The sequence below is a fragment of the Vanessa cardui genome, chromosome 8, assembly GCF_905220365.1.
Source record: "Vanessa cardui chromosome 8, ilVanCard2.1, whole genome shotgun sequence".
NCBI lineage: Eukaryota > Metazoa > Arthropoda > Insecta > Lepidoptera > Nymphalidae > Vanessa > Vanessa cardui.
This window is the reverse complement of record NC_061130.1, coordinates 6,124,596-6,196,684: the sequence shown is the minus strand read 5'-3', so window position 1 is coordinate 6,196,684 and position 72,089 is coordinate 6,124,596. Positions and strand designations below refer to the sequence as shown.

The window sequence follows — 72,089 nt, the reverse complement described above, 5'->3', positions numbered from 1 at the left end:
TATATATTATTTTGTAAATGCTCTGGAAATCTTGACGTAAAATATTTTAAAACTAGCTTAAGTATGATTTCATGTTCTATGGTACAAATATTTATATATTAGTAAGCACAAGTCAAAGCCCTATTCATGACTTTATTACTATTGCCTTTTTGGTCTCGTGGGTCGCTTTTAACGAATAATTTCGTTGCTTTTAGCACGACTTTCATACTCCAAGGTATGATGTAAATATATATGGACAAATATTTATTATTATTAAGCATAAACTATTTATATATGTATTTTTATTTGTGTTTTCAAGAATTTATCACTTTATCTGTGTTTAATGGAGAAGTGAAAGTTTGATAATTTATAATAAACTCTGTTTTACATGTGGATGGCGTTTGGATATAACTTATAGAAAAAAAATGCTTATTTAAATGACATTTTGCAAGTAGTGAGCACGGTATTACAAAACATTAGTGATTTTCCAGAATTAATAGATAATGTATGTATTACTTCTTAATAGTTTTAACACTTTATGACAATTATATTAGGTTGAAGTAGAAATGTGGACTGTAAATTATTTGTGAATTATTATATGCCGTCATTACCTTTTAGGGGACCTATGTATAAATCTCCCACACAAAGCCTTTGAGCTAAATCTCCAAAAATATATTAAATCAGTGGTCTTTTCCGCATTAACATAAAATAAGCAATACATATTAATTAACACTAATAGATTTTTTTGCATAAGTTCCGATGAGCGCGTACTTCGTATGCGTACTTATTTAAGGTATATACGTATTATTAAAAAAGTGTAAGTTCATTTTCATAACTTTCTTCTTCATTTTCATAAATCCTTATTCAGAGAACTATTTTAGTTACCTTGGGTATTTAATAAAATAAATACTTTATAAGATATCACCGTTTAAAAAAAAATGTATGTATGTCTGTACAAAGAAAAAGTTCGCAGTGAAACGGACGGTCGAATTCAACAATTTTACTAACTCATAACATTAATGCTAGGCTACCGAGTCTATTCCGACTGTTACTCATAAAAGTAAAACTTAGCTTAATCGCAACTGAGGATCAATTCTATATGTATAAATTAATATAACTTTGACTGAACCTCAAACTCAAATTCCTTTATTCAATATAGAAGCTATATTATTATTACACTTATTGATTGTCAAATAAATACTACCACCGGTTCGGAAAAAGGAACACCCTGACCTGACCTAAACTCAGCGGGTCTTTTATTTTTGTTATTTTTTTTTTGTCAAATTAATAAGATACATAGTACCTCACTGTTGATGCCTCACTGTTGATGCCAAGTTGCAATGGGGCCCCCATATTAACGGATTGGCGAGTAGACTGAGTTCTGCGGTATTCGCGGTTAAAAAAATTAGATTATGTACCGATGTTGATACGGCTCGCTTAGTATATTTCAGTTACTTTCATGGTATAATGTCATACGGTATTGTGCTGTAGGGCAACGCAGCCGCTATCCATACCATATTTGTGCTACAAAAGAGGGCTATTCGCGCAATTTATAACCTAGGAGCTAAAGAATCGTTAAGGAATAAATTTAAAGAAATCAAGACATTGACTGTTGCTTCTCAATATATATTATGTAATGTTATGTATGTACGAAAAAATATTAATGATTTCATGAGAAATTGTGATACTCATAACATTGGTACAAGGTACAAACACAAACTTGTTACTCCTGTTACTCGACTACATAGAGTCAGTAACTCCTTTTTGGGGCAATGTATACGGTTTTACAACAGGATCCCAGAAAGCGTTCAAAATGCCTCTGTTGCCAAATTTAAAAAGGAACGCTTGTGTGCAAAAGGTACAATTAATGAGTTTATGATCGATAGCACACCTTGGGAATGAAACGATCGCTTCCTGGCTATTTCATCTCATATTAAATTGTTTATTGATATAATATATGAGACAAACAAAAAAAAAAAAGAAAACCCGCTGAGTTTCTTTCGCCGGTTCTTCTCAGGTCAGGGTATTTTCTTTTCCGAAACGGTGGTAGTGTTTCAATTGACCATCAATAAGAAAGTGTAATGCTTCTATATTGAATAAACTTATTTGAGTTTGAGTTGAGTTTGAGATTGTATCTATTGAAATATGCTAATAATTGATTTAAAATATTTTTTTCAAATATTTTGCTGAGTGTAGGTAATGTGATAGAGATAGGCCTATAGTTATTAGGATCTGAAGAGCTACCAGATTTAAATATTGGAATGACTTTACTTTGTTTCATCAGGTCAGGAAATATACCACGTTGAACACAATCATTGAATATTATTGCAAGATAAGGTGCAATCACATCAATAATTGAGTTTATCACCTTTACAGAAATACCCCATAGATCAGCAGTTTTCTTAATGTCTATTGATTTAAATGCACAAATTATGATATTGGTGTTTACAGGGGTAAAATTAAATTTTGATTTGCATTCTCGTACATTTTCTTTCATCAATGATTCGGCAACAGCTGGAGAAGAAATAAGTAACCTAGTTGTAGAAACTGGTATGTCAGCACAAAATTGTTCAAAAACTGAAGCAACATCCCGTTCACTATTTATGACTTTATTATTATAATTTAAGTTTAATTCGGTGCTCCGATTACCACTTCTACCAGTTTCACAATTAATAATTTTCCAAGTCATTTTTATTTTGTTATGTGCATTCTTAATTCTATTTTTTATAGTTAAAGACTTAGCCAAAAAACAAAATTTTCTAAATAATTTTGAATAGTTACTTACATAGTTGGCAAAAGTGGCACTATGATTGTACGTCCTTTCATTATAAAGCTCGTACATTCGTTGCCTACTTTTATGAATTCCAATAGTAGCCCAATCATTGAATTTCAAAAAGTTTGTGCATATTGCATTAAACTTGTTTCTAATTAATTTAAATAGGTTATTATACAAAAAGTTGGGATTATATATATATATATATATATATATATATATATATATATATATATATATTGCTTATTTTTTTAATATGAAAATTCAATAAAGCCTGTTGTCCAACCGCAATTGAATCCATTTGTAGAATGAAAACGATTGTTGGACGATGGTTTCGATTCGATCACGATAAAGTAGAGAATAAAAAAACCATATATAGTATATATTAGGTATTATTAGTAATAATATTTACTATATTCACCTTTTTTTATCTTTGATGATAAATTGCATAAATACGAAATCGGGGCGGGACGCTAGTATAATTGTATAGTGAAAACTAATTGTAGAGAAAAAAGTAAAATGAAATAATTATTTTTAATTTTTGTCTGATATTACATATTTGTAAGCAGCCGCCGGTAATGAAAATTAAATTTCCGGTATCATATCGTTTGACATTCCGTTATCATAGAACAAATATTATGATGAAAATGATTATGCTTCAATATAAATAGAGTTCTATTCCGAATTTTTATTTATAACAATTCTGAATAAAGCCTCCCTGATTAATACCTATTCTTTAATGAAATAGTGATATGACCTATGAACCTAGCCTTAAGCAATGAATAATATTTAAACATTATAATTATGCTTAAAGGTAGCACATACATTGTTTAATTTATAAAACTCTCCACTTTATTAAATTCTAGAATAACCTAATAGTATATAAATTATATATATAATAACATTACCATTCTAATTTAAATTTAGTTAAAAATAATAGCGGTTTAAAAAAACCTATCTATAATAAATTTATGTGTTATATTAACTGCCTCGTCTAGTGATTTATAAGTCCCCGACTGAAATCCCTAGTCGGGTTAGTAAAAAACGTTGGGCTTTGGCAAGAAATTTCAATAGCCGCTAAGCATTTACTTGGTGGTAGGGCTTTGTGCAAGCCCGCCTGGGTAGGTACCACCCACTCATCAGATATTCTACCCCTAAACAACAGTACGCCGTATTGTTGTGTTCCGGTTTGAAGGGTGACTGAGTCAGTGTAACTACAGGCACAAGGGACATAACATCTTAGTTCCCAAGCTTGGTGGCGCACAGACGATGTAAGGAATAGTTATTATTTCTTAAAGCGTCAATGTCTATGGGTGATGGTGACCAATTACTATCAGGTGGCCGAAATGTTCGTCCGCAAACCTATTGCATAAAAAAATATATATTGGAAGGAGATTATTTGCCTTGGAAAAGTCGTTAAGACGAACGAACTTAAGTAGTTATCAGAGTGTCAATTTTGTACAGAACGAATATGCAACATTTTAAGCGATGACACATATAATTTATATAGGTATTTAAAGTATTTATATGTATATTATTATAAGGTTTGCAGTGAATGTGCCTAAACTATGTAACTTTGGTTGAGGGATTCATTACAGTTTTATTTATTACCTTTATCCTTACCTTATCGAATGTTGTGTACGAAATTGTTGATTACAGTTACAAAAATACGCAATCATTATAGTTATATCAATTTAGCTACAAACAATTGGTATTCATGTATCTTTAAATACAAATTTCATCGAATTTTGATAAGAGCAAAAGTAGTTCTTAAATTTAGCAAAAATATATACAAGACCATGTATAAATGTTTTCTCTTAAGACTCAGACGTAAAGATTAGATTTTTAACAGGAAAATATCTAATTTGACCTAGGTAAATTTCTACTCTAGTTGATTTTATATTTAATAACTAAATTATAAAATATAATTTATTTTATTTCAAAACAGCAAATTGAATTCATTATAGAGCTTGAATTACTTCGTTTGTTGTCGTTTGTTTTAAAATGAAATATAACTTATTCGCAAAATTCATTTAAAGTGTATGTATAATATGTCAAGTATACGTTGTAAGTCAGTATCGCAATAAAAAGGAATCGTTCATTTAGAATCTATCTAGGTTTATACAAGAGAATTGTGAATGGATATTTGTGAACGCATTCAAATCTAATTTATACTAGGCTATAATCTTTTCGGTCATAACGTAAAACATAATAGCTATGGAGAATTGAATGGAAAAATTCAGTTCGGTTCGTGAAAGACTTGCGTGTTTTTAATTTAACACAAATTGGTACGTTATAACTAACGTTATCAAAAAGAGTATGCGCCGTTTATAATTTTTCGACAGCTTATAATCTAGCTAGATCACGATGTCTTTACGAACTGTCATTTCAATTAGCCGATAACATACCAGAGTAACTGTATCACTCGTAATAAGCATATAAATTATGCTTAGATGCATGCTTATACCCACCAGTTTCGCATGGATTGCAGCCGCTGTGTAAAAAATGGAAAGCACAAAATTTACGCTTAATAATTGCATTTTTATGCTTTTTACATTTATTCTGCGTTTCCGTTTCGTTTTGCATCGTATGAGTGAATGTAATTGTAAGCAATTAAAACTAACTTCCTCGCTCCATTTCGAATACTCGACAAACAGATACTACCTATTATATTTCCTTATTATGTTATTTATTAATTTCATGTTACGTAGGTACTGACTAGGAAATATGAAGTCTGTTTCCGAAGTTTTCATGTTGCAGAATAATTGAAATACAACTTTATATCTCCACTATATTTATTATATTAATTCACTATTATTATAATTGGCAATAAATTATCTTTTTCAAGCAAGACTTTCACTAACAGAGGAATTTAACAGAACACTCGACTTCATCATTAAACTAACACGTACATAACCCGCAATGTGTTGTTTAATTTAAATTACACTTACAATATATCATATTTTTTCGTGTGAACCTACACGTAACTGTTTGCTTGACGGCCTTCTCAAATGTAATTTATATGTTTTTTTCTTATATTTAAATTAAATACTTAAATGGAATGAAACATAACTTAAAAGATTGGTAGAGTTCTTATTGTTATTGCGTAAGTATATTTTCAAAATCTTTGGCCATCTGCAATTTGTTGAAGGAACGACTTCATTAATATCTGTAAATCTTACGAGTTGAAATATGATCCGTATTCATCCATTCCGTGTCCATGGTAACCGTAATGTATTTTTGCTATATCTTCGTCCTGCCTTCCTTTGAAAGAGTTACTGTTCTTAAAGGCATTTATTATAATAAGAACCAAAGCCAACTTTCCGATCATCAAAGATTTGAACAGCATGAACTTGAGCACTCCCAAGAATAATGGTACGATGGTTGACTGAAGTACAAACGGCATGATGAAGAGAGGCAGAAGCCTTTGCATCAACTTCTTTTGTTTTCCGCGACCTGAAAGTGAAAGAAACGCTATTTAATTGAATGAATTTTTTCATGTACTGATCTCGTCATTCAGCTTGCTTGAGCTTGCTAGCGAAGTACAACAATACAACAAATGAAAAAAAATATTAGATTTGTGAATTTATAAAACTATCGATAACTATTTTGCAATCCTTTTTGTCCTTTGTGTAGGAACATTACTAGACCCCATCTTGATAAGAATGAGCCATTGATTATCTTTTTGTGTTCTTAGTAACGCGTTTTTCAATGTTTATTTCATTGTATATTTATGTTTTTAGCCTAGCAGAGATACACTTTCTTACAAATAATTACCAACATGATGATTCCGTGCGGTTTTTTATTCGGTAAAACTAGAAACGTGCTGAATTACTGAGCTACGAATTACGATTGCACAAAAACTTTTGTATTTTAAGTCCAACGAAATAGTTTTAGACTGTTATTATTTCTATTAGTTTGTGTCTAAAATTTGATATGAAACGCGCGGGTTCGCAGATGTTTCAACTACTTTTATAATAGAATAGTTCAATGTCTGTTCATTCAATTATACTTTATAAAGATAGCCGTTGCACAATGTAAATGATACCTTTTTAATGTTAATGTTTCGATATTAAGTTATTGAAAATTCCATTTGCCGAAATTATTTGAACATTGTAAGCGTTATATATATTAAGTTTATAAATTATATTATTAAGCTTTAAAAAACAATAAAGAGGTTGGTTTTTTCATGATTAGTAGAACTTAAAAAATGCATATCCGATTAGTGTAAAAATTGTTGACTATAATAGATTTTAGTTTCAAAATATATCATAATATGAGATTATTAGGAAATGTTTGTTGTTTTGAAAACATTAATGATCATTTTAATGACCAAAGTTTATTTAGTATGGTACAAAACATCATGTCTTTAGTTGTTTAGTTGTTTAGTTGTCTGTTTGTTTGAACTAAAATACTTGGCACAGTGTTAAATATATATATACTATTTTATTATGTTGTGGTTGGTATTTGCGTAAACTAATTGCAATGGGTTCAAAACGTTTATATGCACGATACAAAAAAAAGCCTTCTCGAGCTCATAAGGATTGTGGCTGTTTGGATAAACCGAAATGATTTCGTATCCGTAAACGTGTCCGAAACCGGTAAAATATTACTATATATCCGTGTGTAACATCCCCAATTTATAGTTTAAATTATCAATTATTTATTCAACACTCCAGTTATTACTTTAAATATTATAGATTAAACTTTTACGTTAAAAATAAAACGATGAATAAGCTGTGTAGTTGCAATTCCTACAACTTTATCTCGATGGAAATTGTATATTGCTTTTTAATATGCGCTTTTCTATTAACATTGCAGGTATTATACGTTAAATACTCATTCAACAAAAGCGGTGTGAACAAAAGAGTTTTGAAAGGCAGCCATATTTTAATCGTATTTTAAAGTAAAATTTAAGTGTAGCAATTATCTTCTGGAGTATTTATTATAATCCGTTAAACACAATGCTACAAATTTTCTAATCATCACTTATTTGGATGAAACCTTTGTTTTGTATTACAAATTTAAAGGGTATCTGATCAAAGAGTGCTCCGTTACAACATGTTTTTTCATATAAGTATTTGTAAACGCACATACATGGTATATCTATGAATAGAAAAATATTTTTTTAAAGTTTTTTGTTGTTGAATCGCGGTGTTCTAATGTTATTTAAAAAACATTCTCAACTATAACTAGATTTTAGATAAAAAAGCCTTACAATCATTAATATAAGATATTTATTATAATGTTTCTGTTGTGTGTTTACAATTCTTAAATAATTTATCTCTTTCTGTACCGTCTCGGCGCTCGTCCCGCGGTAGCGCGTAAACGATTGGTATTTCATGAAACTCGTTAGCAATTAAATTTTCTAAATTTTATTTTCTGAGAGAATAACTCTTTGAACAATTCTAAATTGTACATCTTTGACTCTTTGTTCAATTACAAACATTAAATTAATTACAGCAAGTTCTTTAAGAGATATAAATTAACTTATTTAAATAACAGAATGAATAGAATGTTATCCTGTACACACGTTTACACTGAGTTTGTAATTTGTTCAAATAAATATTCATAAAAACATCACCCCGTGAATAGATAAAGCTAGTTCAGAAGATAAGTGTTATCAAATGGAAATCTCTAAAGACTGGGTAGATTAAGCCGGAACTAAATTGTGACGGTTATCTCGAAACTGTTTGCATATTATCTTGACATAAAAATAATCGAATGCTTTAACTTATCGTAAAGCAAAAGATTCGTCTTAAAAACACTATTACTGTTACGCAAAATGTTATTAAAGACATACATTAAAAAAAAGAAAATTTAACGACGAATTTATTTCTAACGCTACATAGATTGTCAGCAACGGGAGTAAAATAAAGAAAAACAAAACTCGAAATGTATTAAGTAAATTATTAAAAGACTCACAGAAAGAAGAAAGTAAAATGAAAGGATCATTACATGTTAATACGTATTATTATTTTGTGTATACGAGTTAGTTTTCAGTCATACGAAAAAAAAAAATCGAAGTTGATTAAAACAATTGTGCCTGTGTGAGTGGGCCTTGATCGTTTCTATTGGTGATCACACAGCATCTATCTCTATGTATATAATTTAGGTCTTAAAATAACTGATGTTTATTAAATCTGGAACAGTTTCACTACTTTCTTTATAATTCATATAGCGTGAAATGTAACAACTTTAACATGCAATGAATGTAAAAACGTTAGTTGCATGCACTACCCACTGATATACGGCATTCTAAATCCTTGTCCATCTTTAAGCATCGGTTGAAAAATATATTATCTATTCATATCTAAATAACGTATGCAAATATAAAATAATATATGGTTTATAATTATGTATATCTATTTTTATAATGATTATATAATATATACTATATTATTATATGTTTTATTAGCATTCAGTTATGAGTAGTTTATTATTATACTTTGGCATCAATATTTTTAAATTATAGTAATTATCTACCTGTTTTCGTTCCAAGACTCAAACATCAATAAATTTATTATCTGTGAGAGATCGCTATAAGCGATAAGGTCGCCTTTGCACACCATTTGTCAAATATTATTCGTTTCTCTTATGTATTCATGTGTTTATCAATAAAGTATTTAATGAAATTAATAAATTAATTGACCTATGGTAGGCGCGCTCACTCTATTGTCGGCTTAATTTATTGTTAATACCTAAATCATGTATCATGCGTATTATACCTCGACAGGAGTATGTGAACAATAAAAAAAAAATCATGTTTAATCGTAAAAACATAAAATATTCTTTTTAATAAGATAATAACACAAACATACAGACTATTTAGATGAATTATACATAATAGCATTACATAAGAACTGCGCATACCTAAGCTAAAGTATTCCTATGATTAACTGTCGAAAACGATTGTACTATATAATTTATGATAATTATTCATGTTTTTAGAAACTGTTGAGTTGTATTTTAAGAACATAAGCCGGCGAACACATAGAGTTATGTCACAAAGTGAATTAATACATTTAGAGAAAGTAATTATAACATTTAGAGAGAACAAGCGCATTAAATCATCACCGTAAAACGGTATTAACATATCACGAGTGATGTAAGAAGAGAGAACAGAATAGCACTGTGTAGCGGGTAGAATATAGTCTCAGTATATAATAATGTGTATATTTAAAAGAAATATAAAACGTTAATGACATAAAAAGGGTTCTTGCCACCATCAATATTCCTGATCTTACTGAGCCCCATGAAATTTTTCCTGATGATGGTAAAAGATCTGATGGACTGACATTGGTTCCCTGGGAACGAGGAAGGTAATGTGGCATGCTTAGCGCTAAATGCGTTACATGCTGGTCTTATATCAGAGAAACAATATTAAAAGCGGGACCTGCTGCGTTAAAATTTGAAGCGACCATCAAACGATCCAAAAAATTATGTTTTTGTCCGGTTTGCTGTTGAAATACTTGGGACCCTAAAGTAGTAGTGCAAAAAGCTTAATTAAAAGTGTCACTTGCCCTATTGTTTCTTCTGGTGACAGAAGGAATGGTTTGTTTTGTGCACAGAGTTACGAATTGCGATTCAACGGAGAAATGCATCTTTTCACGGACAAGCATTCTAGTCACGCGGTCGCACATACAGTAACTATTTTTAAGTCATATTAAGAACTTTAATGATTCTTACGTAAATAAAAAGTTTAAACAAATGTTTTTTTTGTTAAATACTGTATCTTTTTTTTTAAACCTCAGTAAACACACAAATGATGGTCACGGTAACTTTTCTCTTCGATGAAACAGATAAGAAGAGGCTAATTCTACTAAGTTATATCGAGTACGATACATTTCCGATTCTAATCTGATTCGCCTTCGGCTATTCTGCACAAAAATGATTCTCAGCTGAATGGTATAGCGATTAAATTAGATTATAACGGTTGTGATACATTCATGCTCCGTTTTAATAGTTATATCATTTTTCAAACTCCTTTCGCTTCAAAACCGTAGACGCGTTCTAGACAACTCATTTATGTTCAAATTAGTCAATGGTTCAATTGAATCGAAAATGGTTGTCGACAATAATGTTTCGTGCTCCTTCTAGATCCTTCAAAGCATCTACTTACACATCTTTTGTCGAAATTTTGCTCATTCACATTATGGTCGTCTATCCCCAGACTAAACAGATTAATTATTAACTACAACAGCATGTACAAAACAGCAACTTCCTTACATAATAATAAAAAGAACGAAAATAATCCAACGGTTTATCCAGACACATTTTTGATGATAATTTACTTTGTTTTAAGAAAAAAACAATAGTGTATATAAATTATAATTCATAGACTATAATAATTCAGTAACTCCAAATGGTTATACTGGTTTTAAGACGATACATACAAACTGAAAATTAATATTTCTATGTATAATTCAAACTTTCTATTTTGATTATGACATTTTATAATCTCTAAAAATTTTGCTTAATTTAATTTATTTTTAACATTTTGACATAAAACCGTATTAAGACTGTTTTCCGATTGTCTCTTTATTTTTATTAATTTTATTTTATCAATTAACTTTTTACAATGTTGATTTATATCTTAATTTCCAAGTAATCTTAGAACACCTTTAAAAAAGTAGGCACCCATTTACTTATTATGACTTTTTTACTGTGTATTTTTGTTGTACCTACTACTTGTTGGTGTTTTCAAATAAATAGTGTAATATGAAATATTCTATACACCAACTAAAAAAATCTATCAAATACTTATAATAATTTGCAAAATCTGACCGGTAAAAACAAATCAACTTTTGTTATATTAATAATAAAGTATTAACTTGTTTTTGTTTATACATATATAGAGTAGCTAGTTAGATTGTGCAAAGAGATCGTACTAATACATAAAATAGGGCTTACCTGTTTCTTCATTTTTGTTTTCATTGATTTCAAGGGACATAATTTTATTATTAGCGTCATTTTTTTCCGGTATTTTCACGTACACACCATCATATATTTCAAATTGTTTCACATCAGAGGAGTTTTTTACATTTGATTCTTCTGTGCTCGAAAGGGTTGCGAATGTGAGGAAGTAAATAAAACAAAGTACGCTCGGTGCGTTCATTCTGACGGTCACTTAGTCAATGCACTGCGCACGCGCCCCTCCTTGATACTGAATAATACATCATCCTGATCGAGATCAACGACTTACTTGTAATGTTTTCTCTCTAACTTCCATTTCGTCTACTTTTACAATAAAACAGTTAAAAGGAAAAGTAATTTCGTTCAGTTTATTTCAATATGTTTTCTTTATTTAAAAATATATGCTTACGTAAAGCGCTAGATTTTACAAATCTCGTATTTTTTTTCAAAGGCTGCTTTTGTATCGTAGTTTTTTTTTTTTTTTAATTATTAAATGAAAAAAAGCGATGCGTGTAAATAATATTTTTACCTTAATGGCTCAAAGGTATGCGCTTCATGTGAAAGCCGCAGATTTGATCCTGACCTCTCGAGCTAATGTGGTATCAACTCCATCAACTCAAGCTTCACGCTTAACTGGAGAGGAAAATCGATATAACAGTAATTCTTCGAAATCTGGCCTTTCCAATATTCTGCTATTATTATATTTTTTAAATTAAGTCACTACTGTAACTTTATTTGAAAAAAAAATTCTGATAAAGGATCAAATATAATTAAAAAAAGGAAAGCTATAAAACTTTATTTAACACTAATATGTCTAATGGTTTTCTAGCTACACGCTCGGTTATGCTTTAAAAAAAGTACCGATTTAAGGGATAGGTTATCATTATAGTTCTTGTATAGAACTGGTTAGAAACCAGCCGCTTGACTGGTTTATATCACGTGACCTCTATCAACGGTCTACGACTGGGATTTCATAGTACCAACATATTTAGTTACGCTTGCCTCTGTTATACGTGATCGGAACATATATAATCAACTGATCAGAATAATGTTTGTGAAAGCAACTGTGGTTATGAATTAAAAAGTTAACGGTCATACAATGTTGTGCTACAGGAAGTCATAACACTAATAACCTATATACCAATAATGTTATAGATAACCTTTTAAAGTACCTAGTAAATTAAGGAGTTGTGTGTTTGTGTGCATCGTATAAAAACTCAAGATATTTTAAATAGTTACGTTACTCTTTACATTATGATATCGATAATATATATAGTAGGTGAAACATAATAATAAACATATTTAATAAATATAATTCGAGATTCATTTGAATAATATAGATATATATTGTTATTATATTTAAAAAAATCGTTAGAGTTTGATCAGCGCTTAAGATACCGTACGCTCAACGGATCGTAAAGTGCATTGGAGGTATAAATAGCAACGATATGCTATAAATGAATACTATAAATCCTTTCTTAAATAAATATAACATACGATATTACACGACTGAATAACGTATTGGCTACTTTTTATTATAAATCTGGGTATTCATTTGTTTTAAACCATTTAAAGTTACACATTCGAGTATATCTCGAGGCTACTGTATCTATGTTTAATAGTTTTTTCATGCCGCTTATAGTTTTGGCTGTAAAACGTCTATTGAAAAACGTATATTTTGAAATTATAAACTTTATCCAAATTTATATGTATATATGAAAAGCATATTAGTTATATTGTTTGGTTAGTTGACCTGAACATGTTAACTAAACTAATACAAAATTTCTTTAGAATTTTGTATCACTTATTATTTATTATTAATATACGTATTAGAAAATGTTAATATGTTATTTTGACCTTTAGGATCTACTTAATTTTAGATCAAACTATAATTGTCTAAGATAGCGCTGCACATGACGCAATAAAATTAAAAACAAAATTTCTTTGAAAATATTTAATGTTTCTTTTACTTAAATAAATAAATAAATAATACTACAATTAAGTCGTCGTCTGTCTTTCACAAATATTGTGGTTCGCGAGAGACAGACGAAGGTTGCACTTAAATATTTATACACTTATACACTGTATCGTGCTGTAAAAACTGTAAAGACATGCTTTAAAGTCTAATAAATGCAAGAAATATACAAACAAAAATTGTATAAATTCTTTATAATTTCGATAGTTTTTCGATCTATTTTCGTGTATCTCTAATCAGATATAGGCGCGTCGTCAGATCTGCCCCAAGGGGAGAGGAGTGGTCCAGATGCAGGCCAAGGGGCTGGTAATGCAGGCGCGGGAAGAATTTCAGCTCGTGGGTGGAACACGAGAGGCGCGGGAGCTACTCCAGCTGAGAATAATCTTGATACCGCCTATAATAAAAATCATTAAGTGATTACTGCTAGGTATATAATTAAGCTCATCTAAATAAAAAAAATTGCTGATTTTATGCAGAATTTAATTTAATTTTGTTAACTCCGTGATACGTTTATTATGTTAGTGCATGCATATGAAAGTAAAAGTTATTATAATGGAACTAATCGTTTTAAGAAAAGTAATTTATACTTTCTAATTTCTATTTTTGTTTAATAAAAAACATTTGGAATATATGAGCTCTGCAAATTAGTTCTAGTAAAAGCATTAATATTTTTTACGTATATAACATGGAGTTATTACCTGGCTAACAGACACAATGAGAAGGATGACTCCAATTGCTAGATTCTTCACGGATATGATAGCCAAAGCCATGAGTAGTGTAGAGATAACTCCCAGTGTGAACATCACTGGCAAGAAGATGAAGGAGAGTCTCTTTAAAGCGTTGTGCCCAAATGTACGGCCGACATTAACATCTGAAACAAAGTTTATATAATACATAAGTATAATGAGAAACCACGTTTAATTATGCAAGAACGCTTTTCTCAGTATTGTTGTTCAGATGTGATTACATTGTGATGGTGGTCACATCATCTATACAATATTAAGCTCATATAAAAATGCAGGCTTCTTTGTCCGTTAACGATTACGTAAAGCTTTGTTCGAATTTATCTTGGGGTTAATTTATTCGATAGCTAAAATATTTATATTTTGTCTGTCTTAAGCTTTTTCTGAAATCAACTGAAGTTAATATTGTAGTTAAAGTAACAATTTATAATCTATAACAAATTTATCAATTATAAAAGAATAAAATAAAATAAATATAAAATCATTTTATATAATTAAATAAAAAAAAAGTCGAGACAAATATATAATTATACACGTAATATAGTGATGTGAGTGATGGATCTTCATCATCAAAGCTAGACGTACAATTAAAAAAAAAAGACAAATAATTTAAAATTCCTTCATGTCATTAATTGTAAACAAATCCCATTTTACACTTGACTTAACAATGTTTCTAATAATCACGAAACGAATTCCGTCGTTAATTAATAACTGCTTTGAATAAGTAACATGATATATGACAAGTAAATGCGTTTAAAATACCGATGTTTTTAACGATATTATTAAGAGAAAATGTAATTTAATAATTGATTCGTACAATATACTATTTAAACATATAATTATTATATGAGCTTTAATTACACTCATGTTAATTAAAATAACACCCATTTTTTTTAATATTTTTAATGTTTTGGCGAATTCAGCTTTTAAAATTATTAATAGAACGTAATTTTGTTATAGAAGCCACTGTTTCATTTAATTTGCCATTTTTGGTTGATATTAATGGTGACTGTTGTTCAGGGTAAAGTTACAAAAACATATGATTCTAACTAACTATTGCGATAATTTAAGACCTATAGAGTAGATAGAGTAACTTATTCAAAATAGCACCTATTCAACTTTATAATATACATAAAATTGGTATTATAAAAACCATTACGTCATTTTGTATTGGATTTGTATTAGTTTTAATTAAGAATAAAATTTTAGTATATTAAGGTCTTTGTTTTAACCTGACAAGGGGCTGGCTAATTCAGGACGCTATCACGAAGAATGCAATTGTTAAAATGATAAAAAAAGATATGATCAAAATGAATTTAACAAAAACGTAAGATACAATACGAAAGTTTGAGGTCCATAAAAATGTTGCAACTAAACTAGACAGGAAGCAATTAACTAGTTGGACCATGATTTCTAATCCAATAATTTTTACAGTCGTATATCATTTTATATGTTTAAATTAGAACTCTTTTAAATGAACGAGAGTTTATGAACGTCAGAATGTAAGATGTCTTTTTTTTGGCACTTTAGAAACTAAGATTAATTAAAACGTTTTTGAACTCCGGATGGTCCGAAAGTTAATAGTTGCGCAGATATAATTTTTTAAAAAAAGGGAGAAAGCGATCTGTATATTAGACTAAAAATGCGCGTACAGTTATTGTGCGGTTTACAATAACATTTTCTTTTTTCATGTAATAGGTAGGTAAACGGTCAAACATGGGTGATTGTAAAAATAATGACTATTCCATCGCCAATGCGTCCTCAATCTTGGGAACTAAGATGCTATGTTTTTGTGAATGTAGTCACACTGGCCCTCTCACCCTTAATACCGTAACAGAACTTTACTAAGAATTGCTGTTAAGCGATAAAATATGTGATTAGGAGGCATTGATGACTTAGAGGGACTTGCACAACGCCCTACCACCAAGTGTAAGTAGTTGTTGAAATTTATTATTTTCGCGACTATCTCGAGTACCTTAACTTCAGGTATTTTATCTTATACTGCTCGTAATGTTTATTACTAACAGAGAATTATTAATATCAAAATCAGAATATACTTTACTCATCTATGGTTAACAAGACCTTTTGAATTGCTATTACACAAAATATAATTGATTTTTAAATATACATTGTTACATTATATATAAATAAGGATTTAATCCAGTGTAAAATAATACCTTCGCTTTGATAATCCAAGTTAATATTCGATACATCTTCTTCACAATGCACCAAGGTCAACATAAATATAGCGATATAGGCTAAAGACATCACTGCGAAGTTTTTGCACATTTTGGAGAAGAATATTGAAAGATCACCGAAAAAAAGATGGTAGCTGAACGCCTGCTCGTGTTAGACTGATGTCGATATGATCGATTGCCAGGATATAAAGTATCCTACGGAAGACAATAGTCGGCAAGACCAAACAACGAAAAGAAAGTGCAGGACAACGTGAGCGTGTATTGGAAATATCGACCCAGATATTGACCGCCGCTTAAGGACTAATGCCGCATCATTAACGGACGCGCTCCCCTCGGACATGAGAACTTCCTTAGATCCCTATCGGTAGAGCGTGTGTGAAAGTCACTGTTAAAAACGTACGTCAATAGCTTAATGTATTCGAATAGGAAGAAAGGTGACCTTAGAAGGTCATCATATTTTACGGTATCGTAGACGTTAGGTATATGAAACTGGTGGTGTAACGCGACACTATTCGGATCATTTAGTACTGGCAAAACTAAAAAATACGTTCGTGCATACGTTAAAAATAATTTAACATCGTAGGTACATACGTTCAAAATAATTAAAATACGCTTTGTGCTAATTTCGTTTCATTCTTTAGGTAGTAAATTTTGACTATTTTATAAATATACATTAAATAAAACTTAAAAGCACGTAAATTATTAAAATAACAATAAGTATACCTAGACACAACATACTTTTTTATGCTATTACCACAACTATATGAATAATGACTAAGCTCACGACCTCGTGGGCGTTTGAATTTAATAAAAATGAAATTGAATTGTTAATTTATTTTTTATTTTTTAAATAGCTTATTAATTATGAAGTAGGCAACTTATGTATCATTAAGTCGCTGGTAGCTCGCATACGCAGTCTTGACATGGTACTGGACAATATTTGAACATTTAAGCGTGACCTTATTATTATTTGATACATAATTCTAAAATAAAAGTAGCCGTAGTTACTCCTTATTACATTAACTATCTGCCATCGAAAGTCGTGTCGAAAGCCGATTCACATACAGACAGACAGATAGACAAATAAAAATTGAAAAAAATGCTAGTTTGGTATGTGTAGGTACACATTTAGTAAAAAGCGATTATTTTAATATTACAACAAACACTCCAATTATATTATATGTAAAGTATACATAAATTTAAGCATAGAACTATTGATCTAAGCAAGTATCTATACATATAAAAAAATTGGAGTGTTTGTTTGTAATATTAAAATAGCCCTTTTTACTCATTACTTATGTATTTATACATAGTGAATATACCAAAATAACATTTCTTACAATTTTTGTCCGTCTGTCTGTCTGTTTGTTCCGGCTAATTTCTGGAACGGTTGGACCGATTTTGACGGGACTTTCATGCCAGTGACCCCAGTTACTCCCTATTATATCTGTTATCTGCCGATAACAGATATAATAGGGAGTAACTTAGGCTACAATTGTTTTTTATTTTTGTTAAATTCAATCGCGTACGAGGTCGGGGCACATCTAGTTTGTTAATATAATATATATTATATAATAAATAATGTTTTTAAACGTGGAGTTTCGGACTAAAATTACGAACTCCAGTATAAAATAAAATATATAATATTTTAATTGTTTCAATGTCCATGTTTGTTTAATAGTTAGTGAATCTGTAATACAACACTACATACACACGCATTTATTTCTACGGAAAAGGCTACAACTTGAAACTGAATTTCTAAATTTCTCTTGACAATATTGAATTTAATTATACTTATAATCTGTGGGGCGTACAATCATCGCATAACACATATTCATGTCCCATGTAACAGACAAAGAGTTTCTTGATAGCGTATAATCCGACAGTTTATGAGAACCGCAATACGTGTGAATGCCGCTTATTTACGACTATATTTCATAATTACCGTTTATACTTTTCATTTCATTTATTTTTTACACTTTGAATTAATCGCCTTAGAAATGATGTCTTGCGTGTGTTGTCGTATAATTAAACAATCGTATCAAGTACTCTACGCACGTAATTATGTCGTGGTGAAACTATGGGGCGATGACACGAGGCGTTCGTCGTCAGTTTGTGACCGAGCATATGCAAATGGCATGCATTTGGTAATAATATAGGCCATTTCCTGCCAACACGGAATGCAGAAAAAAAAACTTTCGCCCAATATTTGGAATCTTTCTATCGATGACTGCAAACAACTTTGTACATGCAACTTTATTTAAGTTTGGTTTACTTTTGATTGATGTGCTTGGAATGGCTTATGTTGTTTTTCGAACTATTTTCTTTTTACCCCTTTATCAAAGGCGGACTGGCAGATATAGCTGTCTTCATTATGAAATTGCGTTTTATATATAGCATTAATTTTATTGTTATTTATATTTGTGTTTTTACAATATAGCTTTTTCTCTTCTACTTAAAGGTAAAATTTGTTCTAATAAATTAATTAATTATATAAGATTTTTAGATATCGTTTTATCCAGAGCTAATAAAGCACTGCATATAGAACACATGAATCTTAATTTAAGACTACGGGATTAAGCTCTGACAAGCAGTATTGAGTTTTCAAGTTCCTAAATGTATTTTTAATTAATCTCAGAATTCCTCGGAAAGGAGGAACACGTCCAAAACTTGTATATATGTATATATATATATATAAATCATATGAAATTCAGTTCGACGTATCCACCAATCTTCATTAAAACCAGCCTTCTGCAAACCTTAAACAAAGCAGAAAGCTTTTTCCAAACGGATATTTACAATATATTACTTCTTAGGTAGTACTTTTAACCATCTAATTAGGATGGTCATTCTAGTAAAATTAATTTGGCAAAATAATTTGTAACGATTTAATTCTAAATTCAAATAGGAACCATTGAGATTTGAATTATTGGTTGACGCAAATTAAGTGCAATAAAAATGTTAATTAATATTATATTAGTCTTGTAGGAAATGAAAATATATGAAATGTATTGTATTGTAGTATTAGGTACATAACAATAACAATAAATATGTCTTATTTTGTTATGTTCGGTGCGAATGCTAGTGTGTACTCTTGTTTCAACAAACTATCTATTTTGCGTTAGTTAGTGTAGCATAACGAAATTGTTTATGACAGCCGTCCTTTCTAACGTTATAGCGCAAGCGCGGCGAACGCTGGCCACTCAGTCAGCTTGCAGCGATGCGCGCATGCGCCGCCATCCTCATATTCTCGGCGTGGCCATGTTTTATTCAAACGTTAAATACGCGTACAAATCGCGAAACCAGTTCAAATTTCGCGGATACAAGTGATAATGTAATTCACCAAGTTTCTACGTGTGTCAATAAATTGGGACTCACGAAATGCATCGGGGCTTACGGTAACTGGCGGGCAGAAGGGGCTCTCGAAAATGAAGTCCGACCGCTCAAAGATTATAGGAAAACTTTTCCATGGCATCTATATAGAAATATTTCCAACGAAGAACTTCAAGCAAAACTATGTGACAGTACGATAAAGCTCCTTGAACGGAGAAGCCTTAAACTTAACTTGACTCAAAGCTATGCTTTAGAACTTGGAGGCAAAGGCAATGGATCCCTAAGCATCGATATCCTCAAATGTAAATATTTTTTTACAAATATCTTTGATACGTTATTGTTATCTAGACACAAAATTTCGATCATATTTTTAAAGTGATTACTTCACTGTAACTTTCTCGGTTTCCATTTAAAATTGGTTTGTGTATTTAAATTTATTTTATTTTTTGAGGCTATCCAGTGTACATATTATGTACATGAATATCATTGTCAGCATTTAATTAACACCATAAAATTTTGCTTAAGACATTTTCATATATTTACATTATTTAATGCAATTTTTTGGAACGATTTCATAAACACAAATATTATATTTTCACTTTTATATGGTCTTTTTTAATGTATAGAATATTTTAAATTATTTTCAATTACGATTTCAGCAGACTGAATTTTATTTTAATAGTATTTTATTAACGGTATATTTATATAAGTAAAAAAAGACGTTTTTTAAGGTTTATGCACAGTATCAATTAATTTTCTCAATTATTGACTTCAGATGTGTGTGCTAAAATATATATTTGTGAATTATTTTCAGGTGACGATGAATTCGTTGGACGGGGCAGTATGAAGAAACTTCGAAAACATTTTTACAATATTATGCCATTTTTATTAATACCTGGTCTCATAATGTCCGCAGTCTTGCCATTCTTCTTGCCTTCTTTAAAAATGATGACTTTAGTAGCGGGTATGCTAAACAATATGGCTCTCACGGGAGCAGTGTTCACTCTTCTCAGGAACAACGCGTTCAATGATAAATATGAAAAGAAAATAATTTATATTAATGACGGTTATTATAATGATAAATATGAACCTCTTGCCGACACTCCGTCTCAAGTTATAGTCGATGGAAATTTTGATAATAAATACAACAGTTTCGATAATCACGACCTCAAACAATTTAATTATATCGAAAAACAGCCCATACCAACAATTGATAACGATTATCAATTAAATTCAGAGTGGCTGAAGGGATTAAGTGGAGGAAAAGTGAGAAATGTTAAAATTATACCGGAAAGATTCAACACAAACAACGATTGGAGAAAGCAGGACGATATAGACAAAACCGTCGAAGGGCCCGAAGAAAACAAAATTATTTGAGCGTTTGTGAATTTCTATGTGTGCGTTAGTATAAATCGCTACTGTTGTATTATATTCTAGTACAGTAGTAGATCTATTTATCTGTTATGTTTATACGACTTAACTTATTAAAATAAAATTCGCCATGGGTAATCTTAAATCTACTCTAAGAGAGGAAAATATGAAAAAGAAATTCCCGGCGATTAAATCGCGGAAAAAAACTAGTTTATCTACACGGTGAAAGTGAAATCAGCGAAACCTTATATTGCCTGAAATATTCATTATTTAAAAAATTGATTTTAATGAAAGCTTTAATTTACTATCACTATGTTGTATTGTAATTGTATTTTTTGTCACGATAGCCCAATAAAATTTAATTGCAATGGACGAGCAATGTCCATGTCGATTAAAATTTTGCATTTTCTCTTCCAGAAAAGCAGAGCAAGTTTTTTAAATAAAAATAAATTTAATTTTTTTACCTATATTTATTACAAAAAAAAAACAATAAGGAATTAAGTTATTGAATTAATATTTAAGCAACGAATACTTTACTAAATATAAGACTTTTTTATTTATTAATTTTCTTTTTCTTATTTTGAAATATTCTGACCTTATTTTTTATCCTTATGGGATATATCACCCTTTTCCTATCGATCAAATACTTTTCGAGTGTACCTATATAATAAATCTATATATAAAAATTAACGTTTCCCTTCTTTGAATAGTTTTAATTCTCAGATTCAAATCGAAGTGTATTTGCAGGTGCAAATGTTGAATCGATTCTAAACTAATAGGTCATAATAAGTCAATTTTAATATTTATATATACAAATTATACAGGAAGATGCAGTGCGCTTGGATAGTTTTTAGTATTTAATATATTTTGCATTTTACATTTTGTTTGCTTTAAGACATTATGAGCGTGACTGACTTTTGCGTACTACAATAAGACGTATAAAACCGTGTTGTATTAATTAAATAATAATTAATTATTACGCTCATAATATTTTTTTCACGTGTTCTTAATCCTTTCGTGTAAGTTCACTAACTTTCATCTGATAGCGATTCAAATTAAGCAATTGTTGCATGACCATGCTCTTAAATGAAAATTTTTAGCAACGCATGAGATATTTCACCAAAAGATCAGGCAAACTAAAGCAATGTGCGAAATTTCATATATTCTTACAATAATTCATGGTCTCAAAAAAATGAAAGTTGCCGCTAATGTCAACGATCTAGGCGTCAAATCAACGAACGATTTATTAACGATTCGGAAGGTATGCAATAATCGTGTCATTATCATATCTGAGATTTGTCTCCTGAATTATTACAAAAAAATTACTAACGCCGCGCGTGACGTTTGATTTTTTTTTATGTTATAGGTTGGTGGACGAGCATATGGGCCACCTGATGGTAAGTGGTCACTATCACCCATAGACAATGAAGCTGTAAGAAATATTAACTATTCATTACATCGTCAATGTGCCACCAACCTTGGGAACTAGGATGTTATGTCCCTTGTGCCTGTAGTTACACTGGCTCACTCACCCTTCAAACCGGAACACAACAATACTGTTATTTGGCGGTAGAATAACTGATGAGTGGGTGGTACCTACCCAGACGGGCTTGCACAAAGCCCTACCACCAAGTAAAAAGATTAGGCGAACTAACTAACATACAACATACAACAGCCAAATAAAGTGCACTCTAGTGAAAACGAGATGACTGTAGACAGATTCTGAGAACACATTATTAACTAGCTGTTGCCCGCGGCCTTGCTCGCTCAAATATGGTTATAAATAACTTAATAGACTAATTTAAAATATTACATCAATGTAAGACCCCTTTGTAAAGAACATTTGTGGTTCAACTTTCGTGGCCTAGTTCCACCAGACTGTTCGTGAAGCTCATTCTCGACCAGGCTATTAAGAACTTTCCAGGATAAATCCACTCTTCTTTTAGTTTTACTATGACCATTATAAATATTTGATTTTTTGCTTTATTAATTGACTGTAGGCGTAAACTGTACTCTTATACATCCATCTATTATCCGTGGCGTAACTATTATTCCGGTATCGTTGCTTAATTTTAGAGGTCTTAAATCCCTTAGTAAAATTATTGGCACGACAATGCTTACATACTTTATGTACTCGTTTCTAACCAGTATCCCAAAAGTAAAGCTTTATTTCACTACACAAAAAAATATTGACTACTATATATCTCCCAATTTTAGGAGTAGAATATCCAAAAACATAAATACGTACAAACAAACGAATAAAAACGTATAAATATCTAAGTACTCATTTCTAATCAGTATCCCAAAAATAAATTAAAAAAAATTACATATTTCCATTCTCACTTTTTACCTTTATTTCACCCCCTTAGGAGTAGAATATGCAGAAACGCTTAAATTAGTATCTATTCATTTCTATTTAGTATCCTAAAAATAAATTTCCATGAATCTAACTTAAAAAATGACCCCCCCCCCCCTTAAGGGCAGAATTTTCAAAATTCCTTTCTTAGTGGGTGCCTACTCAATAAATCCATCCTACTCACCTAATTTCAAGGCCCTAACTTTAATAGTTTACGCTCGGCGATGATGAATCAGTCAGTCAGGACTTGTTATTTTCTATACATAGAAGATAAAGTAATTGGCCTTTACAAAAACTGTTAATTTTAAAAGATTTTAATCCGTTAATATTAAATATCTCTATATATTATAAACTTATTTAATGTCCTACGAATGTCAAAAGGCCGGCAACGCCTCTGCAAGTCCCCAGGTGTTGCAAATGTCCATTGGCGTTGATAGAACTTTCCATCAGGTGAGCCTCCAGCTCGGTTGCCAACTTTCACATTAAAAAAAAAATTGCCGATGGTATGGAGAGATTAACTCTTGTGTTTCTATTTATTAGCCATATAACCATTTAAAACCGTTAATGTATTGGTATTTTGCATACACTAACAGTGGCGTTTAAGTGTGATTCATTAATATTTGTAAATCAATCAGCAGCATTTTTCATTCATTTCTTTTCATTTTAAGTGTGAACTTAACGAATAATACTGCTGTTTTGATGAAATATGAAAGGATGACTTACATTTATACGTGATTCGTAGTGTTTAAATGTTGTAATTTTCATTAAAGTAAAAAATTACCTATCGTTATTAGGTATCTATAATAATGATGTTGTTGGCATATTACGATCGATATCGACAAATATAGTGATACAATCGATCTACTTGCAATTTTATACAGCATAATTATATACATATAAGTAATGTATATGTATGTAAGTATAAACAAACGTTAATTGACAGTTGAGAGACATTAAACATACAATTTTATAAATACAGACAACAATCAAACAGACAAAAAATATTTATACAAACAGAAATTAAGGACTTCTGTTGGTATAAACAAATATTCATCAAATACTCAAATTTTCACCTTGTGAAGGGTTTTAAATATTATTATTATAACCCGTCAAATTTATTCATTTTTTAACAACACAAAAGTTATGCCTTCTTTACTTTGACCTTAGTCAATTAATAAATTTAAATGTTTTTAAGAAAACTTTGATTAATAAACCATATTACAATTATAAAGATCAAGTAGAGAAAATTTAGTTAGTTAGTTCCTTGCGATTCCTTTTGGTATAATCTAATTTCCGAGCCAGTAACAATATTAAATTTTATCAAAGGCAATGTGTACTTCAATAATAATAATAAAATGTTTTGATTTAATTTGATATTAATTTCGTCTTTTTGTTTATGAAATTGTTCATCACCTGTATATGTATATATATATTTTTTGTGAAAAAAGTTACATATGTTACATATAAGATTACTTATACAGGGTGGGCCAGAAAGGCGTACGAATTTCAAAATCGCATTACTCTTGACCGGAACGTGGGAGCGGGGTGTGGGTAGCGGGGATAGGTAGCTTGCTTCTCGGAAATCAGTCGCCATGGAGCATTACACCGGTGAGCAGCGTGCGTTTTGTGTAGAAGCGTATTACAAAAATGGCGATTCGTGCACTATTGCGCGGCGTCTATTTTGCTCTAACTTTAGATTACATGATTTAAACCAATGTCCAAGTGAAAGTGTGATCAGATCGTGGGTTAGAAAGTTTGAGTCTTTGGGTTCGACGTTAAATGAAAAACCTGCGGGACGAACAAGGACAGTAAGAACGGAGGAGAATGTAAGCGAAGTCGTAGCGTCGGTCCGGCGCGATCCCCAGCAGTCGTCGCGAAAGAGATCAGCTGATTTAAATAAAACTATTTATAACGGATGAATCGCGTAAGTATATTAATTATTTTTAAAGTCTGTCTGCCCGTGACCACGAACACTGCAAAGTGCTCGAAACGTCGGGATGTTTAAAAATAATTAATATACGCGATTCATCCGTTATAAATAGTTTTATTTAAATGTGTAATGATCGCGAAAATTTAAGACAACATTATGAGATCAGCTGAGCTCGCCATATCAAGAACATCATTGAGGCGTATTTTGACAAAAGATCTTAAATTACACCCGTATAAGCTACAATTAGTCCAGGAATTAAAGCCAAATGACCACCATTTACGTCTTGCATTTGCCGAAACAATGTTAGAGCGTTTTCAAAGTTTAAACAACATTCTCTTTTCGGATGAAGCTCATTTCCATTTGTGTGGATTTGTCAATAAACAAAATTGTCGATATTGGGCCGTTGAAAATCCCCAATTAAAACATCAAAGACCTTTGCATTCGCTTAAAGTTACAGTTTGGGCTGCCATGTCGGCTCAAGGAATCATCGGACCCCATTTCTTCGAAAATGAGCGAAGCCATACAGTAACAGTAAATTCCGATCGCTACACAGCAATGCTACGTAACTTTTTCTTTCCCCAACTGCATAATTTTGAAGCTTACAACAGTAGAACCTGGTTTCAACAAGATGGGGCGACATCCCATACATTTAATGAGTCTTTGGCAGTCGTTAACGAAGTGTTTAATGGAAAACTGATATTGCGTCGAGGGGACATTCCGTGGCCTCCCCGGAGCCCAGATCTCACGCCACTGGATTTTTTTCTCTGGGGATACCTGAAGAGTCGCGTTTATGCTAATAAACCGACGACGATTGCCCAGCTCAAAGAAAACATTCGCGAGGAAATGTCCGCTATCCCACGAGCGATGTGCCAGAAAGTTTTCACAAATTTGAGGAATAGATTGGAAGAGTGTAAACGTGAAGTGGGCAAACACCTAAATGATGTTATCTTTAAAAAATAAAATACCCATTTGTTCTTTTTATAATAAATATATTTTTTATTTCCTGAGCTTGCTATTTTTTTTATATGATGTTTTCTTATCCGCTTAACTTTATGGCCCACCCTGTATTTGACGTCGTAACCACCATTACCATAGGTGCAACAAAGCGCAACAGAACAGTAACCTACTTAAGCATTCCCAAAGCCCTATCAACAAGTCAGAATCATTTTTCAACCGACTTCAAAAAGGAAGAGGTTATCAATTCGTGTGTATTTTTTTTAAATATATTTTTTAAGGTTTGTTACCTCATAATTATTGCTATATTTGGAGTCGGTGTCAGCCAAGAATACCCTACAGCATATATATCAAAAAACAATACGAGAATACTTTAACAAATATGTTTTTTACAAATTACCTTTTATACAATAATAAACTGGATCAATCAAGGGGCTCGTATCGCTTCTTTCTTTTAATTGTTGGGGCAAGGGCACCGTGGCTGACACCGGCTCCAAATATAACAATAACTATAACTACGTTATATAATCGTAAATCGAATTTTAAGTAGTCTAATATTTTTCATTTCATTTTACCTTGGAGGACTCTCAAAAATATGTTAATATGCAATTATTTTTATTACTTTTTAGTGCATTTTTATTTGTTTTAAAATAGTGTTTTGTTTGAAGTCGGTTTTTCTTTTTGTTAAAATTTTATTTATTAAAGATCATTCAACCTCCTTTTATACAAATTCCTTTAACGTTCAGGCTATTCGTCTGGGGAACACTCTTCCTGTTGAAGTAAGACGTGCACAATCACTTGCTTCATTTAAAACCATGTTGAGATAATACTATCCTGCACTTTAATTGCTGTACTTAATTTCTTTTTCTTTTTTTTGTTCACAAGACGTTAATTTAGTTTTGTTATATATTATTTTATATCTAATAAGATAAGTACATATAGGAGTCGAGATGGCCCAGTGGTTAGAACGCGTACATTTTAACCGATGATTGCGGGTTCAAACACAGGCAAGCATCGCTGCATTCATGTGCTTAATTTGTCTTTATAATTCATCCCGAGCTCAGCGGTGAAGGAAAACATCGTGAGGAAACCTGCATGTGACAAATTTCATAGAGATTCTGCCATATGTGTATTCCACCAACCCGCATTGGAACAGCGTGGTGGAATATGTTCCAAACCTTCTCCTCAAAGGGAGAGGAGGCCTTTAGCCCAGCAGTGGGAATTTACAGGCTGTTGTTGTTGTTGTTGTAAGTACAAATATGTATGCATTTTCGATATCAGGTACTGTACATTATTTTATTTTATTTTTAAATATATTAATATTTCACTGTATTTATTTATTATGATTATATCTGGTTTGTACACCCCTAAATCTTTCTATATCTGTTTCTCTCCTCTACCTTAAGGTTGCCTGGAAGATTATTTGAGAAGATTATTTACGATGTTTTGTTTCCTTTAATAAAACCTCTGCTTATTAGCCAACAACATGGATTCGTAACCAAAAAAGTCAAAAAAGTCAAAAGTCAAAAACCTTTATTCAAAATAATAGGTTGGGGAAAAAGTTTCTTCGTATTTTATATGAAAATTCAAAAAGTTTTTTTTATAGTTTATTTACATTTGACTAAAGTATGTAGGTGCCATTTTGTTCCATAACTTTTTGCCATCTTGTTGGTAGTGACATGATCCCATTGCTGTAAAAATTTTGGGGCTTCTGATCGAAAAACTGCGACAAGTGGTTTTGGCAGTCCTCTCGTGATGTTAACCTGACACTGCCTAAGAAATTCTGCAGAGACCGAAACAGAAAATCTGAAGGTGCAAGGTTAGGACTATACGGCGGATGCATTAATACCTCCCAGCCAAACTCTCGTAATTTTTGTTGAGTGGCTAAAGATGTGTGAGGTCTAGCGTTGCCATGGTGAAAAACCACACCCCTTCTGTCGATCAATTCTGGCCGCTTTCTCTCAATTTCTTGCTTCAATCTCATCAATTGTTCGCAATACAGTTCTGAATCGATGGTCCTGCCGGGCGGTAACAGCTCATAATGAATGATGCCCTTCCAATCTCACCATACACACAGCATTACCTTGTTGCGAGTTAATCCGGGTTTTGCCACAGTCTGTGAAGCTTGACCGGCCTTTGACCACGATCTTTTTCGCACGTTCTTGTCGTATGTGATCCACTTTTCATCACCAGTTATCAGCTTCTTCAAAAATGGTTCGGTTTCATTACGTCGTAATAAAGAATCACAAATGAGTACACGGTTCATTAGGTTTCTTTCAGTGAGTTCATGAGGCACCCATATATCGAGCTTTTTTGTGTACCCAGCTTTATTCAAATGAGTCAAAATTGACCACAATTGTCAGTTCTTCAGCTACATCGTAACTATTAATATGCCGATCTTGCTCCACTTTTTCAAAAATGGCACCAATTTTGTCCATAACAGGGCGACCAGAGCGAGATGCATCTTTGATATCAAAATTTCCGGCTTGAAAATGCTTAAACCAAACTTGGGCTACTCTCACAGATACTGCATTAGGTCCATAAACATCACAAATTTTTTTCGCGAATTGATTTGCATTTTTACCTTTTTTATACTAAAATTTTAGAATGTATCGAATTTCTTCTTTAGATTCACTCATTTTAACAACAACAAAAACAAATGAAAATCACACGAATTCCTAACTTGAATTTGGGAGTGCCTTCTTTAAAATTAAAACTTTTTAATGACACCAAAACCAGCCAGATACAAAGGGTATAGCCAAAGAGATTTTATTACAAGTTCATACATACTATATGCGAAAAGACTTTTTCCCCAACCTAATAGAAGTGTTTACACTTTCTTATTGATTGTCGATAATCTACCACCGGTTCGGAATATAATACCTCAGACCTGAGAAGAACCGGCGAAAGAAACTCAGCGGGATATTTTTTTTTTTTATAATGTCAATTTATAATTTACAATAATAAACATATTCCTGTTATTTGAAACAGCCTGGAGGCGATCATCTCATTCCCAAGGTGTGCAGTCAACTAGAAAGTCATTAGTGCTGTAATATCTTTTAGCACACAAACGCTCTTTAACGATTATTTTGAATTTTATAATTGAATATTGTTGAACGTTTTCTGGGATCCTGTTGTAAAAACGTATACTTTGCCCCAAAAAAGAGTTACTAACCCTGTGTAATCGGGTACAAGGCGTAACAAGTTTATTCTTGTTCCTAGTATTAATGGAATGTACGTCACAATTTTCGGGAAAATCATTTATATATTTTTGCGTACATACATAACATTATCAAAAACAAATTGAGAAGCGACAGTCATTACTTTAATTTCTTTAAATTTATATCTTAACGAATCTTTTGGAAAAAGATCAACCGAGTCCAATCTTGTCGAGTTTCTTGATGTTACTTTTAGTTATGGAGATAGGACATCAAGTTGACGCTGTGTATACTGATTATTCAAAAGCATTTGATTAAATTCCAGTTTCGTCCCCATAACATCTGGGGTACCCCAGTGCTCTCATCTCGGTCCCCTTTTATTTAACATTTTTATTAATGATATAGGTAATAAAAAAAATTCAAAATCCTAATATACTTTTATATGCAGATGATACAAAATTATTTAATATCATAAAAAACAACAATGACTGCTCTAATTTACAAAATAATTTAGTTATTTTAGAGCAATATTGTTCGTCTAACGGTCTGCATCTTATTTTGATAAGTGCCGTATAGTAACATTTTCGAGGAAAAAAAATCCGATTTATTCGATTACACAATTTCCAATCATTCGATTTTAAAATTAGGAGGGTTACCGAGATTAGGGACCTGGGGGTGCTCCTGGATTCAAATTTATTGTTTGACAGGCATGTGACTAAAATTACTGCAAAAGCCTTCTGCATGTTAGGTTTCATATTTCGCCAGGGAAGAGATTTTAGAAATATAAATACATATAACCTTTTGTATAACGCGTATGTAAGGTCCAATGTGGAACTTGCTTCAATTTTTTGGTATCCACTATATTCAAAGTATATTAAGGCTATCGAAAATGTACAGAATTAGAACTATCCATTTTCTTAGATTGTCAAAACCTGACTGATTATAAGATATTGGGTTGCGGTGCGGCCCGATGCGCCTGCTATATGCTTTGGCGCAATTTTGCAATGCGATGCGTTGAGGCCCGCCGCGGCTATAGTTTGCGCGAGCCTTTATATACCTATATGTCAAACTAACTATTCCAAAAATCGTTTTTTGCTTAGAGCATGTAATAATTATAATACATATTATAGTAATGTGGATATATTTAACTCAAATCTGTTTAAGTTCTTACGAGTTTTAAAAAACAATAATTGTCATTAATATTATTTGTAGCTTATTGTTTTGTTTCCTTTGGTTTTTTTTTTGTTAATCTTGGTATTCATGTTTGATTACCTTATTTTATATACTTTAATAATATGTAACTTTTATTATTTGTCTTTTAGTTCACTTCATATTTTTAAGGCAACAGTGGAAACTTATAAAAGTATATTTATTTATTGGTGTACAATAAAGGGTATTTTAATTTGAATTTTTATCGTCTGCGAGAGCCTGCCTATTTTGCAAGAGCAAACTCAAAACTCGCAAAGTTGGATCGTGAAATATCAAAAGTTTCACACAGCGAAAACAACATGGGTGTATGAACCCGTAAATTTGACGGCTCTTATGAATTCTTGAGAAATAATTAGCAAATTTTGTCATAAAAACTTGAAGTACGAAATTATCAAAAAAAATGTTACCCTGGACATAGTTAATTACACTCGCAGTCTAATTATTATAAATGGCAACAAAATTATGAGTTCATAAATAAATATATCGGATCAACAACGACATCCGTACCATCGTCGTACATCATAGGGGCTTGTTACTAGGGTGGCCGAGCAAAGAGAAAACCGCGAATACAGGAACACGTTTATGTAACGTATAGGTACTTAACAGACTAATTCAGTATCAGACTTGGCAACGAAGCGAATGACAGTTCCTAGGATTGAGGAACTGCTCTTCACGAGAGAGTAAGTGAGTCGTCTCTGTGCGCTTCCATGTGGTAGGCTCCGTCATAGCACGAAGTTAGCCGCGTCCTGACGTAACGATAGTGCTGCTGCCTCGCGGGAATCGTGCCGCGCTTCGTTTCGCTAAGGTATTCATGACCGTCTCCGACAAATATGATAAATTAAAGACACCATGAGTAACGGGGTGTGATAAGTCGAATCACCTAATAAAGGTTCCGTACAAACAATAATTCGAAATTCAATTGAACTGACAACCTAATTTTTATATCGTTGGAATGCATTGTTCTCAATTTTTTTCATCGTACAAAAAGTTTAATGTGCTCTAAAATATTTATATACATCAATACGTTTTATGTGCGTGTAGCACTCGATGATGAGCAATATATTCTCCCGTTGAAATGACCAATGTATGCATTGACGTGGTATGCCAATTTGCACGATGATGTATGTTCATAAGTGATGTTGGAAATAAATATGTCGGCGCGAAACCACGAATTTAAGAAAAACACGTGTCCAGAATTGATTATTTTAATAATTTAAAATTGTTTGATTGTTAAATTAATAATTTTAGTGAATTTTGAAATGCTAAATTAGTCTGAAATATTTTAGTGTTTGTAAACAGCTGTTATGTTGAGTGAATAAGTCTACCGCCCTATTTTTGTTATAAAAGATCAAGCGCCCGCCGGTATAGACAGGCTTGGTCGAGCCGTCGGAGCGATCGGACCGCCTCATATTGGAATAAATCAGAGAGGATTATTTCCTGAGTTTTATTTCATACCACCGAAGACGGTTAAAGATCGAAACCCCTGATACTCGTGACGTCAGCTATTATATACGCCAGCGTCATGTTTTTTAAAAACGGGCTCGGACATGCTTCTCCGTTAAATGTTAATAATTAAAATAGGCTGAACTTTCTAATACATTTTTTAATTTAAGTAACTTGTAAATAATTAGCTCACAATATCTTTAATAGTTTCGTGAAAGCTATCAATCCGATATAAGCGCTCTTAATGTACTGAACTAATTGGTTCCTATCTATAAAATATTTTTATTATAATGTTAAACATAATACGTTGATCGGGAAGGAAAATCGCTATGCGATAATAATATTCGTTTATATATTAATATATTTATTTAACAATATAACTCTCGATTAATTCAATCGAAACCGTGTAAAAAATTGGTAACAACGCTTTGATTAATTTCTGCAGCAAATGCATGTCTTAATATACGTAATGAGAAAGTCAGAATTTTATATTTTTTAAACGCATTTAAATTTAAGCTTATTTTTAGCTGATATTTTGTTGCTCTGATTTTTTAGGAATACGATAAACCATGTTCTGTATATTAATATATTATAGGAATTGAAGAATATACATAATTATAAACAAACATTGGTGTTTAATAAAATACTATTACTATTCTATAAAATTATCTCTTAACATCTCATAATCTAAATTCACTGAAAATAAATAAAACTTAAACAAAAATTTGACTTCTTTATGAAATAAATTAATGTAAATACTTAAGCACTTATATAATAACATTTATACATAATTGTTTCCTTACCTAAATATTATCTAAATCAATAACGAATTATTATTATAAAGTTAATTATGTAAACCAGTACAAGTAGAGACGTGATTTATAAAATCATACATATACTTAATATATTTCAGTTTAACTGTTGTTGAGACTTTTGGAGGTTATCTTATATTTGATTTGTATGATATAATAATATTCTCGCTATTTCTGACGACCTTTTAACATGTGTGTATTTGTATGATACGAGATTTGTACTCTAAAAATAATTAATCGAGTTACGTTAGAAATTAACCCATTTAGGAATACCCCTCAAAAGTCTATCTTACAAACTTTGGTTAGTCTTATATATTAGAAAAAGGTAAAAATATTATAGAAAAATAATTACATATATATTTATCAGTCGATAGAGAACACAAAGAACCATAAACCAATACACCATTAGAACCATCTAAGAATGGAACAAATTTGTTTTATGTGAAAACTCTAAAAAGATATTCCTTAACTATCCCAATTTGTGAGCAATTTCGGCTAATTTCCTTTCCTCTTCGGACATATCTTTGTCGTCCCAGCCCCAAACTGGATTTTCAGGGTGATTGTGATCATCGTCGGAGTCTTTCACCTTCTTGTCCGAGGGGTGGCTACCGTCGCCCGTCCTCGCTATTCGCTTGCGGATCATTTCAAGGGATACTGTTTTGAGGTCGTAGGCTAACCCTGCAAAACAAATGTAGTTAATAGTAATGTCTCATAATCTTGATTCGTTAGGTTATAAAAGGTAGTAAAGTCTACATTTTACATGATTACTTAATGATTCTTTTTATTTTTTTTAAGTTATTAAGGTGGATGAGCAAATGGCTCATACGATGCTAAGTGATCACCAATGCATATATGCATTACACTTTAATGAATATTAAACATTCCTTACATCGCCAATCCGCCACTAAATTTGGGAAGTAAGACGTTATATCCTTTTGCCTGTTGTTACTAAGGCTCACTTATTGGTATTTGGCAGTAAAATGTCTGATAAGTGGGTAGGACCTACCGGACTTAGATTAACTCTAATAACTTTTGAAACAATGACGACATAACATTAATTGTGTGATAACATCATAAATATTTTATAAAAATCAATCGAGGCGTTTGGAGTCACAGCGGAATGTAATTTACCTTCATAAACAATTTATATTAAATGTCTAGACATTGCTTTAAAAAATTTTAATAACTAGTAAATTAAATTTAATATAAGAGTATTTATTAATATATCTCACCATACTTAGCGGCAACATCAATCAAAGCTGTTGAAAAATTTGTACTGTAATTGCCAAGTTCAGCCGCTTTGTAATCCCATGGAAAGACGTGGTGGTAGTTATGCCAGCCCTCGCCAAACGCACAGATAGCCACAGCTTTGTTGTCTGTAGCGCCAATGTATCTGGAAATTAATATATAATATTTATTTATTTCATGTTAGTAAAATGAAATGGCCCAGTGGTTAGAACGCGTGCATCTTAACTTTCGAGTTCAAACCCAGGCAAGAAGCACTGAACATTCATGTGCTTAATTTGTGTTTATAATTCATCTCGTGCTCGGTGGTGAAGGAAAACATCATGAAGAAACCTGCATGTCTAAAGTTTCATAGAAATTCTGCCACATGTGCATTCCACCAACCCACATTAGAACAGCGCCGTGGAATATGTTCCAAACCTTCTCCTAAAAAAGGGCGAGGAGGCTTTTAGCACAGTAGTGAGAAATTTACAGGCTGTTACTGTAGTAAAATAACTGTACATAAAAAACTACTATAAAATAACTAAATGATGATCCCACTGATTTTAACTGGGCCATTCTACTAACTTTATGGCTTTATCGAAATCGAATCAAAATAAATCGCTGCTGTTCTCTCGTTTTGTTATTCTACTAACACAACAATCCAGTTGGGGCTCGGGCGAAGTAGGATCGGAATATAATTGAATTTGTATCATAATCAATTGGAATATAATATAAGTAGAATTGACCCTCAGTTATGACTTTAAGTTGGTTCGAAAAAGATTTGGGAACGTATAACAACCTTCATATGTTAGCAGATTGCTGGTTCAAGTCTGAGCAAACACCATTGAGTTTTTTGTGAGTCGTACGGGTTTATAACGGGGTCAGAGACGGGCGCTTGTAACGAGTACCTTCATCATTATAACTTTCACTTAATAGGCAAGTGCACGCTTTTTAGACATTAATAGTAACACAAATATCTTTACGTTTATTTAATGTAGTGTGCGTGCTTTCTATTATCTGAAGGAACTACACTTTTGTATTATATACTGACATAATATTTATTTCATCAAGCCCGTTTAATTAACAACGTTCCACATTCAATAAATATCTTCGCCTCCACTTCAGAGAAACCTTTCTAAAACATAAAAAGGCTTAGTAATTCTTCGTTATAGGAAAGTTTTCAGAAAAATATTATTTTTTAAGAATATAGTAATAACCCAATTTAATTACGGAATTACTGATTTTCCAATATAAGCTTATTACTCGTGTTAGGATCGGGTATGAGAAGAGCCCAAATGATCGATCCTGCGACTTTCATTGCTAGGCGGTCCGTCAACCATTGGGCTATACAGGCTTAAATGTGAACTTAGTTATCTGATTGAATGTGAAACTTTACACATTTAGATGCATTTAAGATTTTTGGTATACTTCGATAGTCTTAATGTGTAGTGTATAATATATGCTTACTTGTCATAAGGTCTATTGCCCCAAATATGTGCAGCAGAATTGACGAGCCAAGTAAAGTGGAGAGAAAGGGTGTACCGCAGGATAGAGGCGACGTACCAGGAAGTCCAAGGGTTTTCGTTCCACAATGCCACTGGTATCCAAGAGGGGACCAAGAAGCACAAAAGTGGCATCACTACCAAATAAGTCCTGTAACAAATTAATTATTATATGTTAAATATTTTATAGATTCGGAACACGAATCGAGAAAATAATAATTACAGTCGAACGTAAAGTTTACTACATATTAATAAATTAGTACCAGAATTAGAAGCCCTTGTTTTGAATTATTTTAATATATAATAATATCTATATCTATAATCTATATCTATAATATATAATATAATATATCTTATTTTGGTATTAAACTTGTGATTTAAATATCTTAATAATAGAGATCTCTGTTTGAATTTAGCTTTATTCGTTCGTGCATTCGATTATCAAGATATTGATGACGAGAGGAATCCTTAGTCCAGGTTTGTGATATTAATAGTATTATACTTATTTATAAAAACTAGCAAAACCCAGCAGACGTTGTCCTGCCATTGGCAATCGGTTGAACGTTATAGAAGTGAATGTGTTGCAGTGCCATCTAGTTTCAGAAAATGGACATTATAGAACGTTATTCGTGTGATGTATGTAAGCGGCGATCTATACACAAAGTGCATTTATAGGGAATGTCCCATTACATGCGTAACTTGTAGTAAAATTTGTCGTTTAATGTTAGATCAACGAAGTATTCACCAATGTAATATCACATTCAATAAAATGACGTGCATGTTTCACGATATATATAAATATAAAACCAAAATAAAATTAAACATATCGAAAACCTACATAAGAATTTAGTAGAATACGTAATAGTTTTTATACTTAGCTACAATAAAACGATATTCACATTAAGATTGATTCAGATTCGTCTGTTTGTATTGATGATATATGCAAATAATTCACAGATAAAAAATTAACCAAAAAGAAACTTAGTCCACAGACAATTTATTTATACCTATATATTTTTATATTTCGATTTTAGTTAGTGAAACTAATGGCTTATCCTCTTACGACTAATGTCTAAATCATAATGTCTAACATAAATAATGAAAGACAAGGAACAAAGAGTAGTCACAATAGCATTTTATCCAGAAAAATAATTAGGGAATTATATGAAAACAAGTAAATCAGGAAATACGTCCTCAAGTTTTATCCCTAGGAGATAGTGAATATAAGTAAGTTTAAATTAAGAACAAAGAAAAAAAGAATTCTAACTTTTTTTTAATTTACTTATAAATAAAAACAAAATAGAATTTATAAAACAAAGTGACCAAAATAATGATAATATATCAGGACAACAAACGATGTTTGATTCGCGCGATTGCCTACGTGATCAGATGCACATAGCTTTACGTAATTTTCCACCTACATTATACATTTTGAAACTGTTCACTTATTTTGTTGTAAAATATTTCCTTACGCATTTGTACATTTTTTACGATCCATGTATATGCGAATACTTCCTCTTGTTCCATTATTTATTTAATAATTATAAAGTCGATAATTGTTTTTTTATATGTTGTCTTGTAACCCAAGTTTTTAGGACACACACAAATATTTTAAAAAGGTCACAATGTGTCATCTTACTATCTACTGGTAAACGATTTTGTTGGAATAACTAATTTAGTTATTAGAGTATGTTGCTGCTATACCTACGCATTACATGTGTGCTACTGCTATCAGTTTGATCAAAATTATCTAAATTGTTTACTTATAAACCCGATTATGGTTATACTTACTGGAAAAAACTAAAATCTAATACTTCAACATGAATAAAGGTTTGAACGTTAGCTAGATACTAATAAAAGTAAAACTACTTAGATAGAACTTTTTTTGCTTCAGCGCTTTCGGAAAGATCAAGGCAAAAAATATATTTGCGTTATTGCTATAATGTACCTAATGTCAGTAGTCAGTACAAGTTTTATACTAAAGTCTTAGCACTCAAATGATATAATCTTTTGTTTATTATAAATTGTTTATTATCTGATTTTATTTTTATATTTTAAAGCAACCAAACTCATCCGTGCATTTTCTATTGCATTGTGTAAGATTGAAAGAATATTTAATGTAACTGACGTGAATAATACGTCATAAGGAAAGAAATATATTCCCATATTTTTAATATGTAGTTCACACGTTCGACACAGTCAGGATAAGATCTTTATTATTAATTGTTATTTTTAATATCACTTTTTTATTTTAACAAGGGCTAATATATTGAATTGTTGCGTATTGTTTTATTATTTAGAGAAGTATAAGAACTTCTTCGAATATTACTTATTGAATTGAAATAACAGGATATCAAAGAGACTATACTTGGAACATGAATTTAATGATATATTTTTATTTAATGGAATCAAATAGTAAGTAATAATTAAGTTGATGTCGAACTTACTTTTTCTGAAACATGACGATGGGGTCCTTTTCGAGATCAGACATATCGACAGACGCTCCCTTTTCGAAGACGTCTTTATGCTTCCTGACCATCAGCCAACCCATGTGGGAGAAGAAGAAACCTCGGCGAGCATTGTGCGGATCTGCGTCTGTTTCCGTAAACTTGTGATGGACTCTAGATAAAATAATGATAATTATTTTTACGGGAGACTGATTTAAGATTATCTTGGGAAAATTAAGATAAAAAAATATAGAAAAACACAGCATTTAATACAATGGATATTTGATAATGACGTTGTTTGCTTTATTAAACCTTGGTCTTTGAACTTTTTAATTGAAAATAATTACCTGTGGTCTCGCACCCATTCGTAAATATGATTTTGGAATGCCATCGTCTGCATAAGGGCTAAAAACAGCCTTAGGGGCCAGCGTGCCTTGTAAGCTCGATGAGCCCACAACCTGTGCGCTCCCGCCGTCACGCCCATCGCTGACATACCCGCGAAGAGTAAAGCTGTAAACATTTTTAAAGATAACGTCTGAACCACCAAAAATTGTTAAATTATATTCATCGGTCATGTTTAATATAGTAAGAGCTCTTGGGATAAATAGTATTATCATAAATATACAAAACGTTTTGACTAAGTAACGCTTGATTCTGAGAACAGTGAACAAACTGCTAAATGAAATTAAGATGACGTTTAATAAGTTCTTTTTGCTGAAAACAATTATGAGCGCCAAATGATACTGAGTTTCGAATATCAATATTCATGTAGTTTCATATATCCTCATTTACATTCCAACGAATTACTATTATATTAGTAGACTGTTTTTAATAAATTGTAAGTTAGATGGTTTTGCGACTAATATTTTTTTCGTAATAGGGAAAAAAGTAATAATAGGTTTGCGGAATAATCACAGAATTGTTGTGGATTTGAATACGTTAAAAACATGTTTTGAACGTATACACAATCAAGGTTATTCTAATTAATAGAGTACTATTTCTTAGAAGCCGGACCTCATTAACTTGAAAAATTAACTAAAACAAATTATTTATTGTCCCTTATTTACCAAGAACATTTGAAATTAATAAACGGTACGGTATGGTAAACAAGTTCGCACTCCATGGTCCGAGTAAAAGTTAAAATATTCACGCGATATTTTGCCATAAATTCTAAAGGCACCCGATGAAAACCCGGCTTCGCATGAGTAAAATAAATAAAATTAAATATTTTTGGTTTTATAGTATAGTAATTAGTATATTTATAGATATAAATATTCGAACAAAAATACCTATCTGTAAACGTCAAACATACTACCAGTTGAACTTTATTTCATTGAATTTCATGTATTTAAAATCGAAATATATCCAATTTACGGATAAAAGTTTTTGACTAAAATATCGTAATTCTTTAAACGGTCTATAAATATAGATAGGTTTTTACTTGATCTATTGTAGATCTGCACGAAATTATAAATAGAGAACAGAAGGTATAACTCATTTATTAAAGCAACATCCTGAAACCATTAACATTGACTGTTGTTCCAATTGTTTCCAGCAATTTATAAAAATGATTAATTATCAAGAGACTTAAGTAGATCGCGTTTCTATATGCCATCGAGAACAATGGAATTTGCATGTGCATTGAAAATTCTTGTAAAACCTGTCTGCACGTCGCCTGTTAGACGATACTAACATTTTTATAACAAACGATCGGCTCGTTAGTATTTAAAAAGCTCTTTATATTTTAAATAAACAAGCTCAGTTTATAATAACATTTCATAATAATTATAAAATTGTGTAAATATAAATCATACTTACCAAATAATATAGTAAATATCTTTGTTCTTCCCGTACATATGAGGTAAAAGCCATAGAATGTAGCAACATGTAGATAAATAAACGCAAGCACGTTTCTCCACACTATTTGCCATCTGAAAATTTAACTATGACTTAGCACGTGCTTTCTAACATTTTCATTTAGTATTTGTATCAACACGATACCGAAAGAGAAGTTTTTGTAAACATAAAAGTAGAAAACAGTTACATTAATTGTTTTTATTTCATTTGCGACTAAACAAGTACTTCTATCAACTTTATTTTTATTTAATCAAGAAACTACATGTTTTAAGTTACGATATTTGGAAAGCTACTTAATATAAATAATTGTCTTGTTCGTTTGGTGGCTAGATATTAGGTTGCAGGTTCAGATCCGGAGGTTCTCGGTTCGCACCCCGCTAGGGGCTAATGAATAGTTATATTACTTCGTATCGATTTTTCTTTCTATCGGATTATGAGAGAGAAAATAAAATATAAGTGACGTTTGATCGCCAAAATATCTTCTCTAGAATAAAGCTATTCTGTAAGAATAAACTCGATCTTCTGCGCAAAATACGGGCGTAAAATGTCATAATAAGATTAATGTAATAGTTTAGAAATGTAAAAATATAAAAATAGTTTAGAAATGTATGAGATGCAGGGATCAAAATTGCGAATCACCGTAAGTATATAAATGACGAGTGGAGTACGAATCAGATTAGTTCAAAATCGAACTGCTATTGACTATTCTCAGTGGAGAATGTTCGTGTGATCGAAATTGATTCGGATGGCATCGTTATCATCATAGGTATTAACATATTAACATATTGACATTGTCATTTGTGCCGAAATACCTTTTAAATATATTTCATTAAACTAATTTACTTTATTTAAAAATATTTTGGTTAAAGTCTGTCTTGTTTTTAATTGGAATTAAATAGACCGAAACAAAAATCGTGCAACTTCAATTAGGTACTCGGTATTACTTTTTAAGGTTCCGTGCACAGGGTTAAAACCATTTCACTAAGTTAATGTTTTTTATTTGGGTGTATTTTATAACATAGGTAGACGGACCGGAAAATGAGCCACCTCATGTTTTCATCAGTTACCACTGTCATTTGACATTAGCGCTGTAATTTTTTTAACAATTTTTCGTGTCGCTAATACGCCATCAACCTTGGGAACAAATATATTACGTCTCTTGTCCCGTAAATATACTGGCTCTCACTCTCTCTGTCAATTTTCAAGCCAGAACGTAACCACCAAGACCACCAATTCAATATATCGCTGCTTAGCGGTAGCATATAAAATAGGGTAGCACCTACTCAGACGGGTTTGCACGAAGCCCTAACATCGAGTTAAAATCTTTTGAACTGCAATAGATCTGCATGAAAAGTAAATTAAATTAATCTGATTAATGTAAATTAAATTAATCTGATTATATGTCATCTCTTTAAATAAGTGGTGTTAAAAACACAAGGAAAATAACATCTTAGAGCATGTGGTTGGCGGAAATTTGACGGCATAAACAGTAGTTAACAATTCTTAGTTTTAACGATCTGGGTGATGTTCCATTGGCAAACTGCATACCTTTTTCCTTTTTTGAATAAATAATATATAAAATGGGTATTTTAGAAATAAATCCATTTCATCTTTCTGTATTAAATTAGGATCTATATATATATATATTGAACTTACTCATAATCTCTTCTCTTTCCTTGTGAAATAACTGTAGGTGTATTGCAGTCTGCGTTCTTTGTAAAAGTTGCGTCCACACATAGGAACGCCGGCGCTGTCATTGTGCATACAGTTGCCCTTTCCTGTAAATAGAAACCATAATAAGAAATGTTGTACTAAATATTGCAATAATTATTAGCGAATTATTATTAGACAAATATATTTATATATACATATATTGGACACGCCGTGGTGATAGGGCTTGGTACAAATCCGACTTGTTCAATATCTTTTCGTATGTACTACGCACTTTTAAAGATATTTAAACACTACCATAACTTAAGCATTTCTATTAGTCACTTCATTGGTTACAGTTTTGAATATTATATTCCGACTATTTACATTATTAAAAGAAAGTTATACACAGATATGATTGTATTTTATGATCAAACAGCAATATTAAGTATTGTTATGTTTCGATTCGAAGCATAATTAAGCCAGTGACAGGTAAAAGGGACGTAGCGAGTTGGTTTCAAAGATTATGTTCATGTAAGGAATGGTTAGTATTTGTTACAGCGAAAATATGGCGGTCGAGATCACTTTCCATTAGGTCTGTCTTATAAGACCGCGTACTTATTTACTAGAATTTTATCTGACTAGCAAATACTAATAAAGAAAATAATATATTAATTATATTTATTTACTTTTTAAATATTTCCAACAAGAAATACACATTAAACATGAATAGCAAAAATAACTCTAAAGCGTAATTAAAATGTGTGTTCCTTCAATTGCAGGAAATCACAGATTGCATAAGAAAGTCAGACTAAGCAAATAAATATTATAAACCAAATAAAAAAATGGCATGTAATAAAAGAGTGTACATGAGTGGGTGGAAACACAGGTGCAAACTCTATGCTCTTAATCATACCTGTATCCCGATGGTAATTCAAATTCAACACAAGCGGACAGAATGTAGGCACAAGACCAACGTCTTTAAAAACTTTTCTATGCACGGCAATGTGTCTACTAGCATTTACACTTTGGATTGTTACTGAGTAACTTTCAATCGAAAAATCCAATAATTTTTATCAGCCTAGGTATCAGGTTTGAACTTAGATCCCGAACTAATATCTAAACACAAGACTAACAAGACTACCGTTAATCGTTATAGATAGCTTCAAGACACAGATAGTTTTGTTGCTTAGATTCTTTTATATGTTTAAAAGTTCCCATTGTTTTTCTAACTTAAGAGTAATTTAAAAATTGAGTTTCATTTTCTTATCAATTCTATTGAAAACTTTTTGATTGTACTGAATGGAAGTGCTATTTTTTGTTGAGTAATTTATATAAGTTATTTAAATTTAGTTAACGGAAATTGTATAATGGACAATGTCTGTGTCTATCATATTAATGTTGATTAATTACATTTTATTTAGATTATTTATCTACCCAGATAAATAAAATAATATCTGAATAAGGATTAACAATTAAAACCGAAAATTACGTCACAAATAACCCATAATATGAAATTAATTAATATGAGTGTACCTTATATAAACGATATCGCAAACTTTACTATAAGCCTTTAGATCTAAAATTTTCTTTACATTTCATCGAAGTATCGTCTAAAGTTTAGTCAGAGCTTTATAAAGGTACGAAGCTATTTTGTGTGTGTGTGTGTGTGTTCGAATTATTTACATATAAACAAACAATCTTTGTTTATGGTTCTTTCTATATATGAAAACCTTAACGAAATGCGATGTATGGTCGAAGACGAAGAAAGCTTAGATACAGTCAGAAACAGAAAGTGACATTGTTTCTTTCTATTTATAGATAAGTACAGATAAATGAGATGACGATTCTTTAGATTCTTAACTCATGTAAGCGTGGCAAATAACAATGGTATATGGGTTAATGAAAGCCTAATTTACGTATAGACACTCGAACTAATAAATCTTACACAGCATTCTTACACCGTCAAAGTGCTATCAACTATAAAATCTAACATATTTCTTGAGCCTGTGATTAGGCTGACTTGTTCGCTCTTCAAAGCAAAGAGAACACACACACACAACAACACATTAAAATTACTGTTGTTTAGTGGGGGGAATAAATAATTGTACCCACCAAGATAGACCGTCACGTAGCACGTCATAGCGAGTTACAAGCCAGGTAGTATTTCGTAAAATATGGATATATTTAAAAAAACTCCAGACATAGGTTCATAACATAAGTACGTTATAAGGTACGGTGTAGAAAGTATAGCTTTATTTTACAATTTTTGTTATGTTGGATTGTTTATTCTATTTACCGTAAGAGAAAGTCGTGACTCGTCAAAATATTTGTAACTAACCGAAGCATTATTTATACAATGATAACAACCTACTTATGAATTATCTAAATACATATTTTAACCGTGCATCTCAATATATTTAAATATAATGTTTAACAATCTCTAACTAAAGTATATTACACAATAAATGTAGATAATAAAATTATAATTAGAAATATACAAATTTAATTGTACTTCCCGACAGAAATTAGATGCCTAATCGAAAGTAGCATTACCTACATTTAACCTAATCATGTGTAGTAATAACTCAGCATTTAAAGGTACTTAATAATGTTTGTCAAAGTGTAACTGTTATGTTTAAAAACATATATTAAATTTCAAAAGTTCGAGTTTCATTTGTTTTGAAATGAAAGACTTCTTTACGAGACTTATTTATTAATATTTTATGTACTGTCGGGTAAGAAAAGGTTCGTCACCTTAAGATCTATTTTCGTGTGCACAGTATGGGCGATAATCAGTTTTATCGATTAACATGTCAGGTCACATTATAAGTCACGTTTAGAAAAGAGTACTATGTAAGTTTAATTTTATATGCCGTTGCTTTAGTTTAAAAACGTACTAAGAGCATACGACTTGATAAAGGAATGAATTTGAAAACTGACGAAGGTTTTCTGACTGTAGATTCACAAACCGATAGTGTTGATAAAAACACGTAACACATTAATGATATCGATTTCAATACGAACAGTTTTTCAGTATTTTTGGTAAATTACTAAATATTACAGACAAAATTAAATCTACTAATATTATTAAATTTAAATAAAAATCCGTTAATGTCCCCGAGCTGGGCATTGGCCTCCTCTCCGCTTGAGATGTTTGGAGCTTACTCCATGTTCATTCAATGCACGTCGAAAGATTTATCTATTGTATATTTATTATAAGTACTAACTGCAACCTTAATGCAAAAAGGAATTTTTAGAATGTCAGTAAAGATATTTAATAAATTGCCAGAATACATAAAATCATTACCAATACCTCTATTTAAGCGTAAATTAAAAGTATACCTCATTGAAAAGACATTTTACAAAATCTCTGAATTTTTTGATATTAGTTAATGATGTTTGCCTAAGTTCGTATCTAATTTCCTAATTAATCTTATTTCTAATTATATTATATTTTGACATATTTTAATTAATGTTTTATTATTATTGTTTTTTTTTTATGTTTTAGCAGTTAATTATTTTTTTATATTTCAATTAATGTAAAGTAATAATGTGTACCAATTTATATTTGTATGCCTAGTGGCGAAATTTTTGTTGTTTTCAAAAATTTTACAAATAAAGAATTTGAATTTGAATTTGAATTTAGAATATTACTTTAACAAAACTTTTTCAATGAGAATTTTTTTATAAAATCAAAATAGTTACTGGCAAATCTATACATAATATATAATTGTGAATGTAACTCGTTCTGTCAATGGTAAAACAATGAACCGAATTTGATGATATTTGAGATAAAGCAAATTTAAACTCCAAGGCAGGACATAAGCTGCTTTTTTGCCTAGCACATGAATAACGAGCCCTTAAAATGCTAGCGAAGCCGCGGGCGATAATTTGTTATATATTACTGTGTTTGATGATGCGTAGTAAGCTTACTTGAAATACCAAGACCACGTTTAAAAATAAAGTTTCATTAGACGCATGAATCAAATAAAGATCGTAAGTTACGACTGCTCTGAAATTTGAGTGTTACCCAGTTTTCAACGGTAACCTTATTTTATTTTACTTTTAAATAAGTAAAATAAAATTATATCAATGATTAATTAATTCTATAAATAAGCGTCGTAAAAATATTAACGTATTTAAGCACGTTCAATTTGATTATTAATATTATAACAAATTCGCATATTTTAAAATAAAAATATAATAAAGACTGTTCTTATCGTATCATATTAAATGAAACCTTATACAGTTTATCAACTCTTTATAAATTGAACAGAATGTATATTTATTTTATTTTAATCAATGTAAAAATAAGCCATGATGGACCTGTGGTAGGAATGCGTCTATCTGAATCGACGATTGCAGGTTAGGTTACTCAGGCAAGCACCCCTGAATATACATGTGCTTAACTTGTGTTTACAATTCACCGCGTTCAAACTTGTATGTGTCTAATTAAAGGAAATTCTTTCACATGTGTAACCATTGATTGATATCAATCTATCCGCATTGAGGCCTAGCGGAATAAGTACCAAACCCTCTTCTCAAATTAATTATTGCTTTTTGTATGGTTTAGTTTGGCTGACGAGCATATGGGCCACCTGATGGTAAGTGGTCACCATCACCCATAGACAATGACGCTGTAAGAAATATTAACTATTCCTTACATCGTCAATGTACCACCAACCCTGGGAACTAAGATGTCACGTCCCTTGTGCCTGTATTTACAATGGCACACTCACCCTTCAGACCGGAACACAACAATACTGAGTACTGTTATTTGGCGGTAGAATAACTGATGAGTGGCTGGTACCTACCCTGATGGGCTTGCACAAAGCCCTACCACCAAGTAAATTTAATTTTAATGCAATAAAAATTATAAACACGTGTACGAAAAGGTCACACATTTTATACTATTTATAAAAACACTATGGAAGTTTCAGCAAAGGAAACAAAACTGGAATAGCGTTATCAATTATCTGTCCATACAGCATTAAAAATAACATTAAACATAAGGTAGTTTCGTAAAATGCCATGCTTTCTTCGTTAGTAAGCGTAAAAATATGTATATCCGTTAGGTATGTATAATTGTTAAGTAGACTCGCTGTTAAGCCTTTCTTTTGTAAGCGCAGCAATCTTTAAATATCTAACTGTCCCAGACAATTGTAACCGTTAGTTTGTAATAAGTCTAGCGATATTGTAACACTGTGTGTCGAATATTATACTAATTAAATTTTAATGTCAATAGTTACATGATTAGATAAATACCTAAACGATGGAATTAATTTGCAAAAAAGCCAACCAAAACTTTATAAAATTGTGACAATCAGTTACAGCCAAAATTTTTGAACAAAAACGAAAATATCTGTAAATGTCACAATGGTAGAAGCCTCTTTTGAATAAATTTCACCCTGCTAGATAAGGTTCGTTGATGCACATGAGATAGAATTTTATCCGACACTAAAGTTATCTCACTGTGTTTTCCATAACTGTCAAAAACTAATTTAAACGAAAATTAACTTAATTTGGTAAGTATTTAAATATTAATTCTAAAATGAATTTGATTATTTACGAAAAATATTCAAATAACTTTTTTATCAGCAGCACGTGAAGCGGTAATCTTAATTAACACTTTAAACACTTAACTATCGTAAACCGAATCGATGTCAGTGGAACTTTCAAACGACACCAATTTTTACGTTTAACCTTCAGAATAAAGAGACATTCGGACGCAAAGGTCTCGAGACTTCCTCTGAAAGAAAAGTAAAATAACGAAACCTGTTCCGTGGTTAACCTCGGCAGTGGCAGTGATCACTTTCACCGCGACATCACTGGCTCGACACTAAGACCGCCACATAACGAAGATGCAAAGAATTTACCGTGACTTTTTACAGTTAATTCAAACGAGTAACGCTTTCGAATGCTTGTAGCGATGTTACATTAACCGTAAGTACATGTGTACATTTGTAATTACATTAAATGTTAATTTAATTCATCTCCTAATTCATGACAAGTCTTTATAGATGTTTTATGTATATACTTTTTTATCTTACAAATGTAATAAGTATGCATTCATATAATCAAAATAGTTACAATTATATTTCATATTAATTTATCATCAGAGTTAAGCATTTATTACACTTAAGTAGTTAAGTAGGGATAAATCTAGAATGTTAAAGTACTATTTTGCCATTTATCTGAATGTTGGCTTATGTAAAAACAGTAAACTTGGTGTAATGTAAGCGTATGTAAATTAGTAAAACGCATTATATACCTTGATGCAGCCGCGTGCGTTTGATGGTGGTCTTTACCACTTTCAAGATCTCATCGTAAACTCGTTTTACTTCACTTTCGATCATGGCTTTATTATCCGTTTCGTATTAGTTTTCTCTTATTCAATTCAATAGAATATTTATGTCATATAATATTTTATATATGTATTACAAATGATTAATGATATGATCTGGGTCAGTTTTGTCAAATTTATTTCATACTACTCAAACGTCTTGATGAATAATATTATTTAATATGTTATTATATATTATAAAACATGTATATGCAAACGAAATTGTATCATCGTATTATAATAAATAATAAAAAATGGATGGATAACCAAATCCAAAGACAAAAAATACAATACTTCTAATAAGCAAGTAATTAGTAAAACAAACGATAATTTAATTATTAAGAATATTTTAGTGTAATTATTACAACAACAACAACAACAGCCTGTAAATCCCCACTGCTGGGCTAAAGGCCTCTGTAATTATTATTAGTGATTTATCTTTAATATTTTGCTAAGGTAGGTACAATAAGTAGCAACTCGAAAACTTAGAACTCAAGCTTATGATCTTTATAATAAGCCGTGCTTCAACTGGCTCGTGGCAAAAACATAATTGTTAGTGAAAGGATGAATATATTGATAGAATTTACTAGATTATTAATAATTGTGTCAAAACGTAGAATGAAATTTTAAATGATATGATTATAAACAAATTTTAGACAAGTTCACTTACTTACTTAGAAAACAAACAGTTTAATAATTAATAGCTTTTATAAAATATTTTTATGAAATGCATATCTCGACATTTGATTATGGGAATCATTCAGATAGTATGTATTAATAAAATAAACGTAGCTTAAATTTTATCTCGAAAACTGGCCCGCCTTAACACCATACAAAGTGACATCTCCTAGTTTTCCACTTAAAACCTGTTAAAAATCTTTTCTGAACGAGTGCTTATGGAAGAAGCAAAATATGTTCTACTTTTTGTATTTCAAACTCAGTACTTATACTCTGCATTGACAGTCAGTCAGGACTAACGATGTTAGTATTACGTACATATATGTATGTTTTAACAATGCTTGGATGTTTGCTGCGTTCATACCGCCGTGCTCGTGCTCGACTCATATATTTGTTAATTTTGCGCATAAACTCTCTTGATTGCTTCGGATTTCCTCCCTGTCATACTATGAGAGAGTCCTCGTGATCACTCTCGTGATTTATAATATAATTTGAGTTAAAGACAAAGTTAATCATATATTGCCTACGCAAACATGTTATAACTATTTTCATTATGATAAATGATAATTATATTGGAAGTTTTTATATATTACATATAATATTAAATTAACAGCTAATAAATTGATTAAGAAAGTATATTTTGTTAGTAAATATTATTCTGATATTATTTATTTGTACGAGCGCGCACTTAAATATTGCTGGACTGGTTTTAATGTAACTCATCGTATTGATGACTCATATTTTAGATCAATTTTATTTTTATTCCAGCAAATATCTAATTGGATAATGTTACTAATAATTGAAAAAAAATGTGAAACTACTTTAAACTAACATAATTATTGTTAACCTTAACACGCGTCAAAATATACTTCATAGATTATATTATAATATGTACGTACGATTTATCTGTTTTTTCTTTTATCTCGATTTTCATATTAATTTAGATTTGACGGAAGTATTTAATTACAAAACTCTTATTGTACCGAGTACGAACGTCGTTTTGTTTTGAATAAAAATATAACAAATAACAATAATTGGTTCATTATACATACATTTTGTATAATATATTTACGCATGTAAATTAATAAAGATATTAGAATAAATTTGTTCGATCTTATTGAACAACTTATTATAAACTTGGCTATATATAGCAAACTTGAATATATCAAAACCTTCTCAAACTCTAAGTGGATTTTCCCATAGTACTTGAAATATTGACACTACTTAACAATATAGTCTGGTTTTAGATTTTAGACGGGAAACTTCAGAATAGTCTAATTAAAGATTACTAATAAACTTTTACTAATATTAATAGAAAAAAAGATAAGAAAAGCACTACGTACATAACTACCGGCACAAGCGACATATCTTCTTACTTCCAAATATTAATGCCGTATTCGTGATTTCAGGTGAACTCAAGAGGTGGCCAGTGCCAGCTCACCTACTTATAATAATTTGAAGAAAATAAATATTCATTCAACATATGTTTACATTTTGAAGTGTCAAAAACCATTGTGGTTTCTTTCAATTTAACGGTGATTTCCGTGTGACAATAGTTTGCTGTTTTTTTTTTTTTGTGTTATAGACATCTACAACACCGGAGGGCTTGCAAGTGCGTTTCCGGTTTCCCAAATCGTATCGGTTTGGAAAAAGCGCCGGCGAAACCGAGTTTCACAGAGTGGTTGTGCGAAGTAGAAAAGGTCTTGAAAAACGCGCTGTTGTGGATTTGATGAATTGAAAAGATGGTGGGTGTGGAATTTCAAATTTTGACGAGATGTCCGACAGTGAAATTCAGCAGCCGGGTTTAATCCGAACAATTCCTCGGGCCATTCTTCATCTCTACGCAAAACCAAGGGATCAAGCTAATCGGAAAGTGCTTGATCGTCGATAATTCGAGCCGCTCTACGATGGATACGGTCAAATGGAAGGAGCTGGTACTGGTACTGGGGTAACGCGCAAACTTGTGTCTTATTGGGGTTGAAGTGGACGAGGTTTAGTCAGCCCCATTTCGAGACTTTGTTTAAGTTATCGTAATATAAATACTTGTTTCTTTTTTACATTCGCTTGATATATTTTTTGTTGTAATATTTGCTATACTTATTTTCGCGATGGTATGTTGTTACTTGTTACCATCATAAGCTATAATCCGCAACAATTTAAATAACATGGAATCCAGGATATACGAATGGATCAAAAATATAGCACCACCATTCAATGTACTAAAAACTGTTCCGTCTTGTACCAAAGCGTCGTAAAAATCTTTCCAGACTCAGAAACATCGTAAAAATAACTTTTAAAACTAATGTAATCATAGAAATTATATATAATACGATTCTTACGAGAGCAAGATACTTTATCTTACAATTTCCCAAAGCCCTATTAAAATCTAGAAGCCGACAGTAATTACGCATTATAAACCCTAGACTCCAGAGTGCAACTGAGAATATAACGACGGAAAATTCAGTTTTTATTAGTCAAACCCGAGTTGAACTTAGATCCTCGGGGACTGTGGCCGTGTAAGCATGCCACTAAACCAACGCGGCAAATATTTAAACATATACTAAATAGCTTAAACGAGCATTTAGCATACAAAACGCTTGTGCAAGCTTCTATACAATGGCACTGTGCGACAGTAATGATTGTTGTAATGCTTTTAAAATCTCTTGTAATTCGACTTTGTTTCTATTTTACAGCACACCCGTCCTAGATAAAGTCAGTCATAAAATTTATTCAACAATAAAGAGGTCTATGTGAAATGTTTTGCGTTTAAGTAGCTTGGTCATAAAGAGGATTTGAAGCTACCACTTATTTATATATCATAATAGAAATAGAAAATACTTATTGGAAGTTTATCATATATTTGAGTTCAGTGTGCGATATTCTAACTGGAAACATACTTATGAAATGATAAGTAACAATCAGTAAAGGTCATTGGACAGTGGCAGATTTCTCCAAAGATACTAATGTATGCTATTGAAGTCGTTTTTTGTCACAAAACTTTTTTACGAACGCCTTAACGGTAAGCGGTAAATAAATGCTTTCTATAGAAAAGTCGAGAGCCTAAAATCTTCCATATCGACTTGTACTGCTATATCTGACGGCTAATTCACAACTCAATAAAATGTTGAGAATTAATTTTATTAATATACCTTTCAAGCAAGACACGTATGTATGTATATTTTATTAAATTAACAGGAAAGTTGATTACTAAGCTACAAATAAAAAAAAATAATAAAATATTTCCTGTGAGATATATCATAATAATAAACGATGTTCATATTGTTTCTCAAACAAATGTTTTGTTTTTTAATACGTTTTAATATTATTACTAAAATTTTTAGTGACGTCATACATTTCCAACTTTATTACTTAACGCACGCAGTGTGTGTGTAGCTTGCATATCATAATTACCTACAATATACCAGGTAGTAAAGCTTTCGGCTCGTTTTATATCTAAAAAGTCAAGTTGCCTTTTTTCATTCGAAAGAACTTTTTTGAACTTCAAACACACGTCATGTCAAATTTCTAAGTATGTTAAAAAATCAGTTTATTTGTATTATTTGTTGGTCCAAATTTTATAATTATTTCAACTGATCCGACAAGTACAAAAAATGTTTCGTTGCGGGCTTTTTTATTATAATATTTAGATTTAGTCCGGTAGTTAAAGTAAATGTTCATTTAATGGTTATACTCTATGTATCTTATTGTTAAGATAGAGTAAGAATGTCGAAATCAATCGAAGTCTCGAAATCTTTTTATCGATGAGAAAATATTGATTTTGTCTGTTTTCGAATTTAATTAGACTGTATTGTACTTATAGTACTTTCGGAAGAAATTCTCTGAATGAAAGTGAATGCAACTCCAAATGACAATTCCACATTCTGTGTCAACAAAAAAACCTTGGTAACTATAAAGTCATTTGTTAATTTCTGACAACTGGCAATTAACGTAAAGAAGAATCCGCAATAATCTTGCCAGATGGATGCAAAATGGAATGAACAAAATTTTTCACATAGTTTTCTTTCACCGCCCACGGGGTAGTTAAATTACATTGCAGGGTTCTCTTGTCTTTATTATTGTATGTGTCCATAGATATTATTTACAAAAACGAATACGACCAAAATTAGTTCAAAGGTTTCGAATTTATATTAACAGAATAGACCTGAAGATCACAAAACCTCAAGTGACCCTGTAACGGTTAGGAATCTAAAAATGGTTTGTACAGTTTCACGACATTATAGAGTTCTAAGTAGTTTTGATATTTGTTTATATTTTATTTTATTATCACAATATAAAGTTTATTTTTGAGTCAATTTACACTTTACAATATTCGCTATTACAAGAAGCTTGTGTATGATTTGAAAAACCGTACGTACAATAAAATGTATGTAAAACAAATGACTGATAATGATAAAGTTGTTGATTCTTTGTTTTGAAACGGAAAAAAATATTGCTCTTTTGGTCTCTGAAAATATTTCACTAACTTAGAACATTGTTTCGTTTGCAATTTATATAAACGTGGCGTTTGGCTTATATTATAATGTACTTTATACTTTATGCTATTTTATTATGATTAACCACAATAATTTCCTCGAAAGTTGTAAATCCAGTTTGTCGTTGAGATGTGATCTGTGATGGTAAGGCTGATAAGATAACTGATATTAGAAATATAATAACAAAAAATCACAGTCAGAAAAACAAAAAAATAAATATTAAAAATGCATGCAACTTTTAAAATGAGTTCAATTAATAAAATTATTAATTTGAATATACAAAACAGTCAAATTTATTTTTGTGGATATTAATTAATATATGTAATTCTCTTATGGTTGTCTTGTATTCGATAAAAAAACACATTTAAATCTTAAATATAATCCTTATTTTGACGTCAATAAAAGATGACGATGATGAAGATCTATGGAATACAGATAAGTATAAAAAACTAGTTACCACAATACTTCACAGACCAAAGGGGGGGGGGGGTGTAGTTTGCAAATTGCTTAGGGATCCAAGTCCTTTGCTATACCTCTCCCAACGTGCATACAAAATTGCACGATGATCGGTTGAGTTGTTACGAAGTGAAAGCGTAACAAATAAATTCACTTTCGCATTCATGATATTAGTTAGGATATCTTTTACCTATATTACATTTTATTGTTACATCTGGTTGTCATCTATCTTCACTTCAGTTTCAGGGATGGGTTATAAGATATTGGGCACTTTTATCCTCCTCTGCTATCCAAACTCGCTTCATGTCTTATTTTATAATTTCGCGTCATAGAGTAACATGTCGTGTGCCGTCACTGCATGTAAGTCTGTTTTACTCAAACATTTAATGTTGTATATATATTAAAAAAATACATTACAGCTATAACATATGTTTTTGTTCAATTTTAATTTATTTTTATACATCATATAATAGTTCTAGAATACTATTATTTTTAACTCAATATTTTTTACCTATAAACACGTCACAATGATTAAGCACAAAACTTATAATCACTTTGAAGTTTAATTAACATCTTAAATATGTTATATGTTATATTAATTTTATTTTTGGTTTCATGACTAGTAGCAGGATATACAAATTTTCCCACATAGGCCGCTCAAAGTTATTCTCAGCATTGAAAACAAACGCAAAAAATATTAGCCTTGTAATAATAATAATTATTATTATACGGTATTAAATAAAACGCAACGATATTCAAAAATGATTATGAATATAATAATAACTTATTCATATTTTTAATAAAAAAGTATACCAGTGAATGTGAGCCAGTGTAAATGACGGGGATCGGTGATTTAAAAAGTGATTTATAATGCTCAGTGTACCAGTGTCATAGGAGAAAGTACTTGCCATCATTTGATCGCCGTTATAGAAACATATATTATTATAAAAATGGATATTGTTTGTTTGTTTGAAAATCACGCAAAAACTGATTTTAATGAATTTTTGTTAAAGCTGTATTACCTTAATATTTTCGCAATTGTTTATAAATATCGAACATCGATATTTGTTGTTTTTAATCTCATTAGTTGCATAAAGCTATGAACCTAAATAAATAATAAAATGAAAGCGTGCAAAGGTAGTCCTCAATAAGAGATCTGCATTGAGCAAATATTTAATATTCAAGAGTAGCTTAAACAACTAGGTAACTTTTACCCAAGAATTATGACGATAGCTTATCTTTAGTACTCGGAACTCTGTAATGCTTGGTACATACTTACTTATAATATTCGCTTGTTCAATATAAATATGAATTACGAACGATAATCATACCTTTGACAATCAACGCTGAGGGTAAATTACTTTAATTATTTTTCTAAGAATGTAAGTAATATACACATAATGCTTATTTTAATTTAAAATAACATTAATCACTTTAATAATCCAATCCAAGAATTTGATTTGTTTCAACATTTGGTTTCAGATTATCTAACTTCTTCTACGTACAGACTACTACGTACATTCATCTGCACTCCACACATTCATCTCAACAGTGGCATCTCGGCGAAATGTATTCGCTTTTCCTCCACCACCATAGTGGCCCAACACTAATTCAACAGCTTTGATTCTGAATTTATATTTTTATCTTAAATTAATTTTAAGTTTAATACATAAATATATTTCGATTTTCATTCAGGCCTATACTTGATAAGTCAAGGAAAGAATATTTAAATGTATTTGATGAGCATTATCTTTGTAACGAGTTGTGAAAACATTAATATTTGCTCAGCGAGTCTCAAAGCTTGTTTGTCGTAGTGTACAAACTGTTCGTGCAGTACTTAATGTTGCTCACATTTCTGTGGTCACATCTTCATTGATAGTTTCTGGCTGCATCGGCCTTCATTTCTTGGTTTGATGTTGCAAAATATCAAAGTTTTATTTCATATCCATTATTTTTTCAGGATGTAAATTAGTTTCGTAATATCAGAGACATCCGATCACCAAAGTTCCTACATTCCCGAAATAAAAAAAATGACGTCATCAATTCTACAATAATTAAAATTAAGATTGTTTTTAAATATAATTAACATAATAAAAAAGCATTTATATGAAATATCAAAGCAATTATATTCAAAGTCGCTTCATTAAAAAACGTTCAAATGTACTAGATATCTTAAGTTAATCGTCTGTCATTTAACTCAAGGAATTAAAATTCGTCGTGATTCTATTTTACCTAATTTGATTACAATAATCTAGTAGTTGTCATAATAAAATTACTGCTCCTTTCAAATATATTACTGTAAAAAAAAGTATACGTCAACTATACCTAGATTAGTTCTTGAAACATAATTTCAAATGCTTTTGTTACACGCAAATGACACTTTAATATTATATATTAGAAGAAAAAAATTTCAAAATACACCATTTAATACGAAGATTAAAAAGGTTTATTTCTATCACTTTCATTTAAAATGACATTAAAAGTTGCGGTGAAATGTACCTATTTATTAACTAACTGTGAAAGCCGAATCTGCGAACGACACAATAACTTAATGCTTTTTATTTCGCTAAAAAGTAATCATGTGCCCATAGACGTGCCTCGAATGTTTTTTTACTATCATTAGAATTACCGTAATTTTTTATGTGGATGTTTCAAATTAAATCAATATATTCTTTATTCAGGTAGGCTTTTACGAGCACTTTTGAATCGTCATTTAACAACTATATTAAGTGAAGCTACAGATGGTTCGGAAAGTAGATTCTTCCGAGAAGAACAGGCAGGAAACTCACAAGTTACTCTTTTTCAACATTTAATAACTCGAAGTCATGTTAGTTAATTACGATTATATATGTTTGTTTCCATTTCCACGCATAATCACTTTTGCTTGATGCTTAACAAATTGGCTGAATGATAGAGTAGCTATCAGGTTGCTTATTTGTCCTTAACCTGACCACTTCTTTGATACATTAGCACTGTACGAAATATTAGACATAATTTACACAGGCGCCACCAACTTTGGGATTTAAAAAGCTTCATCCTTGTGCCTACAATAACAATAGCTTACTTACCCTTCAAATCGCCAAACAACAGTAATAAGTGGAACTATTAGCAATAGAATAGTATCGAATGATAAGTACATAGCTCTTCTAAGAGGTGAATATCTTAAAACATTTTCATAGTAGTAAATATATTAAAAAAAACTCATTAATAGCGGTAATTGCTCTTCAAGCCGGGGCGGGTCGCTAGTGCAATATATTGCTAATGCACACACATGCGAGTACGTCTCGTGCTTGTAATTACTTCACCTTTACATAATATTTATGAAACTCAAGCGTTTGGATTTGTCGGCAAAATATCGTTTCTCCCGGTAATCTTCGGGTAGTCTCTGCACTGAAGAGATTTCATTAGTTATATCAGTTTATTTTGTCATGAGACTCTCCATCCACCCTATGTGATTTTATTTTACGAATACGTTGATGCGGTTTTTTTTCTTCTTATTTATAATCGTATGTCCCCTATTTTCGAGCACCATTTCTTGGGAAATTGATGACAACGTGTATAACATTATTCTTCTCTCAAATAATTGTATATAATTATCACAGAATCTCGCGCTGCGTAAATACTTGACACCCAAATTCATGTTCATAAATTCCGTTGGAAACAATCAGTATTCTTATACATTCATCGGTTTTTCACACAGCATAGAATGTAGGTACTTGTGCTTAGATAATTATTATCTATACGTGCCGAAGCATACCTACCTACATACATACATTTTGAGATGATGTTAGTGCATAATTATATTTGCAATAAGCATTTTGAATAATGATTGCGATAGCCTTTAGTAAAAATATATTTTGGTCCCGTCGCCCCTTTCTCGCTAAATAACTAACTAAACTAAACTTCACAGTGAAAATAAAAAAAATAAAGTAAGTTTTTACAAGCAAACTTTAAAACGTCAATTATCAAGATAATATTAGGAAGATACAGAATAAATCTAATATGGTATATTAGTTATTGGCATTTGTAGCGAACGGTAGAGAAGAGAAGAGAAGAAGACATAAGACAACAACATGCCGCTTATCTTGACCTTGTACGAGTCAGTCTTATCTCTAAGGCGGGCCAAAAATGTTTCCTGCCTTCTGTGTGCAAGGCGGACATCTTCAATACGCATGTAATAATTTCTTTTTTGTGCTTCAATCATGTGAAATCTACTGAACGTATCGGTATAAGACTGCGATCAGCTGACGGGAAGTCTTCCGCACGCATTTAAAGGCTATCGATTAGTTTAATTTCATTGAGATGTAGGGTTGTAACAGTTAATTATAAAAAGAACTGAAAAAGAATTACAAGACATGTTCGGCGTACGTAGTTGTAAATATTTTTTTTTCAAACACATCAGTAATTATTGTTCCACACGACAGCACCGAAGAACAATGTATTAAGAAACAGTGAGAAAATAGTATTTATTGTTAAAATATAAGAGATTTTTTTTGGAAAAAAAATTATGAGAATTTTAAAAATTCAGTTGTACTTTTGAGAAATATGTTTGGTCGATTGAATATAAAAATTTAAATGCTTCTGTTTTTGAATAATGTCATAATGTCATAATGTCATAATGTCATAACTTCAGTCGCGTGAGCGCATCGATGGACGTCGGACGTGTATGTGTGTGTTGTCGATTGCTTGCGAGTGCGATGCAATTTATTTTTGATACAAGATGAAGTTAAAATGTAATACGTGCAACATTGTTATATCCGAGCTGCTAGCTTATATACAGAATAAGCTATCTATTGCTGATGAAGAAAGCCTAGTAAAAATCTGTGCATCGACGTACTCAATAAATCAGATTGAAGAAGCAAATAGCTTATTGGTGGAATCCCTGCCTAATGAATTCCGTAAAACTGGAAGGAAAGGTAAGGGAAAGGAAAATCGCATATTATATGACATCATCAGTATTTTCAAAAGCACTGATCCTGATGTCTTACCAGTTTTTGTGGCTAAAGATCTTGACAAGTTGCCTCCAATAACCTTCGACCATCTGGACGTATCGAAGCTTCTTAAGGATTTAGCTGTCGTACAAGCCGAAATAAAAGAAATTAAATCATCATACGTTACGTTAGATCAATTACAATCCATAACAAAAGAATGTCATAAACGTGAAATGACTGCTCCGCCTTTATCTGCAATGAAAGTGAACATGAGAAGAGGAGCATATCGTGATAGTGGACCCATCGGTTTGTCGCACCTAGATAATACGTTTATTTCAAATAATGAAAATCAGTCGAATTGTGCGTCATCACCACAATTTTTTCGGAATCGAGAAGAGGGTAGTGAGGTACCAAGTGACAATATGAATCGCTTAACGGTCGGCGACAGCGACATCCTCGGTCAAGGTCGTACCGTAGTGCGAGACGAAGGCGCAGGGGGCGAGGCAACAACGCGCCCGTTTACCGTTCCGTGCGATCAGGTGATTGCGGCGATGAATGAACAAACAAAGAGTGCATTATCTTTTGCGGAGGTAATAAAAAGAGACAACGAGTGGAAAACAGTACAGCGTCGTAAACCTAAGTACAAATATACATATCGCTATTTAGGCACGACAGGCATATCCAATGATAAGGATTGTAATTTTAAGGCAGCGGAACGAAGTGTACCCATATTTATAACAAAAATACACAAAGACACGACAAAGAAGGACATTGAGGACTATATACGTAATAAAACGAAAGAAATTATTGAATTAGAAAAGATCTCTTTTAAAAGGGAAAAGGGTTACAATGCTTATAAATTCTTTGTTTCCGAACATAAACTGGGTACATTCTTGGATGATAAACTATGGCCACAAGGAGTTATTTTTAGGCGATTCATAAATTTTAAAAATAAAAATAATCCGCATATTGCATCTGATAAGATCGAAAATTACCCCATCAATACTGTAAATGAATAACATTAAAATAGCTAGTTTTAACTGCAAAGGTGTAAAAAGATCGTTAGCCGATATAAATCAGCTATGTGAGATATCGGATATTATAGCCTTGCAAGAAACCTGGTTACTACCGCACGATATACCATTCCTGAGTAACATTAATGAAGAATATAGTTGTACTGGTACCTCTGCGGTAGACACAGCTGTGGGTGTGCTACGTGGCAGACCGTATGGAGGTGTCGCGCTGCTTTGGAAGAAAAGTGTCTTTCCAAGTGTATTCGTAGTGCAATGTGATAACCCTCGATTGTGTGCAATAAAAATAGTGATTGACCACAGGGCAGTGCTGGTATTCAGTGTTTATATGCCTACTGAAAATGTTCAAAATCTCCCAGAATTTACGGATATACTCAGTTCGGTAAGTGCTATTATTAATAATGAAAATGTCGAGTACGTTTATATACTCGGGGACTTTAACGCGCATCCTAACGAACAGTTTTATATTGAACTAAAATGTTTTTGTGACGAGTTAAAGTGGACCTGTGTTGATACACAGTTTTTGGGTCTCAATTCGGGCACATACACTTTTGTCAGTGAAGCCCACGGAACAAACCGTTGGCTGGATCATTGTGTAGTCACCAAGTCCGCCCTATCATCTATTGTAAACATTTATATAATGTATGATGTGTTTTGGTCTGACCATTTTCCTTTAATAATCGAATGTAATTTAGAGTTAATTCCACCAAAAATAAATTATAACGATAAATCTGTTCGTAATACAGTACTATGGGGAAATAAAAACCCAGAACAAATACAACTGTATACAATGTTATGTCATGAGCGATTAAGTAATTTAGAACTGCCAGATGACAGTTTTTGTGGTAATTACATATGTAAAAATACGAATCACAAAATCTTAATTGATAACCTGTATAGTGATGTCATTAATATACTGTCGATGGCGGCAAGTGAATCGTGCAGTGTAAAGGGAGCTGTTGAAAGGCGGCCTGTAGTTGGGTGGAACAGGTATGTACGCGATGCTCATAGGGAGGCCAGATCTGCTTTTTTGATGTGGAGCTGGTATGGTAAGCCTGTAGAAGGTCACGTGTATAATAAAATGAAAGAAACCCGAAGTATCTTTAAGTCAAGGTTAAAGTGGTGCCAAAATCATAGTGAGCAAATAAAAATGGACATCCTTGCTTCACATCACTCAAAGCATGACTTCAATAATTTTTGGAAGGCCACAAACAAAATAAATAATGGTCGGCCTGGCCTTCCAGTGAGCGTCGATGGTATTAGTGAACACAGTCTTATAGCCGATCTGTTTAGGGATCATTTTACAGTAACATCGCCATTGGGGCCATCACAACAGGGTCATTTTTCGTCGACACGTTGTCCAGGGACAGAAGTTCGTTTTACACCCGATGATGTTTACAAGATAATTAACTCTATGTCGCGCGGAAAATCTCCTGGGCACGACGGGTTGAGTATTGAACATCTAAAACATGCAGGGCCTCATCTTTCGAGAGTTTTAGCGACTTTATACAATCTTTGTATCAAACATGCATATTTACCCGAGGCACTTATGAAGACCGTGGTGGTACCAATCGTGAAAAACAAAACCGGTAACATTAGTGATAAATCCAACTACAGGCCGATTTCTCTCGCTACTGTTGCAGCTAAAGTGCTTGATGGTTTGCTTGATACACAACTCGACAAATACTTAAATCTGCATGATAATCAGTTTGGTTTCAGGCCTGGCTTATCCACAGAATCAGCTATATTGTGTTTGAAGCAAACTGTCAGGTACTACACAGAGAGATCCACACCAGTTTTTGCATGTTTCTTAGATCTATCTAAGGCTTTTGATCTGGTAAATTATGATATTTTATGGAAAAAGTTACAACACACGGGGATACCTCTTGAAATCAGTAATTTATTTAAATTTTGGTATCTTAACCAGGTCAATGTAGTACGATGGTCTGAAAGCCTCTCGAAACCATATAGGCTAGAGTGTGGCGTAAGGCAGGGGGGGCTTACATCACCTAAGCTCTTCAACCTCTACATAAACGCTCTGATTGAGGAGCTCAGTAGCACACATGTCGGATGTTATATCGACGGCATATGTTTTAATAATATCAGTTATGCAGATGACATGGTGCTGCTGAGTGCGTCTGTCTCTGGTCTTAATAAATTGCTTAAGATCTGTGAAAATTATGCTAGTTTGAATGGCTTGACATATAATGTAAAGAAAAGCGAATTCATGGTGTTTCCGGCCAGTAATAAGCCACTGTCTTATGCAGTTCCTCCTGTTAAGCTATATGGGACTCCATTGAAAAGGGTGGAGCAGTTTAAGTACCTCGGACATGTGGTTTGTTCTGACCTGACAGATAATGCAGACATGGAAAGGGAGCGCAGGGCGTTGTCTGTTAGAGCTAATATGCTTGTACGCAGGTTTGCTCGTTGTTCCATAGATGTTAAAGTCACTCTTTTCAGAGCTTACTGTACCTCATTTTACACGAGCAACCTGTGGGTCGACTACACGCAAAAACAGTTCAATGCCCTACGGGTACAATATAATAATGCGTTTAGGTTGCTGATGGGTCTACCGCGATACTGCAGTGCATCCGGTATGTTTGCCGAAGCACGAGTAGATTGTTTTTACACTACGTTAAGAAAACGGTGTACATCCTTGTTGCGTAGGATTCGTGCTAGTCCCAGCAGCACCCTGAAAACATTTAGTGACAGGTGTGATTGCCGGTATTTGAATCATTGTGGAATGGTTCATGTGCTGGCAAATCGTTCCTGTCTTAAATAAATAAATAGAGTAAGTATTTAAATAAATTTTAACTATTGTATATTTTTTTTTATTATTGTTACTAACGTAGTTTTAAAATAAATATTTTGTATACTAATATCTTTTCATAAGTAGATAATATGTAATTGTATAAATGTAAATGTTATGATCCTTGGATGGTCGAAATAAAATATTATTATTATTATTATTATAATGATTTATTAAAAAGCTTATCATCATCATCTTCCTTATCATCATCATTACATAGTATAAAACGTCGCTTACAGCTGTCTGTCCCTATGTATGCTTAGATCTTTAAAATTATGCAACGGATTTTAAAGCGGTTCTTTTCAATACATAGACTTATTCGAGAGGAAGGGTTTTGTATATAATACATAGACAATATAGTAAAGAAACACTGATGATTTAAGAAGTTTCCAATGTGATATCGAAAAATATACAAATTCTGCTTCACTTTTAAACTCAATTGAGCTAAGTTACGAGTATGTTTTGTTATAAATAAATAGTAATTTAATTATTTTAATGAATATTAATAAAAAATTAAAAACATTGTTTAGTCAAGTTGACTGATTAAAAGACAATCATGCCATCTTTATTGCATTGATTTAAATGGACCATAAATTTTCGAAAAGTCTACCGAGAAGAACTAGGAAAGAAAATATAAAATTATTTCTTCTAATAATTTGCATTATTAATAAAATACAACACATTATATTTATAAGTTATTATATTATGAAAACTTATTACGAAACCTCATTTTTCAAAACAACTATTTTGGTATTTAAATGTTTCCTCATTTCCTCTGACAATATAGTAATTATTATACCTCGTCACTTTTTAGTGAACACTTGGGAAATACAAAAAATATTCTTTATAGAAATCCTAGTTAATAACGTTGTACAGACATACAATGATTGCATTTTGTGTAGGCAATGATCATCAACAATGTTGTATCATTCCTCTCCAATCATTCCAAGAAAGAGATAAAACAATGTTCAACTAAACACTCGCTAAACAATAATTTTAAAGAATTCAGTATCTAAGCTGCATATTAAAACACATTAAATAGAATAAAATTCATTGCAATCTTTTTTCCCGTTAAGTTAATTCTGTTGCTCATGCGAGACGTTATTTAAAAAAAATAAACTATTTTTATAATATATTCTCTTTATTATTTTATTTCTTAATAACAAACTATAATAATAATTACAAAGTCAACATTCCATGAACGAATAAAAAAAACACATATAATTTAGTTTGTGTTCTATTAATCTATCATGTTAACCGATACCTCGATATTAAAAAAGGTTAATTGAATAAATATTCCATTAGCTTATAATTTAATTTGACAAATTGGATTATTTAAATTTACCAGGTGTAAAATTAAAATTATACTCCAGATAAAATGTATATATTTTTCAAGTGGTACGTATTTTTTTTAAATGATAACCTTTTTAGTTTACGTAAAAATAAAATCAAATATTTTTTTGAGTTAGTTAGTGTTCAACTACGGATCTCCTCTACCCTTAAGGAGATGGTTTGGAATTTCTTCTACCTCATCGAGAATTAGAATCCATGTGATATAATTTTATTCCACACGCGATTTTCTCCTTTTGCTGATAACGTAATAATAATTATAAACACGAATTAAACAAATTCTGGAAGGAGTCAGTTTTGCGATGAAGATTTTAAGAAGCAGCCTATTAATTAGTCTGCCTCGCTTTCATTTATCTACATTTCAGTAGCAAATTAATAATAAAACACCAAGGTAATTTTTGCTGAAATGGTGAAAGACATCATCAGTAAACATTGGAATTGAACTTTTTGTCACTTATATTTCCACTATTTACTAGTTTTTGCACGATTTAGACATACGAGAGTCAACGGATAATTACATACAATTTCTTAATGTTGCATTTTCAATGAAAACGATATAAAATAACAATTGTTAATATGGTATTAGGTGAATCACTATTTTAAGTGTAACGAAATATTGGAAATCTATTGATACTGTGGCCTTGCATTTAAGTTGTTACTGTAATTATATAACAACACTCGTTGCACCGACGTTTGTTCATTTTAAAACATTCACGTATTTTAATTAGCACGTGTGTTCTATTTCATAATTAACATTATCGTACGACAATTGGGGTTAAACGGGGAAAAACGTGACTTTAGATATAATACGATTCTGATCATTGATTATATGATGATCGTTTGATTATTTATATTAGAAAACAGATTCACATGTTTATATATTATATTATAATATTAATAGTGTCTACGTTTGTTTTTTGAATTAATGATGCTAATAAGACCTTTGTTTGGGTATGTGTTAAGAAATAATTTAAAATCATATGTAACACTTTCTTTGTATTTATAATAATATACCCTAAAAATGGGTTTATTTAAGTAAGCCCAAAAAAAATATATTTTTTAATTTGTAGATGCTTAATTTATATTAATTAAGTTGACTAATAAAAAAAGGAAATGTAATATTTAACTTTGAAGTCATCTTAATAAGTAAGTAGAAAAAAAAATATTAAAAAGTTAAAATAAAACGATTAGTTTAATAGTATAAACAAGAAGAATATACTATTTATTTATTTTAGTGATTTAATAATGTAATCCAAAGTCTATCTGAAACAACTGCTGACATCGATCAGTATTAAATAAATAATTTAGAAATAATGAATTTTATCGATCTTATAAATAACTATGAAAATAATTCATTTAAGTCTAAACTAGTTCTAAACATATTTTCTTTACAATTATAAAGAAAGCAAGTGAAGTGAAGTTTATCAGTTGCAATCGTAGAAAACGCTGTTTTATTTATTGCTCAAGTTCAAAAACATTTAAATTATGTTATAAAACTAATTTTAAATTCTGTAACGTTTTTATGACTGATATCTTTCTTTTTGTTTTAAATAGTCAACTTAATAAAGCTATATTTTAAAGGCAATATATTTCAAAACCTTGCCTTTAAAGCAATAATTGTCGATCGTTTTAAATACCACCCAAAATATTATTTACCAAAACGGCTGAGCGAACTAAAATAATTATTTATATTTTTTAATGTGTTATATATTTAATTAAAATATTTACCCTTAAATGCTGTCAAAAAGCACGTTGCACTTGAGCGACACTCACTATCATATCACTTGTGAAGCCGTTGTGTGTGATGTGCTATAAAGGTTTAGTTATATTTTAACACTACGCGTGCACGCATCACTTCAAGCTGTGGCCGCGCGCCGCCACTGCCTCTTACTTATAGTTTCAGGTGCACCGCGTAACACTTTCCCCACCCAGCAGCTAATAATTGATTTTCTCTTTTAAGATCTTCCTCAAAACTTGACATCTATCTTCCTTTGATATATTACTATTGTCTGTTTTAATACCAGTATAGTAATCAGGAGAGTCGTTTTTAGATCATGCGTTATTCCTAGTCTCTTACGCATATTTTTATCTGAAGGCCGTGTTTATTGCAGGAGTTTCATATATTATATACATATATTTATTTTTAAATTAATGTTTCTTAATTTTCAGATTGTAAATGGGATAATGACTAAAATGCGTGATTTTGAACCAGAGATTCTGGATTAAAGTCTGGGAAACTCACATGTCGTATGAAATGATGCCACATTTGTATTTGTACGAACAAATTGCATCAGCATTGTCGCATAAGCTCTGAATCTTCGCTTCTAAAAGCGCCGCCTTAGTTCAGCAGTGAGATATATTGCTATTAGTTTACTAAACTATAACTGCTTACGTATGCAGGATATGTAATAAGTTTGTAGGCTTATTAATCTTTAATACCTTATAGTTTTCATTCCACACGTTATGTTAAGTTATACCTTCGTCTTATAGACGAAACAAGGTATCGAATCCAGAAATATTGTTTTCCATAAGAGTATGTGTACCTTACATTTTCCACCTTTATAATATTATTTTAAATTAACATTAAATTATGAGTATCAAACAGAATATATTTTTTGTTTATTTTTAATATATTTTATAAATAAATGTATAAAGTTAAGTTTCTACTAATTATGTAATTTTTTCACAAAAATCTTTTTAAATTCAACATATCTTAATCGTATTGTACATTGTTTCTGTTGTTTCCCATGGAACATTATTTTTTAACTTGTGGCCTTTAACTTATAAACGCTGTTTAGCGAATGTAAAGGTAAACACTGGGAATCGCTTTTTACACGAGGTTCGTATGTAAAGCCTCTTAAAATAGTTTTTCATGAAGTTATGTGTATATCAGCGCATGGCTGATTTTTCCTCGTGCGTAAGATTGCAGATCTTGAGGCCCTGGTTTCGATCTCTTTGTCGATATAATAAAACATTATGGAATGTTTCTGTCAATAAATTCTTAGTAACAGGCCTAAGTTTAGATGACAGTGTTAATTCTCCCGCGCTGATCTCTCTCTCCGGTCGTATCGAATTGATGACCTACTGGATGATGAATGATGAAGAGACACACAATAATACAGATGTGTGCTTGCGGATATATTTGTGCACTGGTTACAACACGTTACTCGCGTTTAGAAGGATCTTATCCATTGACAAAAGAAATCGAACGAAAGAATAGGATCATATAATATATAACTGCGTTTTATTTTTTATTGTATACTAGCTGTGCCCGCGAATTTTTACGCGTTTGAATTTAACAAAGAAAATATTATTATAGCCTAAGTTAATTCTTATTATATCAGTTATCTGCCAGTGAAAGTCCCATCAAAATCGGTCCGGCCGTTCCAGAGATTAGCCGGAACAAACAGACTGACAAAAATTGTAAAAAATGTTATTTTGTTCTATGTACCGTGTATTTGCTATTATGTGCTTGTATGTGCTATTTTAAAACAGACTCTAATTTTATAACATGTACAGATTGTAATGTATCTATATGTATATTATTAGTGTATCTTTTCACTAAAATAAATAGTATAAATCACAATATACAACCGATAAAAGCTATCCTTGGATAATAAGGCCAGACGGAAAATGAACTTGTGTAATAGATACGAGTAGACCTAGAGTAAATAAAAAATACCGAAAAATTATTGCCAGTACTTATCTTTTATTTTTGAAAGGCGGTTGCAGGTCAGGGCGATCTGGATTATCGGGTCTAATCATGATCGGATTTACCATTAGGCTATTATCCTTTTAAAAATATTTTTTATCAATTAAAATATATGAAAAAAATAATTAAAAAAAAAATAAAAACAAATTTGAATATTTTATAAAAATGTGTATACATACAGTCAAACATCACCCACAAACCAATTTAATTATTATTTAACATTATAGTTTAAAAAAATAACAGAGCCAGCGACTTGTATTCAAAACCAATATAATTATTTGAAGGGCATATATTTATTATCAGTCGTGCTTATATTATCATGTTGGTTATTTTGTTATATTTTTCCTCTTCATAAATCTCCAATATTACGCCCTAATTGTAGGTATACCTTAAATTAATGTTTAAATTATTTGTATGAAAAAATATTATTCCATAATAAAAAAAATATTCGTACCATATATGTATAGTAATTATGATCATTAACAAAAAAAATGTTAATATTGCTAAGTTAATCATACGTAGTTGGACTACGTTAATTGGACTTGAAACCGATTTAAAAAAAGTTTGTAATACGTAATACCTTTAAATCACACCCAATGTAATCGTTGGTACCCTTTTGTTTCTCAGGAAGTCGATTTTAAAGTTATTACATAAAATAATAGTTTGATCTATTTATCTTGACTTCAAAATATGATAAAAATAAATATAATCGAAAACATTTATTTTTCATTATAAGTATATATTATTAACGGATTTAGTTCAATCTAATTTCAAACCGATATATATACAAACCGTATTAAATAATAAGGTTTGTATATATTAAATTCATATATCATTAAGTAATTTATACCAAATGCTTATTAATTTTACAACGTTTAAGGTGTAATACCACTGTATAATAAAACGTACTCTAATCTCTGCAATTATTCTTTACCAAAACTTACTGTGTTAATGAATATTATTATGAATGGTGAACACTCACAGCGTCGAGTACCGGTTCCTTTTAGTGAGCAAACAAAAGCTTCCTGTTATATTTTCCAAGCAAAAGATACTCCGCTTTTGGTACAAGCAGATTAAGCAACTTTGACATTGAATTGAATCGACTTACTCACTGGCCGACTTCTTGATTCTCATTTTGAAATTTACGAAACAGCTATGTCATGAATTTTAGCGAAGCCACTATTAAAGGTTTCGAATTAAAATATAAATATAAAGTGGATGCGGGAGTCCTTTAAACGAATTTAAAGATTATTTGAATTTCATGGTTATGAAATAGAAGCTTTTTACGGACTTTGAACAAGTAAAATGAAATTTTGTTCTTTTCTAAATACTTATTAATTCTCGACTATAATATGGAATGCGTGTATATTTTCTTAATTGTATGTGTTGTTAAATTAATCTTAAGGCTAGCTTCAACAACGGCCTGTAAATTCCCACTGCTGGGCTAAAGGCCTCCTCTCCCTTTGAGGAGAAGGTTTGGAACATATTCCACCACGCTGTTCCAATGCGGGTTGGTGGAATACACATGTGGCAGAATTTCTATGAAATTTGTCATATGCAGGTTTCCTCACGATGTTTTCCTTCACCGCTGAACACGAGATGAATTATAAAGACAAATTAAGCACATGAAATAGCGGTGCTTGCCTGGGTTTGAACCCGCAATCATCAGTTAAGATGCACGCGTTCTAACCACTGGGCCATCTCGACTCTTAAACCTTAAAACAACATTATAAAATAAATGAATTTAGGTACAGTTTTCGTAACATCTATTGAGTATTTTTTTTTGTATATTATATAATAATATTTCTTTTTTTAAAAACTATACATTTTGTTCGTACGCTAAAATTTTGTTAACTAAACTAATTAATTTTCATATTCAACTAACTTCGAACTTTCAACTAATTCGTAATTCTTCTTAAAGAATTGAATTTATTAAATTTAGTATGTTTTGCATGAAAGTCATGCAGTAAAATAAACACCAAATTTCTTCACAGAAGAAAAAGATGCTTTGGACAGACTGTTGCTCGAAAGGTTCCATACCTTTTGCGTTCTATTACAGACGACCATGAGAAAGATGCCGGCCGTGGTGGAAGGTTGGTGATGATGACTCAGGTATGTTTACTTAACGGAATGAATATGAGTAATCCCGTCTGGGTAGCTAATCAAACAACAACAACAACAGCCTGTAAATTCCCACTGCTGGGCTCAAGGCCTCCTCTCCCTTTTAGGAGAAGGTTTTGGAACATATTCCACCACGCTGTTCCACTGTGGGTTGGTGGAATACACATGTAGCAGAATTTCTATGAAATTTGTCACATGCAGGTTTCCTCACGATGTTTTCCTTCACCGCTGAGATTAATAAGACTAAGAATTATTAAGACAAATTAAGCACATGAATCAGCGGTGCTTGCCTGGGTTTGAACCCGCAATCATCGGTTAAGATGCACGCGTTCTAACCACTGGGCCATCTCGACTCGGGTAGCTAATACTTAGTATTAATGAGATTCAATTCAAATGGGTTGCGAGCCAATGTTAATACAGACACAAGGCACAAAACATCTTAGTTTCTAAAGCAATTATTGGCTTACTGAACTTGGCCAATCTTGACCCAAAAACCCTACCTTATATGTATCCTAAAATTCATCAACTTATATAAGTTGGGTGTCGTTAAAAACAAGTCATGTTACTAGAACCAAATGGACATAGAATATATCCTGAGGCTTATTATCTTATGTTACAGGAACAAATAGATTGGTTTAACGGAAACACATGACCAATTATGCCGAGGAAAATATTTTTTCGTTGGAAATATGAAGTGTAAAGTGTTATATGTATTTCTTAAATAAATTATATTTTTATTTTGAGTACTATAAAGTAATAAAGTACACACCGACAAGCTCATAAACTGCATCAATTTGCGAGCCCGCCAACCTATGACATGAAACAGTAAAATGAATATTGTATGTCTTTTATGAAGTAGTATACAGCAACAGTAACAACTTGTAAATAATCCGCTTCCAGGCTGCGAGCTCTTCTTCCATTGAGGAAGAGCTTATTCTACGTCGCTATTCCAATGCGGGTGGATACACATGTGGGATAATTTCATTGAAATTAGACACATGAAGGTTTTCCGGTGTTTATTTTAGTCACCGATCACGTGATGAAATGTAAATACAAATCAAGCACGTAGAGCTTAGCACGTGGTGTTTCACTGGGCATGAACGTACGATCGGTTAAGATACACCCGTTCTACCGTTTAGTATTGACATTCACTATTATAGCTCAATTATAAAAGTAACTAGTCATCAATCTTTTAACATGTATTTAATAATATCGCTTCGAAACTTATTTTGCTACTAAATAATCAATATTTGAAACTAATAAATTGTTATAAACTTAATATTATTTTATAACATCTTTTTGAAATTTATTTAACTACTACATAATGGTTAGACCCCTAATGTGGAAGTGAATTCAAATAACATTTAGCTTCATGTGGACAAAAACTCCTTTAGCACTTGAAGATCACTGTATTTTTCTTTGGTGATTGCCAGTGGTTCTGAAAATATAATAAGCAATATTAATTCAAATACCTACTGAAAATAATACAGAATTTATAAAAAAAAATATTGCTAATCAAATAACAAACCTTGGTAAGCTGATGGTGCCTTATAAAGTCCCACCAAAAACATTAAATGTAAAAAAATGCCAAGTCTCTCGATGCAGTCTTTCCATCATAAAAAAAGGTTTTGAGATCTCATAGAAGCCAAGTCCTATTCAAATTATTTTGTAGTTATAAAACAACCTTTAGTAATTGTATCAATAATTTTCTTTATATTATAAATATAGTGACTGATTATTGAAGTATCGGGGCATCGAGATTTTTGTACAAGACGAATTCAGGAGTAATTACAGGCTTGTAACAAAACAATATCGGAAAGCGAATAACTGGTAAGAAAGTTAGTATTCTCCTACAAACACTAGTGTGCCTGTGAAAGTTAACAATCAAAAAATCACTTGCCAACTAATCAAATCTATTGTGTAATAAAAACGATTTATACGAGTATATATGTACTTGTGTTAGTTCACAAAACTATTGTCCAAAACAGTACATAACACATACATACATGGGTGATTCTACGATAAGAGGTAACTTGTGCGGCAAACAGCTTAAAATATAAATGTTATTCTATTTTTTGCAATTAAACACATCACCTTATTGTGCTTTATTAAATAACGTTACGTTGAAATGCCTAATTGAAGTATATTTTTCGGAAGTTTCTTATAAAGTCTTAAAAAGTCTCTACCCTGGCCTGTCCCTTATCGGTTTCAGTTTAAATTGGTAACGATGCATACTTTCTCTGTATCAGTGATTTAACTGAAGTATTTCAGACACAAACTGTAATAAATATTTTTAAGTATTATAAAGGAAAAATAGGACAATTTTTAT

General features: G+C 31.4%; 5 protein-coding genes across 5 annotated transcripts; 2 read left to right on the top strand and 3 right to left on the bottom strand.

Annotated features, from left to right (window-relative positions):
• Positions 1-5,736: 5,736 nt before the first annotated feature.
• Positions 5,737-11,924, bottom strand: LOC124532179. Its single transcript, XM_047106915.1, has 2 exons — positions 11,666-11,924; positions 5,737-6,208 (listed from the first exon to the last, which is right to left on the bottom strand). Exons 1-2 carry the CDS (start codon positions 11,868-11,870, stop codon positions 5,931-5,933), a joined length of 483 nt encoding a protein of 160 aa, XP_046962871.1. The 5' UTR covers positions 11,871-11,924; the 3' UTR covers positions 5,737-5,930.
• Positions 11,925-13,677: 1,753 nt separating this feature from the next.
• LOC124531956 (protein apnoia) lies at positions 13,678-16,770 on the bottom strand. Its single transcript, XM_047106545.1, has 3 exons — positions 16,564-16,770; positions 14,342-14,514; positions 13,678-14,037 (listed from the first exon to the last, which is right to left on the bottom strand). Exons 1-3 carry the CDS (start codon positions 16,673-16,675, stop codon positions 13,876-13,878), a joined length of 447 nt encoding a protein of 148 aa, XP_046962501.1. The 5' UTR covers positions 16,676-16,770; the 3' UTR covers positions 13,678-13,875.
• A 2,971-nt stretch (positions 16,771-19,741) lies between these two features.
• Positions 19,742-21,704, top strand: LOC124532163. Its single transcript, XM_047106894.1, has 2 exons — positions 19,742-20,219; positions 20,732-21,704. The coding sequence occupies exons 1-2, from the start codon at positions 19,805-19,807 to the stop codon at positions 21,292-21,294; spliced, it is 978 nt and encodes a 325-aa protein (XP_046962850.1). The 5' UTR covers positions 19,742-19,804; the 3' UTR covers positions 21,295-21,704.
• A 1,103-nt stretch (positions 21,705-22,807) lies between these two features.
• LOC124531912 (transposable element Tc3 transposase) lies at positions 22,808-26,581 on the top strand. Its single transcript, XM_047106480.1, has 2 exons — positions 22,808-25,526; positions 25,736-26,581. The coding sequence occupies exons 1-2, from the start codon at positions 25,237-25,239 to the stop codon at positions 26,532-26,534; spliced, it is 1,089 nt and encodes a 362-aa protein (XP_046962436.1). The 5' UTR covers positions 22,808-25,236; the 3' UTR covers positions 26,535-26,581.
• Positions 26,582-32,705: 6,124 nt separating this feature from the next.
• Positions 32,706-65,802, bottom strand: LOC124531685 (acyl-CoA Delta-9 desaturase-like). Its single transcript, XM_047106183.1, has 8 exons — positions 65,656-65,802; positions 41,840-41,961; positions 40,145-40,257; positions 38,674-38,836; positions 38,327-38,500; positions 35,845-36,030; positions 34,383-34,543; positions 32,706-33,828 (listed from the first exon to the last, which is right to left on the bottom strand). The coding sequence occupies exons 2-8, from the start codon at positions 41,938-41,940 to the stop codon at positions 33,620-33,622; spliced, it is 1,107 nt and encodes a 368-aa protein (XP_046962139.1). The 5' UTR covers positions 41,941-41,961; positions 65,656-65,802; the 3' UTR covers positions 32,706-33,619.
• Positions 65,803-72,089: the final 6,287 nt, after the last annotated feature.

Excerpts from the sequence above, each read along its gene's own strand:
- LOC124532179 (XM_047106915.1), bottom strand. The coding sequence starts at position 11,870 with ATGAACGCACCGAGCGTACTTTGTTTTATTTACTTCCTCACATTCGCA. Across the intron at positions 6,209-11,665 it reads AAACAAAAATGAAGAAACAG|GTCGCGGAAAACAAAAGAAG; the intron begins GTAAGCCCTATT and ends TTTCACTTTCAG.
- LOC124531956 (XM_047106545.1), bottom strand. The coding sequence starts at position 16,675 with ATGTGCAAAAACTTCGCAGTGATGTCTTTAGCCTATATCGCTATATTT. Across the intron at positions 14,515-16,563 it reads CTTGGATTATCAAAGCGAAG|ATGTTAATGTCGGCCGTACA; the intron begins GTATTATTTTAC and ends ACTTTGTTTCAG. Across the intron at positions 14,038-14,341 it reads TCATTGTGTCTGTTAGCCAG|GCGGTATCAAGATTATTCTC; the intron begins GTAATAACTCCA and ends TTTTTATTATAG.
- LOC124532163 (XM_047106894.1), top strand. The coding sequence starts at position 19,805 with ATGCGCGCATGCGCCGCCATCCTCATATTCTCGGCGTGGCCATGTTTT. Across the intron at positions 20,220-20,731 it reads AAGCATCGATATCCTCAAAT|GTGACGATGAATTCGTTGGA; the intron begins GTAAATATTTTT and ends AATTATTTTCAG.
- LOC124531912 (XM_047106480.1), top strand. The coding sequence starts at position 25,237 with ATGGAGCATTACACCGGTGAGCAGCGTGCGTTTTGTGTAGAAGCGTAT. Across the intron at positions 25,527-25,735 it reads CAGCAGTCGTCGCGAAAGAG|ATCAGCTGAGCTCGCCATAT; the intron begins ATCAGCTGATTT and ends CAACATTATGAG.
- LOC124531685 (XM_047106183.1), bottom strand. The coding sequence starts at position 41,940 with ATGACAGCGCCGGCGTTCCTATGTGTGGACGCAACTTTTACAAAGAAC. Across the intron at positions 38,501-38,673 it reads GAATGGGTGCGAGACCACAG|AGTCCATCACAAGTTTACGG; the intron begins GTAATTATTTTC and ends TATTTTATCTAG. Across the intron at positions 33,829-34,382 it reads TGATGTTGCCGCTAAGTATG|GGTTAGCCTACGACCTCAAA; the intron begins GTGAGATATATT and ends TTTGTTTTGCAG.